At 39.4% G+C, this 60,674-nt stretch overlaps 1 protein-coding gene and 1 long non-coding RNA gene across 2 annotated transcripts; one reads left to right on the top strand and one right to left on the bottom strand.

Moving 5' to 3' along the window:
* Window positions 1-20,385: 20,385 nt before the first annotated feature.
* Window positions 20,386-21,306, top strand: LOC124869023. The gene is made up of 3 exons (XR_007038455.1): window positions 20,386-20,853; window positions 20,949-21,171; window positions 21,239-21,306. It is a non-coding gene; the product is annotated as an uncharacterized LOC124869023 (long non-coding RNA).
* A 10,089-nt stretch (window positions 21,307-31,395) lies between these two features.
* slc2a15b (solute carrier family 2 member 15b) lies at window positions 31,396-47,306 on the bottom strand. Its single transcript, XM_047366418.1, has 12 exons — window positions 47,070-47,306; window positions 46,175-46,273; window positions 43,233-43,393; window positions 42,979-43,103; window positions 42,304-42,449; window positions 40,481-40,613; window positions 40,204-40,391; window positions 38,382-38,492; window positions 36,409-36,510; window positions 36,039-36,114; window positions 34,788-34,915; window positions 31,396-31,772 (listed from the first exon to the last, which is right to left on the bottom strand). The coding sequence occupies exons 1-12, from the start codon at window positions 47,112-47,114 to the stop codon at window positions 31,545-31,547; spliced, it is 1,542 nt and encodes a 513-aa protein (XP_047222374.1). The 5' UTR covers window positions 47,115-47,306; the 3' UTR covers window positions 31,396-31,544.
* Between the last annotated feature and the right edge of the window lie 13,368 nt (window positions 47,307-60,674).

Below are 60,674 nucleotides of genomic sequence, written 5' to 3' on the forward strand. Positions count from 1 at the left end.
CCCAGGAAATCTTTCATACATGTCATTTTGCCTACTTAGTTTGTTCTTGTTGAATAATGAGCACTAACCTCAAACTTTAGAGTTTTTTTTGTGTCTTCCTGGAGGAGTCATCAGTGCAATTTTGGAGTTATTTTGGTAGGCTGGCCACTCCTAGGAAGGTCCAACAGTGTTCCATACTTTCTGTATTTGTGGGTAATATCCCTTGCTGTGGGTCACTAGAGTCTCAAAGTCTGAGAAATGGCATTGTAACCCATTCCAGAATGATAGATGCCATTACATGCATACAAGAATAAAATGTTTTTGTGCACAAGCGTTTCTTATCACTGTGGCACAAAAAAAAGTAAGTCTACTTATTTTTTTAAAGATTTATTTTTGGCACTAGTGGCCTTTACTGAAGGGTAGTTTGACAAGAAAGAAGGAGATAGAAGGGGAAGACATGCAGCAAAATGCCCAAGACTGGGAATCAAACCCAGGACAACCGCATCAAGGACTATCACCTCTGCACATGCTCTACCAACTGAGCCACCCAGCACCCCATAAGTAAGTCTACTTTTGATGTAACTGCTTAAGTACACATATGTCCATTGATTGATTCAGTCATGAACCAAAATTAATTTAAACAGAAAATCTTTGTTTATTGCATCAAACATTGCTATTCGATAAAGATGTGATCAATTGGGATTAATTAATTACGTCTCTTAATAATTTTGATAAATGTTTAAAAACATGTCCCAGCAATAATACATATGTATGCCGCCTCGATTTAAACTTAACAATAAAACCATAGGCTTATGCTCAAATGACTAAAACGGGTGTTTCAGGACCCAGCTCTGTTGTTGTGCTGGAGCCTGCTGCAGGCAGGGAGTGAATTTAGCTGTGTATCCGTGGGTGCAACAGAGGTGAGCAGAGGAATGAGGCTGCATTTAATGCATTGTATCACCCCTAGCTTTGCTTGCTGACCTTTGTAACGGTTGGTATGGCAGAAATATTTTTTTTTTCTTTAATTTAAGCCAGTATCTTACTAAGAGGAATAAAAACCTTATAGTGCTTTAAAAGTGGATGAAATTAAAACCATAGTCTTAATGGGAAATGTTTTGCAGTCAGTTTGCTTTCTGACAACTAAAGCAAGCAAATATGTAAAGGAGAATGGTTTTACTGTGGCTTTTTAACCTCTCCAAATTGACTCTTAATAAAGCAATGTTTAAGAAGCAGCAGAAAATGTTTTTAATTACTAGGGCAATATAAATTAAGGGCTTGTTTTAGCAGCTCTTCTGTTTGTTTTTATCAATGTCACCGTAGGTTTCTTCAACAGAATGGTTCTAGAGATGTGTTTTTCAGTCCTATTATGTCTGCCAGCTACAAATTACAGTATGTTTAAAGTTTAATGCTGTGCTTTGATCCAAACACAGAGGTAATAGGCTGCAAATCATGCAGAGGACAGTTAAACAGTGATTATTTAATAAAAAAAAGTCTATGCTGACAAAAATTAGGATGACAGGAGACAAATAAATCCAATTAAAGCTTGGCTTAAAACCAAAGAGACCATCAATATGTTTTGCAAATAATAAACTAATGAAACACCATAACTTGCAAAAGGGTCAAACAAACTTTAATTATATCATATGCTGCTTTTACACATTAATTTGTCCAAGTGTGATTTTGTTAAAACAGATAGTTTTATAAAAAAAAAGAAAAAGAGTTAATTTGGGATTATTTTGGCATTTGTGGGTATATTTGAGCTAACATGAATGTGCATGTAGGAGTGTGTGCAATTCTGCATGCATGTGAGTGATACAGTGGTCAGGATGTGCATAATTTTTGTTGTTGCAAGAAGAGGGGCTCTCAGTGAAAGAGTTTAAGAACCTCTGCTTAGGATTAGTTTAGCATGTCTTGTTTTACCTCAGCGTAGCTGCGCATTACCTGTGAATTGATTTAGTGGGAGGTAAAATGACCTCAACAATTGTTTTGTCTCTGTCACCATACATACAATATAAATTAACAAGATATAAAAAATGACTCTGAACCTTATTGAGGTGCTGGTATGCAGGTAATCAGATTTTGTTGGTGTCACCAGGCCAGGTTTAGCTGTCCATCCCTGTTTCTGTCTTTAAGCTAACAGCTGCTGCCCGCTATAACTTTCATACATCTGAGTCCAATAACCAAGTTCTGCCAAATGGCACAGAAACCAGATTTCACTTTGTTTCAAGTTCCTTTTAATTTAAAAGTCATGGTAAATGCTCACATTTACTAGACGTTTGACACATTCATAACACATCTATGAACATGGAGTTGACATCTGTGGAGCATATTTTTTTCAGTGCATCTGGACCATTACAGTTTAATCATGACAGCTGTGACTCAGCTCACGGCATATTTGTAGGAAAATCAGATTGTTCACACATTAACATAATTAACTCTTAAAGGACTAAATCTTCCAAACAGTTTTATATTTGCTCAGTAATCACTCAGTGTTTGCAGAGACAAAAGCATAAGGATAAAGAACAATGAAACTCAGTGCCTCCGTCGAATAAATTGTAAAACAGAAATGGTGTCAGTGATCTTGTTCGCTCAGACCTGGCAGGCACACAGCAGATCATTTTACATCAAATGGGAATGCCACTCACTATAAGAATTTATATGTGTTATTACTATGGTCTAGACAGTCTTAGACAAATGTCATGGAGATGTCAAACTGGACCTACACCATAAATAGGTTAAACTTTTTAAAAAAACGTGCAAGCAAAGAGGTGAATATGTTTTCAAGGAAATTTAAAATCTTTTAAAATGTAGAAAAGGTTATCTCATTATTGAAAATGTTTTGTAAAAATAATAATAAAAAACTGTGTAAAACAATGCTGACAACTTTGGCAGACTTAAGTACTGTACCTTCTCTTTAAAAATAAAACACATCTTTTTCTATGTCAAATATGTTTTCCCCACTGGCAACCATGTTCACCCTTCTTTTTAAAGAAAAACAATAAGTTAAGGGTCTTAAACAGATTAAATGACTTGTAAGATTTCCTGCGGTGTGACAGCGCCTCGGGTCACTTTTCTGGGAATTCCATTTTCTGGTCCATAACTACCAGTAATACAGACTTAAGCTTGTCGAGGTATAAAAAGAAATAAATACTCAGAGGGCTCACAAAGTCAAACTTTCATCTGCTGAGCAGTTCCAGATTTTACCTCTTAATGGGATCACAGTTTTAAGGCTTTGTGCAGCGTTTTGAAGCCATAAAGTTGACGTGTTCATTGTCTTGAGAAACAGATGATATGTTATAAACATGATATAAACTTAACAAAGAAAACACTAAAAGCAAGATATGAGGTCTTAGATTTAAAATGCACTCGAGACATTTTACTGTTTGCACTTAAAGCTGTACATCTTCATAAGAATGGCTTCATGAGACAATATTTTAAATAAATCAATGTGCCAACAACAACTTCCCTAAGGTTTAGCAAGGAATTTTGACGTGATTGTTTAGAATAAAGCCATAATTCACAAACCAAATATCACATTATGTCACATTAAGTAACCTAAATTTTTAGATAAAGGTAACTTTCATTTAATAACCTGTTGTTTATTGTAAAATACAAGAATACAAGAATTACTACTCCAGCGTAGCTTGCTTACATCAGCCTGTTTGTTAATAGCACTATTAACCCTCAGTTTTGTGTTTTGTTAGTCCATAGTCATGTTAACTTTTAGCAGCAAATTCAAAGAGCTCATCAGCGTATCTCTAAGGCTGAGTCCAGCTCCCTCCCTTATGTCCATGGTTCTTGTTCATTCTCATCTCATGACCATAGGTGAGGGTTAGAGCAGACCGGCCAGGTTAATTCTGAACTTTGTAGCTCTGCCTTTTTTTCAGTACAACCAAAACGTAGTCCCTACTGGAACCCGGTCATACCTGCTCCTGAACAGGGCCCAAGAAAACAGGTACTGGGCTGGAAAAATCCGTGATGAAAATGCTCGTAAAACAGACTAATTGGAGTGGAGTTGGCCTAAGTAGTGTCTATGGAAAAGGGGCACAAGATACTTGAACTTCTCTACATGAAGCAGAAACTAACCCTCAACCTAAAGGGAGCAATCCACCTTTTCTGGTTGGGAACCATGGCTTCTGACTTAGAGAAGCTTCAGTCAGATCAGCTACAACCATATAATATGCTCTTGCATTATTCATACATCCATGGTCTGTACCTGCACATCCTTGGAGGACCATGGAGGGGTTGGTGCCAGGCACCAGCTTTCATTGAGTGAGAGGTAGGGTACACCTTGGGTAGGTCGCCAGTCCGTCACAGGGAAACACAGAGACACACAAGTAAGACAACCATGAGTAAAACCAGTAATAAGCAAAGGCAACCACTGATAATGATCATTTGATCAATATTAATGTTAAGCTCCTTATCTTCATGTAGTGTCACTTTGATGCGTACAACACTTCTCAACAATGTTCAGTCCAAGTGCAAACTTTTCAACTGTTACAAAAACTGTTCAAGAAAAGCTGGGGAACACAACAGACAGAGCAAATCATTCCTGTTTTGTCATGTATATGATGTGCTAGAATAACGGGACTCAACATATCCTAGCTGTTTTCAACTGAAATGTCAACAATCCGGAGCCTGATGCCAAAGAACTTTATTGAAAGAGATCCCTAGCGTCCGAAGGGTCAGGAACATAATGATGGGAATGTGAGGACCCAGCTGACAGACCATGTGGTTTTAATGTTATGGCTGGTTGGTCACTTGTAAGATACTGGTGATCACAGTGGCAACTTTCTGCCTGAACTGTATACTTTAATAGATCCGGGTTTTCTTTTTGTTGTGAAAAGCTCTAATTAATTGTTTCTTGTTGTGTTTTTTTTTTAGATTGCTCTCTATAATATTTTTCAAAGCTATGTTTTCCTTTTTTCACTTTTGTTGTTTTTTCTTCTACTTTTTCTATAGCCTCTCAATCCTGTTTACGGTCACTAGGAACTTGGATCCTTCCCCAGTAGTCTCGGAGTTAAGTGTCGTACACCCTGGGCAGGTCAGCAGCTCATCACAGGGCCAACACAAAAACGCACAAAACAGACAAGAATGCACACATATGCACTCACACACGAGGGCAAGTTAGTGTGGCCAAATGTCCTAAAATGTCTGTTTTTGGACTGTTGGAAGAAACTGGAGTACAAGAAAAAATTCATGTATGCAAACTGCCCACAGAGAGGTCCAAACCAAGGTTTAGAATTCAGCATCTTCTTTCTTGGCTGCAACATTGCTACAGTTCTGGTCAGAAGCTCACATAAACTCAGTATGGGCCTGAATGTAATATTAAATTTTCAATGATTTATTGATTATTAAAGTCTGGAGGAAGACCCACACTGCCATCCTTATATCTTCAATAAAAACCTAGGAACAACCATGACTAAAGCCTGTAATAAACTATAAATTGCTGGAACACCAGCATGACTATCTGCAATAAAGCAGCTTTCACATCACTATGAATAGATGGGACTTTTGCTCCAAAATCAATATTGTCAAGCTCAATAAAACCATGTAGCTGATCAGCTTTTAAGCATGGTGGTGGTAGCATCATGGTGAGACTCTGTTGTTTTTCCAGAGGCCCTGGTGTATTGTTCAAAATAGATGTAATAAGAAAGGAAGCCTACCTCCAAATTCTCCTCATCTCAATAGCAAGACTGTTGAATGTTGACTTAAAACCCACTTGGCGTTAGAATTGATAATAACCGCTAACTTAAGCTTCTGGCCTTGACCTCAGCCCTGCTGAAAATGTGTTTGCTCCTTGAAAAGGTGGCTCAATTCAATTCAATTTATTTATATAGCGCCAATTCACAACAAATGTCTCAAGGCACTTCACAACAGTCAGGTACATACATTCCAATTAATCCTAACCATTGAACATTGCAGTCAGATTCAGTTATTTATTCAAATTGGATAAAAAGTTTTTCTATCTAAGGAAACCCAGCAGATTGCATCCAGTCAGTGACTTGCAGCATTCCCTCCTCCTGGATGAGCATGTAGAGACAGTGGACAGTCACTGGTGTTGACTTTGCAGCAATCCCTCATAGTGAGCCTGCATGTAGCGACAGTGGAGAGGAAAAACTCCCTTTTAACTGGAAGAAACCTCCAGCAGAACCAGGTTCAGTGTGAGCGGCCATCTGCCGCTCACACTGAACAAAGAAGCACTGATCCGGGAGTCCTTTCTATGGGAAGGAAAAGTAAATGTTAATGTAGCTCCTTTAGTCGTTTCACCTAGAAAGAAAGAACAGATAAACTCTGAGCCACTTTTCAAGGTTAGAGTCTGAAAGAGAGCACATATAATTAGTTACAGTAAAAGCTCAGTCAGTAGCTATGTCTAGGAGAAAAATAGTGTTAAGCACAGACAAATTGTATCATCGGTAGAGGGTGAGCATTAAGTTGTTGCTAGCAGAAGCTCGGACGATTCCCCCCTCCAGGAAGGTGTCACAGGTAGACACAGAGTCAGGCCAGGTGTAGCTTCTAGGAAGAGAAAAGAAAGAGAACATAAAGTTAAAAAGTGAAATAACAGCAAATAATACAAAATTGGATAGTAGTATGAGAATGTAGTGCAGAGGGTGAAAGTGGTCATTATGTCCTCCAGCAGCCTAAGCCTATTGCAACATAACTACAGAGATAGCTCAGGATAACCTAAGCCACTCTAACTATAAGCTTTATCAAAAAGGAAAGTTTAAGCCTAGCCTTAAAAGTAGACAGTTTGTCTGCCTCACAGACTAAAACTGGGAGCTGGTTCCACAGGAGAGGAGCCTGATAACTAAAGGATCTGCCTCCCATTCTACTTCTAGAGACTCTAGGAACCACCAGTAAACCTGCAGTCTGAGAACAAAGTGCTCTGTTAGGAACGTATGGAACAATCAGATCTCTGATGTATGATGGAGCTAAATCATTAAGGACTTTATATGTGAGGAGGAGAATTTTAAATTATATTCTGGATTTAACAGGGAGCCAATGAAGGGAAGCTAAAATAGGAGAAATATGATCTCTCTTTTTAATTTTCATCAGAACTCTTGCTGCAGCATTTTGAATCAGCTGAAAGCTTTTAACTGCATTTTGTGGACATCCTGATAGTAAAGAATTACAATAGTCCAGCCTTGAAGTAACAAATGCATGGACTAGTTTTTCAGCGTCACTCCTGGACAGGATATTTCTAATTTTGGCAATGTTCCAGAGAAAAAAGAAGGAAATCCTAGAAACCTGTTTAATATGGGATTTAAATGACATGTCCTGGTCAAAAATAACACCAAGGTTTTTTACTTTTTTACTGGAGGTCAATTTAATGCCATCCAGGTTAAGTGATTGACTAAGCAGTTTCTTTTTTACAGACTCCGGTCCAAAGACGACAACTTCTGTCTTGTCTGAATTTAGAAGCAGAACATTTAAAGCCATCCAAGTTTTTATGTCTTCAAGACATGCTTGTAGTCTATCTAACTGGTTGGGCTCATCAGGATTTATGGATAAGTAAAGCTGAGTCATCAGCGTAACACTGAAAATTTATCCTATGCTGCTTAATAATTTGACCTGTCATGTCATTTTCTACCGCTTATTCCATAGTGGGTCGCGGGGGAGCTGGTGCCTATCTCCAGCAGTCTATGGGCGAGAGGCAGGGTACACCCTGGACAGGTCGCCAGTCCATCGCAGGGCAACACACATACAACCATACACACACTCATTCACACACCTAAGGGCAATTTAGAGTGACCAATTAACCTAACTGGCATGTCTTTGGACTGTGGGAGGAAGCCGGAGTACCTGGTGAGAACCCACGCATGCATGGGGAGAACATGCAAACTCCATGCAGAAAGACCCCTGGCCGGGAATCAAACCCAGGACCTTCTTGCTGCAAGGCAATAGTGCTACCAACTGCGCCACCGTGCAGCCCTAATTTGACCTATTGGAAGCATATATATAGTAAAGAGAATTGGCCCAAGTACTGAACCCTGTGGTACTCCACAATTAACCCTGGAGTTGAAAGATGATTTATCATTTACATAAACAAACTGGAATCTGTCAGACAGATAAGATTTAAACCAGTCAGACTCCATTCTAGGAAACCAACCAAATTAAATGAGCTCCACCATTTCTTATAGGGGACATACAGGGGTTGGAGAATGAAACTGAAACACCTGGTTTTAGACCACAATAATTTATTAGTATGGTGTAGGGCCTCCTTTTGCGGCCAACACAGCGTCAAATCGTCTTGGGAATGACATATACAAGTCCTGCACAGTGGTCAGAGGGATTTTAAGCCATTCTTCTTGTAGGATAGTGGCCAGGTCACTACATGATACTGGTGGAGGAAAACGTTTCCTGACTCGCTCCTCCAAAACACCCCAAAGTGGCTCAATAATATTTAGATCTGGTGACTGTGCAGGCCATGGGAGATGTTCAACTTCACTTTCATGTTCATCAAACCAATCTTTCACCAGTCTTGCTGTGTGTGTTGGTGCATTGTCATCCTGATACACAGCACCGCCTTCAGGATACAATGTTTAAACCATTGGATGCACATGGTCCTCAAGAATGGTTCGGTAGTCCTTGGAAGTGACGCGCCCATCTTGCACAAGTATGGGGCCAAGGGAATGCCATGATATGGCACTGATCCACCCCCATGCTTCACTCTGGGCATGCAACAGTCTGGGTGGTACGCTTCTTTGGGGCTTCTCCACACCGTAACTCTCCCAGATGTGGGGAAAACAGTAAAGGTGGACTCATCAGAGAACAATACATGTTTCACATTGTCCTCAGCCCAAGATTTGCGCTCCTTGCACCATTGAAACCGACGTTTGGCATTGGCATGAGTTACCAAAGGTTTGGCTATAGCAGCCCGGCCGTGTATATTGACCCTGTGGAGCTCCCGACGGACAGTTCTGGTGGAAACAGGGGAGTTGAGGTGCACATGTAATTCTGCCGTGATTTGGGCAGCCGTGGTTTTATGTTTTTTGGATACAATCCGGGTTAGCACTCAAACATCCCTTTCAGACAGCTTCCTCTTGCATCCACAGTTAATCCTGTTGGATGTGGTTCGTCCTTCTTGGTGGTATGCTGACATTACCCTGGATACCGTGGCTCTTGATACATCACAATGACTTGCTTTCTTGGTCACAGATGTGCCAGCAAGACATGCACCAACAATTTGTCCTCTTTTGAACTCTGATATGTCACCCATAATGTTGTGTGCATTTCAATATTTTGAGCAAAACTGTGCTCTTACCCTGCTAATTGAACCTTCACACTCTGCTCTTACTGGTGCAATGTGCAATCAATGAAGACTGGCTACCAGGCTGGTCCCATTTAGCCATGAAACCTCCCACACTAAAATGACAGGTGTTTCAGTTTCATTGTCCAACCCCTGTATATCCAGTCTGAATCGTGCTATGAACTTGTTAAGGGACACCAACATATGTCCCTAGCAGGCTGATTCTCTGCAAGGCACATTTACCAAAGTATTAGCAGGAACATATATTCTGTATACATTTTAAGTATGTATGTATAACTATGACCTTGTGTGGATTACAAAAAACCTCTATAAATTTAAACTTGCAAACCTAATTCTTGCCTTTAAGACTTGTTGTAGTTGTTTGTTGTATAATCTTTACAACCTGACACAAGAAATTTTCTAATAGCTTATTAAAATCCTAAAATTAAGATGACTACTGAGGATGAGTGGATGTAATAATCAGACTAGAACTGTTAACCATCAATGCACGATACGTCCCTGGTTTCTCTTCTGGAAAGTCTGGGTTGTGTGTTGTAGTGATATCTGAACTTTGTAACCCTTATTGTGTCTAACTAATGACCTGATGAGCCTCAACTGAGTGAAACTGTAACATCTAAATCCTACTTATTAAAGTGTGTTTTAGCATTTATTTTTATTTAGCACTTGACAGATTAAGAACAATGTCTTAATATTAATAGTGGCCTGGCAAAATGCAGAACGGGAATAATTAAAAAACGAGCAAAACATTATAAGCACTGGATTAAGGAACTGCATAAAGGACATTAACAAGACATAACTAAATAAAAATATAGGCAACTGAAATTAGACAATGACATCAGGCTTGCAGTTTGAACAACAGCAATTTGTCTGTTAACAGACGATCTGAGCTTCAGAAATATTCACACATCTGGGATTGACAGCACCCATCCCCATCCCCATCCCCCAGATCTCTCTGAATAAATCTGTCTTGTTGCTGCTGTAAACGTCTCTGTAAAACTGGATCACAGAAATAAGAGCCCTATGCTCCTCTTCTGATTCCACTTCTCCAGCACTACTCCTCTTTCTCCTGTATCTTTTCTTCTTGTATGTTTTCTTTTTCTCTTTTTTCTTGTTTCTCGTTGACCCTCCCCCTTGGTGCATCTCAACCCCCCCACCACCTACCACTCTTCTGACCCCCCTTGCTCCAAAGACCCATCCTTTTCTCCTCTGGTCCCTGCCTTTGCTCTGTAGTCTGCAACCTGTGGAACCAATTAGGCCTTGTAAGCGGAGGCCTTTTGCCCCTGTCGTGTGGTCCGTTTAACTTGCCGCTCCATAAGGACCTTTCCTCGTAGCGTGACCACCACCTTGCCTGCCTCGGTGGGTGGGTTTGGGGTTTTGGGAGGGGGTTTGAATGTCACTGTAGGAGCTGGTGGGGGGACCACCAAGTCTCCATTGAACCCATATCCTGACTAAAAAAGCAAAATGTAGGTTTGAAATGTTTCTAACATCATACAGTATAATTGCATGATTCTTGACTGTTTTAGATTATTAGAGGGCATTTAGGATATGGTCATCTACTTTAGGGGCATACAAACTCTTCTTTTAGCCCTAGACTGTGTCCTTTTACCCTTTTTTCACCCTCACCCCCAGCTGCCTGGAATGCTTTTAACAATTCACTGTCAGATGTGGAGCAACATGGGATGCTGGGAGATTGTCACATTCCAAAGCAGGGCATTTTTTTTAGTTGCTCTTCACGTGTCAATCACCGACACTATCTCCTTGTCACCCTCAGCACCCCCCAACCCACCTCTGAGATACCAATAACACACATATAGAGATCCCACATCACGCTTTACTGTGTCTCTTTTTAAGGATGCAGCCATCAGCACGGTAAGCACCTAAGAATGCATTTTTTAGGACACACAAACACGGATTTATCTGACTTCACAGGACGGTCTCCAACATCTGTGTTGTGGGTCACCGAGGAGCTCCCCTTTTCTTTAAGTGATGCAAACAGAAAAGCTGCAAGTTTAGTAAGGAAAAAGGTATACATTTCAGGGCTCATAAGTCATCTGTTTTTTTTCCAGCACTCTGACCTTTTAACTTTACTAATGTTTGTGTTTCTTCAAAGTTCAATGACTTGATTTAAACCGCACAGCTGAAGAAGCCTAAAATTGTGGATCTTGATCCCAAATGATAAGTCTGAGGGATAACACACAAAATCCCACAACATACGGGTCAACTTTCAACAGCTCTTTCTCCAACACACACACACAAACACACACACACACACACACACACACACACACACACACACACACACACACACACACGCACACACACACGCGCAGACTCTGTGGGTTCTGGTGAGATTCCTCAGCACATTATCAGAGCGTTGAAAGCACCTGCCTGGTATGTGACAGTGGCAGTTAGTGACAGTTGATCCATTTGATAGGAGTCCTGCCGGAAACTTGACAGGAGCTGTCGGTGAGTCCAGGGGAGGGTGGTGCTTATCGATCAAACACCCCCTCCTGTCTGACCTTCATGTCCTGAAGAAGGAGGGTGGAGAACGTAACACGAGACACGAGGTTGGAGGAGGTGAGGAGATGTCTCGGGATCATGGTTTAAGTCATTTGAATATCAAACTTATGGTGTATTAAAGAAATAAAATACAAGGACCTCTATGCATTTTTAAGTGTGTCTTATCATCCCCACTTAAGTTTTCCCGGCAACATTATCATCACCTTAAACCGCTGACACCAACACTGTCTGTGACATTTAAGATTAGAGCAGTTGTTCCCAAAGTTAGGGTCGGGACCCCACTGTGGGCTGTGAAACTCCAGGTGTGAGGTCAGATAATCTGAAGAAGTCACAATTATATCTTAAAATGATAGCTAATTGCATATTTTTACCACACTTGTTAGGAGAGATGAAAACTTTAGCTGCAAAATAAGTGGTTTTGTTAGTGGAGTGCATTGTGCTCCTTTCAGTTACTTTATCAGGTTGTGTTTGTTGATGTTAGCTTGTAAAAGTCAGGCAAATTTCCCTAAAAACATTTAAATAAACATGAAACAACAAAACTACAATGTACTTTATTGTGACTTTATGTATTAGATCCCCCCAAAACGCTTCTTTTTAAGTGGAACTAAAAAGAGAAATGATTTAAATTCTTTTTTTACCCATAAAAATGTGAAATATGTGGCGTGCATTTGCATTCAGCCCCCTTCACTCTGATATCCATAAATATATTCCAGTGCCAGTGCGATCCACTGACTTCAGAAGTCATCTTATTAGTAAATAGAGTTGACATAAGTGTAATTTAATCTCAGTATAAATCCCACTGCTCTGTTAAGGCCTCAGAGGTTTGTTAGAAAACATTAGTGAAAAACCAGCACAATGAAGACCAAGGAACACAGCAGGTCAGGGAGAAAGATGTGGAGAGGTTTAAACCAGGGTCAGGTTATAAAACTATCCCAAGTTTTAAATATCTCACAGAGCTCTGTTCTATCTAACTGATCTGCAGTTTAATAAAGCAAAAACACTGTTATTGTTGAAAGAAAGCCAGAAGGAGTCCTGTTTAATCTTTGCCACAGGTAATGAAGGGGGGCCAGCAAATATATGGGAGAAGGTGCTCTGGACTGATGAGACCAAAAGTGAACTTTTTGTCCTACATGCAAAACACCATAGGTAGCACACTGTACATCACCCTAAACACCACATCCCAGTGGTGAAACATGGTGGTGGTAAGTACCATACTATGGGGAAGGTTCTTCTTAGTGGTGACAGGAAAGTGGGTCAGAGCTTTCATGAAGCTAAATACTGGACAATACTGGGTAAAACTTGTTTACGGACTGAGAAAGACTTGAGACCGGGGTGGAAATTAACTTTCTGGCACCAACCTTAAACATGAGGCCAGAGCTACATTATGATTCAGATCAGAACATATTCATGTGTAAAATGTCCAACTCAAACAGAACACCTAAATCCAGTAGAGAATATGTGGCAGGACTTCAATAATTATTCTCTCAAGTGCTCCCCATCCAATATGACTGAACTTGAGGTATTTTGCAAGAGGAACTAGCAAAGATTTCAGTCTCTGGATGTCAAAGCTGTTGGAGAAATCTTGCAGCAGAAATTGCAGAGACAAATGTTTTTCAAAGCATTGACTCAGAAGGGCAGAATGCAAATGTATGACCGACTTTTCTAATTTTTCTTGTAAAAAGTTTAAGAACCGAATATTTTTCCTTAACTTGACAACCATGCATTATTTATGTTGATTTATAGCATAAAATCCCAGTAAAATGAATTAACATTTTTGTAAATAAAAGTTCAGATCATCTTCATTTCAAACCACACCATAAGTCTTTGCCAGGTGAAAAAAAGGATACTTCAACTTGTTAATGAACAAGTTATCTGGAGTTTTTTGTTGTAATGTTTCAATCTGGTTGACTGGTGCACAAAACCGGTTAAATGATATGCTGTTAGCTGCTGTAAGACACACATTTGGCATTATTATTTCTCCCATAACAAGTAGTAGTTGGATCAGATTAATAGTGCCCTCACATTCATACAGTATGCACCAATGCAACCTGCTGCTGATACTCTTGCTAGTCATTGATGTTTTTATAAATCATGTTTTTTTGATTCAGACAATGCAGTTGTCCTTATTTAATTTCTCTAAAATCGAGGTAGTTTCTCCCCCTACCTTAGCCCATCCTTAATGAGCTCATTTTCAGTCCAGTCTGTGTTTTCAGCTGCCATGAAAGGGCACCAAAATCACAATCTTTTTCACCCTTGGAATTTTGTAAATCTTGACATTTTGCAAAATAGTTATGAAAAGAAAAACAAATTTATCAGAAATACTTAGTTAAATTTGTTAAATAAAAAATTAACTAAATAAGTAATTTCTTTAGCATTGTCTGTACGTCTCTTTACAACTTGTAGGATTTTTTTATTTTTCATGTGATGAATTTATCAATTAGTTTTTAATATCAGCTATTTCCAATGTTAAAAATCGTAACGTTTACATCACTATTAAAACAGTTTATATCTATTTTTTTTGCTTTTCAGTTGTACACATAATGTCATCTTTCTCCCATTCCATTCATATCACTGTCTAAGACAAAGTAATATTCATTTAGATTTAACAAAAAACAGCAATTCTCAGATTTTGAGGATTGAACAACCTACATCTGCATAATGTCAACTTGAAATGACGGTTTAGCTCTTACGATTCTCATGGTTAATTAAAAAATTATTTCAGCTAATTCATTTATGGCATAAAAAATAACCTCTGGATCCAGAAAAGGCTCTTTCAAACCAATGCAGTTTTTGATTAAAAAAAACTGCCTAAAATAATTTAAAAATCATTTAGATCTTTACTGTTTTCGATTAATGGTGTAAACTAATATTATCTGTATTATATAAGGATAAACTTTCCCCTCTAATTTCAAAATATTATCATCCTCAGCTAAATACCCTGCTTCTAACTCTACAATTCAGCAGCGAATTTAAACAGTTTTACAAAGTTAATCACAATCACATGCGAAGCAGTTGAATCCATCCCAGCACTTTTCTTTTACGTCACAAAACAACTCAAGCAACCTTAAATATGTATTTTAAAGTTAAAATGCAAATCATTGTCTGTCCAAATATAAGCACTCTAACAGGAATTGTTGTGATCCTGAAAAACTTCTTTACCAAGTTCAGTTTCTCTTAAAAATCTGGAGCATTGCCACAGTTTATTTTTGCTGGAGATGTGGACTCCATGCATCAGACCTGCAGCGAGAGTTAAAAAAGGGGCCGCAAAGGACACCCAGTCATCTTGTGGCTGACCATAACCAGTGTTTAGCCTGGACAATCCTTTGCCACTGGTCATTACAGCACCATGCTGGACCTGCTGTAGTGTTGTCCAAACACTGTGCTTGGCGAAGACTGCACACAACAACAAAATGACATTGGGAAATGCGAGTTTAAAATGTTCGGTTTGGTTTAAAGGTTTCACTCTGCTGCAGATTTGTTTCTACGTGTTCATTCAGTAGCTGCAGGGATTGGAAAGCAGGTTAAATGTTTCAGGCAGGTTTAAGTGGGTGTATGTGAAGTGGGTGTTGGGCTGAGAGTGTGGTTAATCAGCTCCCCCTACTGTCTCCTCAGTTACTCACACGTTTGTCCCCTTTCCACATGAGCACCTCACATTGCAGCAGAGTGATAGTTACAACTGTGGTCTAAAGTTTGCATACACTCATCGTGGACATTACTATAATCATGTCTGGAATTTTGTTGATTTATTTGAAATGTTCCTTGTATTGAATATAAAAAAGAAGAACTGGGGGCATACATTTGAATTTATTGGCAAGTGGCTCAAACATATACATAGATTACCCAAAATGCTTGATTTTAGTGGTGCAAATGGTTCTAGACTAGGGGCGGGTAATAAACTGAGTGAATATGAATGTTGCAAAGGGTCTGGATCCTTGACTGAACTATGTTATCCCAAATGGCGTCTACTGCAGTAAGACTCCATCCAACAGGCAACTAACAAATATTGCATTTCTAACAGTCCTTTGCAATATGATTAATGAACACTATTATTGTGATGATGATGTGTTGTGCAGCTCTTATTTAGAAGTTTATGCAGTTGCTGTCCACTTAAAAATTATTTTTATTTTTCAAAATAATAACCGTAAATTCTGATTTGCTAAACCTAATGGATTTTTACTTTCAGATTTTTGTATTGACCACTGCTAGTCCACCTTAAGACACAACTGCAGGTAGTTTTCCTTTTAAATAATTAGACAGCACTTTTTGGACTGGCAACTATTCAAAACAATGGAAATGTTCAAGAAACTCAATAAAGATCTAAGAAGGATAGTTTTACATTTACACAAGTTGTGAAAGTCCTTTAGAGCCACTTCCAGACATCTCCAGATTACAACATCATTGGTTTAAACAATTAAGCACAGTTACTCCAATGTGTTACCACCTCACTAAGGCTGGGAACACGACCCAAACTGTTAGCCTCAGTTGAAATATAAAATGCAAGGATGTTCAGGAGCAAGAACCACCAAGCCTGAAGTCTGTGCTGAGCTGGAAACTGTTGGAACACCAGAATCATTCAGAATCATTGTGCACAGTGCAGCCAGTTTTACATTACCATGGCCTGTGAGGCTGCTGACCAACAAAAAAGCCCCGGGTCTAAATTAGAAAAAAATCAAGCGTACTGAAATTTGCAAAGACTGAGCTGCTTGGCTTCAGTGACAAGAACATTGTTTGGAGAAGATACGGTGAAGCTTTCAAGCATGACAACAATATACCGACTCATCCACAGTGGTGGCAGCATCATGCTGAGGGCTGTTTTACTGCAGTGGTACTTATGCCCTGCAGAAAGTGGATGGAAAACTGAAATAGTTATTTCTCCATATTCCTCAACCTCACCTCAAATCAACAGCTAGACTGTTGAAACTGGGACATAAATGGGTTTTTACACAGGACAATGATCCCAAACACACATCAGAACTGGGTTTGGACTAGGTAAAGTCACCCGGTATGAGGCTTTTGAAATGGCCCCAACCTCAACCCTGTTAAAAAATGTATAGAGCCTTATTGATTGAAAGTGTGTGACTGACGTGCAACTTAATCAAATATAGGTGATGATGTATGCATATATACTGAACTGTGAATGTATAGATTTGACTCTTTGTAAATTAAATCTTCTGCCATCAACTTATTTTTAAATTTCATTGCAGTTGTGTGCTGCATTAACCTTCCAGAAAAGGAACAGTTCAAATAAATCATTAAAAGCCTCAAGTTAATATCACATTCATGCTGATGGCAAGTCTAAGCAAACTAGACAGAAACTGTATATCCAATCAGACCTGAGTTTCTTTTAGACGCACATCCTTCCTCTTCCATCTTCCCTCCCCTTTTCTCCTTTCTGATCTATAAATACTCCGTCATCAGTGGAGGTTGGCTGCGAGAGGCATCGACCCCGACCTCTCTCCGTCCAGCAGAGTGGTGATTTATGGGGCTTCAGGCTGCTGCTAACCTTGCACTTGAGCCCTGGCAGTATAAATGATGGCAGGTCAGTGGCACTGTGGAAACTCCGTCTCTCTCTCTCCCGATCTCTCTGTCCTGTTGTTATCAGTGTGATGAAGACATCATCATCCTCCTCGCCATCTCCTGAGTATAAATGGTGCTGGATCAGGTGACAATGCCGGCCTTGCCTTTGATGGGAGCTTTAATTTCATGCCTAATTTCTCCCGGCAGAGCGAGGATCGATGCTGCCCTGCTTGTGCTCCCTCTGCCTCTGCTCTTTCTTAGGAGATGCAAAGGCAAAAAGCAAAGAAAAGCAAATGTCCACCGCTGAATTATATGCACACATTAAGCTGTGCAGGACATCAGTGAATGTGTATTTCTATTGACATCCTTCACAGAAGGCAAATTACAGACAAATGGAGGTAAAGAGGCACATACACAGACTCGGATTCCTCCAGCAGCAAAGACGACTTAAACAATCGATACAGCTGAAACGAATAGCTTTGGAAATAAGAGCAACAAGCAAAATATAACTACACAGCAGCCACCCACCTGAGTGCTGTGTGTGTGTTACACATCACCACGATGATAAATATGAGTCCCCGTCTGCAGCCCACAGGAGGCATTGAACTCTAGCCCCTTTATAATGACTTTGTCTACCTATCGATCCGACTATGATCCATGTACTGTAATTCTTATATCATCAGGCTTGGCCTCAACAATAACTCCCAGTCATATTTTGGGGACTCTTATCCACTTGACAACTTAATGATGCAAGGGTCATGCCGAGTTTGGACTTTTACCCACCTTCCCACTTCAGGTTCCCCTTCCTTTCTCCTGCAGGGCACTAATTTCTCCTTGCTCTTTAAGACTAATATCAGTAAAAGCACAGAGAGACTGTTCTGTCTAAGGATTTCCTTCTTTACGCCACACACCTTCTCCTTTTTACCTATGCTAGCAGCACAGGGCAGTTTTTTTGTCTGATTTGAAGCACAGCCCCCTGCAGGCTGAAAGGAAGACTCAGCTGTCCCTCTTTAGTCCCTGTTCTTCTTCTTCCCTGAAGCTAGAGCTATATTTCATTGTCACTTCAACCCTTTCTTTCTAGGCTGGGTGTAATAGTGGGAGATATATGGGGTTCAGTTTTGCAGCCTTCTGAGCTTCCTCAGTCTTCTATGAAACACTGTCAGAGTGACAAAACAGTAGCCCCTGGATGTTCAGGCACAGATGCCCCCCTCATCCACAGGCAATTACTCAATATCCTGTGCTGATCCTTTTAGTAACGAGATGACGTCTTTGGGACAGAAGAGTTGGAACAGTTTTCAGCATTCCTATTCATCCCTATACCTTTACATACTGTACACTCTCTGGCCACTTTATTAAAAACAAGAAGGGTACAGGTTTGTGGACAAAAGGAGGTCCAACACGGTACTGACACCTCTGAAAACGGGGTCAGTGTATATTTCTGCATATACATTTTCATCTGTTTATCTTGAAGTGCCTTGAGCCTATGTTTGTTGTGAATGGATGTTATATTAATGATCTGAATTTAGTTCATTTAATTGTAGCTTCACTAAGGTTAGGTGACAAATATTGAAAAATATTGGTTAATTTTTTGTGTTGCTTGTTGTGAGACATGCTTGTCACAGAAGGAGGTGACTTAGATCAACACACTCGCCCCACCTCAAAATTTTCTGTGACCCTTAACGTTGATATTATAATGTTGAGAGTTAACTAAGCTGAGAGTCTGCCTCTAGGTGAGGGAGGGGCACGTTGTAACCATCTGTTGATTATATAAATCTTGTTAGTCCTTTAAATAAGTGAGAAATTCTGCGATTGCATGCACTATAGTGTCTGATTTTTCCTCTTTCTTGCAGAAATACACACAGTCTAGGACTACCAATTAACTACCAATTAAATAATCTGGTCCAAGACCAGAAGATAATGTTTTTAATAATGCAATGTGATTTGTGAAGTGTTTCCACCTCAGCACAATATGACAATTTCAGCTGAAAGTAAGGATGGTTCATGTCACCATCTTCTTCATCATCAGTGACCTTAGTGTCTAAGGGGTTGAAAGCATTTCCACGACCTTGATTCCTGATGGATTTGTACTCTTCTGATGTCATCTGGAGGACCAGCCAATAGAACCTGATGGAAATTTGCAGGAACCATTGAAGCACATTATATACATCACTTGGTGAATACTTCAACCTGGACTGAACTGTTTTAATCCAAACAATATTTTAGTACTATTTTACTATTTCTTTATTTTGTCTGCACTTTATGATTTTCACAACACATGTTTATTTATCAACCTTCCCAAGACATTTAGCTTTCAAAAATCTGAAGTAATGAATCACTACGTTTTTCTCATGAGTACCATAACTGGTGCATTAAATGCTTTACAACTCTCCTATTACATGGTTCTTACATCTGTCACCAAGTCAAGTTGAAACATTTTAAAGCATTTTCAAGGTGCATTCCAAGGTCTAACTGAAACAAAAATTACATCCATCCATCCATACCAGCTTCTTCCGTACAGGGGACCTGATGCCTATCTTCAGCGGTCTACGGGCGAGACAGGTCCCCAGTCCATCACAGGGCAACACAGAGCCACACAATCATGCACACATAGGAGTGAATGTGTGTGTACCCATTCATGCAGAGAGCCCATGCATGCACAGGGAGAACATGCAAACTCCATGCAGAAAGACCCCCAGCTGGGAGTCATACCCAGGACCTTCCTGCTGCAAGACAGCAGTGCTACCAGCTGCCCCACCATGCGGCCTGTTAAAATAACATTTAGACAAATATTTACTATATATGTAGCTGCAGCTGATGATGTTTACTTTCCTCTTCATATGAAGGTAGACTGCTTCTAAGAACAACTCCCATCTAAATTTAGGTTGGCTTTTCCTTAATGCTTCTTACTGCTAGTAGAACTGCCAGTTTATCTTATGGTGTTGTCATATTTTAGAGTATGCCATAATAATTTACAGTTGCTTTTTTGTTCTGAATAATGGAATCTCTACTGCTATTTGATCACAAGACACTACACTCGACATAAGATTTTCTGCTCATAAACCATTGCGCCTAGAAGGCTAGAAAACTTTCTCCAACTGTTCCTGTCAGGTGTTACAGCCATCCTCTGCTATGTTCCTGTGCCACCTAAGCCGAAACGCAGCGCTCAGTTGGTATCTTCTCCAGAAACTGGCTGGACATGGATGGCATCACAAAAGTGCAAATGCGACATGGAGGCCCTCAGTTACTTTAGTTATTAGCAGGGTTTTCATGTATAGGAATAGTGATAAAACCCTCATTGTGATTTTACTATTAAAAAACAAAAAATATTAAAATAATTAATTTGCCTTTTCATTTTACTCCAAAAAAGTAAAGCAGAAAGTTTAAAACTTTATATGATGTCACAGTCTGTTGTTCAACTTGCCGGTCACTAACGTTCTCTCACCCCTAAGAGGCGCTGGAGCTGCAGACCGGAGTGTTGACAGGTGTACGTCGTTGCTTCATCAGCTGGAGGACTATATGACGGTGGTTCGCTGGCTTTTCTACGCCTGAGTGTTTTGCCTACCGTGGTAGTGTTTACCTGGCCAGCATCTTCTGAATTCTGGAAGCTCCACTTGTTTTTTATGAGCCTTGATTAACTATCTGTCTCTTCCCTTCGTCATAGGCTGTTCATGCCAAGCTGGGTTTCCCCTCCTGAATCCACCTCCCGTCAAGATTGGAATCTGCTGCATCTGGCAGCCGCCCTTGCGAGTCCTCCAGCTGAAAGCGTAACCTGTCCACCCACTTTGCTACCTGGAACATCAGAGCGCTCCAACGTTTCCGCGCAGGCTCACACCCCAGACTTGAACCGGCTCTTTCTCCCTGGCGGATCGATCGCCTCCCGAAAAGTGAGCATAGATCTTTGCCTGAATTATCCAATCTGTTCCTCCGCTCACCTCTGTTCTTGTTTTACAGCCTGACTCCTGATCATTCTGCTCCCCTCGTTCCTGAGTCTGAAAATAAATAAAAGAAAACTTTTAATTTACTCTTCTCTGTCTGAGTGTCCTCTGCATGTGGGTCAAGTCGGCCTTAAAAACTGACATATGATCAATGAAAATAAGCCCATACCTTTAAAAAAAAAAAAAAAAATTAGATCAAGATCTTTTACCTTATCAGTAACTAAAACTCAATCTTTCTAAGCAATGTGACATTCTGCTGCAGTCTTTTACAGCTCACTCATGTTTGCCCCATCTCACTCTCATTCCATGTGGAGCACACTGCGTGCTGGCTGGCAGGCATCAGGAAATGTACAGTTACCGTGACATAACATTTCCAGTTGATGGCCCTCCATACTTCACATACTAGGGCTTTCCTACCTGCTTTTAGTGATGCTGTCATTTTGCTTTGCTTTTGTAGTGTGAAGATCACTGCATCCTGAGCACTCTCGACCACCGTTGATGGTCACAAAACCTCTTCACTTTTGTTCAAGACATTTTTTCCCTTGAGTGCACAGGCTGCAGGATGTATTTCTTGCTTTCTTTTTAATATGTTCACTATAAACTGTCTCAGTAGCATCATCATTGGTGAGGAACTCGTTTACCAGAAAGTTTGAGTCTCATACATACTGCCTTGGATTTTCTCATACCCAAGGGGTTCCTGTTAGCAATTTGTTAGATGTTTTTGTCTAGCATTGTGCATTTTAAGCCTGTGAGAAGCTGTTGTTTTACATATACACAACCGCAATTCCAATAAGGTTGGGATATTGTGTAAAATGTAAATAAAAACAGAATACAATGATTTGTAAATCCTGTTCAGCCGATATGCAACTGAATTCACTACAACAGGATATTCAATGTCTAAACTGATAAAAGTTATTGTTTTTTTGCAAATATTCACTCATTTTGACCAGCTCTGGGAACAGAAAGCTCCCAGAGCTGGTTCAGCATAGTTTCTTTAGGGAAATAAATTCAAAGGTTCAGATTCATTATTTACAACCAGCTCTTTTGTCATATTTAACTAGGTTTGAGTTAAATAGGTTTGGGTTTTAAGTAGCTGAATTAAACCCATCAGCAACAGCCAATATGATTGCTCTATGCTGTATTTAAAGTACTTTGTATGTAAAAGCACAGAAGTGACACAGCATGGCTAAAAACAACTTCACATAATTATCTTAAGTTGCTGAAATGTTTAAGTAGGTTTCATGATATTAGGTTATGAATTAATGTGTTAACATAACATATTTCAGAATCAGCTTTATTGCCAAGTTCGTACATACAAACAAGGAATTTGACTCCGGTACACTTTGCTCTTTTGTTCTGTTTTTGCATTACAGAATATACATATTTACAATGTACAATATACACATATATAATAAAAAAGGTGCATTTGCAACATATGTATGCTGTTGTTTTGTACTCTATTGAATGTTCATCAGAGAAACAGCCTGGGGGAAGAAACTGTCTCTGTGGCGGCTGGTTTTAGTAAACAGTGCTCTGTAGCGGCGGCCTGAAGGTAAAACTCTAAACAGTTTATGTGCAGGGTGTGTGGGGTCTGCAGAGATTTTGGCAGCTCTTTTCCTGACCCTAGACCTGTATAAGTCCTGGATGGAGGGAAGGTCAGCCCTGATTATTCTCTCTGCAGACCTGATTATTCGTTGCAATCTGGACCTGTCCTGTTTTGTGGATGAGCCAAACCACACTGAGATGGATGAAGACAGGACAGTCTGAATGATGGCAGTGTAGAAGATGACCAACAGCTCCTGTGGAAGGTTGAACTTCTTGAGTTGCCTCAGGAAGTACAGTCTCTGCTGGGCCTTCTTTCGAACAGTGTCTATGTGTGAAGACCATCTCAGGTCCTCAGAGATGGTGGTTTCTAAGAACCTGAAGTGGTCCACGGCCGATACAGTGTTGTTGAGGATGGTGAGGGGGGTGTATGGGGGTGGTGTTCTTCGAAGGTCCACCACCATTTCCACAGTCTTGAGTGGGTTCAGTTCAAGGTAGTTCTGACCGCACCAGTGTACCAGCCGATCCACCTACTGTCTGTATGTAGACTCATCACCGTCCTGGATCAGTCCAATAAAAGTGGTGTCGTCTGCAAACTTAAGGAGTTTCACGGACGAGTCTGATGAGGTGCAGTCATTTGTGTACAGAGAGAAGAGGAGTGGGGATAGAACACACCCCTGGGGGGCACCAGTACTTATTGATCTGGATCGGGAGAAGATGCTCCCCAGTCTCACCTGCTGCTGTCGGTCCGTCAGGAAGTTGTTGATCCACTGACAGGTGGAGGCTGGATGTTGAGCTGGGTGAGCTTCTGGTGGAGGATGTCTGGTATGATGGTGTTGAAGGCCGAGCTGAAGTCTACAAACAGGATCCTGGCGTACATCCCTGGGTGGTCGAGGTGTTGCAGGAGGAAGTGTAGACCTAAGTTAACAGCATCATCTGCCGACCTGTTTGCTCGGTAAGCAAATTGCAGGGGGTCCAGCAGGGGGCCTGTGATGTCTTTCAGGTGCTTCAACACCAGCCGCTCAAAGGACTTCATGATCACAGACGTCAGGGCTACAGGCCTGTAGTCATTTAATCCTACGATGGTGGGTTTCTTGGGAACCGGGATGATGGTGGATCGTTTGAGGCAGGAGGGGACCTCACATTTCTCCAGTGACTTGTTGAAGATCCGGGTGAAGATCAGAGCGAGTTGATGTGCGCAGGCTTTCAGGCATGATGGGGAGACATTATCAGGTCCTCCAGCTTTCTTTGTTTTCATGCGCTGAAAGAGCCTATTTACATCTTCATCGGAGATCTTTAGTGCAGGCGGAGGATCTTAAGGTAGGGGGTTGGTTGCTTTATGGGAGGAATTTGTTCCTGAATGGGATGTGGAGGGGATGATTTGAGGTGTGAATAGCTTCTTGTCATGTCTGCAGTAGAAGCCATGCAGACGGTTGGCCATGAGACGACGCTGTTCAGGATGGGTGGAGGGGCTCTTATAGGCAGTCAGGTTTCTCAGACCAGTCCATACAGCTGAAGTGTCACCAGTATAAAACCTGTTCTTCAGCTTTTCACTGTAGCTTCTCTTGGCTGCTTTGATCTCTTTTGTTAGTTTGTTCCTGGCCTGCCTGTACCGCTCCCAATCTCCACTGCTGTGAGCTTCTTCCTTTTCCCTGCGCATATTCCTGAGGTGTGGAGTAAACCATGGCTTGTTATTCCCGAAGGTGCAGAAGGTCTTGGTCTGCACACACATGTCCTCACAGAAACTGATGTATGATGTCACCACATCAGTTAGTTGGTTTAGGTCAGTGGCTGAAGTTTCAAAAACAGTCCAGTCTGTGCATTCAAAGCAGGCCTGTAGCATCTGCTTTGATTCCTCAGTCCACTTCTTAACAGTGTGAACCTTGGGTTTGGAAGCTCTTAGTTTCTGTCTGTAGGTTGGGATGAGGTGGATTAGATAATGATCCGAAAAACCCAGAGCAGCCCTGGTAACAGCATGATATGAGTCCTTTAAAGCTGTGTAACAATGGTCCAGTGTGTTTTTGTATCTGGTGGGACACTTAATATGCTGTCTGTATTTGGGGAGTTCGTTTGAGAGGTTTGCTCTGTTAAAATGTCCCAGTATTATGATAAAAAGTCAGTGTATTTTTTCTCCAGGTCTGTAATCAGCTCAGCAAGATGTTTTTCAGCGGCAGAAGTGCAACCATGTGGTGGAAAATATGAGCCGATTATTATAAACGAGGAAAACTCTCTTGGTGAATAAAACGGTTTGCAGATTATGGAAAATGACTCCAGATCTGGACTACATGTTTGCATGATTCATACTGGTCTGAAATGAACAATAATGAATTCTATAATTGTTTTTTTTAAATATCAGAATTTACACTGGCCCTAATTCAGTCTCTGAAAATATAAAATTTAACTTACTGGAACTTGCAGAAACTGTGATCTCTCTGTATAAGGCCAAATATTATGCTGAGCTAAAGAACTGGAGCACAATGACAGTAACATTTTATGTCTAAATAATGTGAGTGAAGTATTTAAATTGTATGTTGCACAAACAACAATTCTTCATATGTATTTATGAGTTAATAGAATAATGAAAAATTATTGAAACAGTAAACAGAAACGAGTAAAATCGGATTACATCATTAAGTCGTTTTAAAATGCTGGTAAGGATTCTCAGTCCTACAAAACAAAATCCAGAAAATGTTAAAACAAATTAACTGGACTTCAGTCTTTGTAGATGAAGATGTTTCGCTCCTTATGCAAAGGGCTTTTTCAATTTGATGCCAGCGAGGGAGAAGTTCCAAGCTTTTAAGCTATTTGGGATGTGCCGTTCAGCACATCTAAATTCACATGCAGATTAGACTCCTCTAACAACAGGTTGTTGTTCACCTGATCACTGATGTTTTGGTAATATGCAAGAAGGTGTGAATTGGTTTGAAACTGACTGGGCTTCGGGCTTAATGCTGAACTGTATGTTTTTGACAGCTGAAATCAGAGCCTCCCCTCTTCTGTTTAGAGTTGATTTTTATTGTTTAATGTAAATGGTCTCCTTCACTCCTCTCTCAAACCATCTGTCTTCTCAGGGTCGTTTTACAAAGTTACCCATCAAACACTAAAGTATATTTTTTAATATAAATAAAACTATACATAAAAATACATTAATGAAGATGAGCTGATTTCTTTCACTGACGCAGAACAGCTTTTATTACTAATTGATCAATCCGTCTGGCTGTTAAACCGTCTTTGACCAGCAGGGGGATATGTGGGCCATGGAGCCAAATAAATTGGCCCTTTATCACACCACCTGGCTGGAAGGATTGAAAGCTTCAGGAAGCTTCATCTGTCCTCTGCACTCCTCTCACTCAAACAGCCTCTTACAAGAAGCAGCCAGGCAGAGCTCTGCTACAGTATTATTTAAAAAGACTGCAATAAAACAACAAGACATGTCTTCATAAGACAGGAAACTGTCATGTTTCCCCCTTTTTCAACAGTTTTCTTCTTTATAGGATTTTCAAATAAAACAGAGATAACAGAAAAAGAAGAGAGATGGGCATTCTAACCTAAACACAAATGCAAACAGATATGAGCAATGAAAACATATACTGAGAAAAAAGTAATATAACTCTTTATGGGGAGAAGGGAGACCTTATGTATGATAGGTAACAGTTGTCATTTCATAATACCTGCAGAGCTGAGGTGAAGGAGGGGGCATTCTGTGTAACAATGCTGTCTGTCATTGGGTATTTATATCAGGCGGACCAAATGGTGATTGGCTAATGGATAATTAAGCAGCAAATGATTCAAATAAACCAGGAAACAGAATTATCTCTCCCAATATTTTAATAACCAATGATGCAGTATTTGTTGGACAGCACACAAAAAAATGTATGATAAGTCAAGAACGGGCTGCAAGAACGTCCAAACCGGGGCTGCAAGAACATGTAACTGTATTTCTGCAGCTCTGGGGAAGGGAATTTGTCTGTTTTTGGAGAGCATGTACAGACCTTCAGTTTTAGCCCAGATGTAATGAGATGCAGACCTTCTAAAAGGTTAAACCATAGCCTACTACTTCATGTTGTCAGACAGGTTCTCTTCTCTTTCATTACAGAGGATTGAAAGTAATCAGGCATGGCTGTGGTTAGGGAAATTGTACTCAGCTTCCCATAATAAATTCTTAATCCCAGTTAATTTATGATTTAACAGGGGAGGGACGATTTATTTTCACAAAGAGCCAGGTTGGCTTGGACAGCTTTCTTCTTGGAATCTTTTAAAAACTGCATTTTGTATTTGCTCAGATTATTTTTGTTTGGTAATAACATTTGTTTCTAAATCTGGAACATATGAGTGAGACAGAAACTCCAACATAAATAATCAGTTGAGTTGCTGCCGAGGATGTCGTCAGCAAGAAAATAAACCCAAAACATTTCTCCAGGGATTGATAACCGCTCAAGGATTTAAGGTGACAGTGTTTTATTTTCCTTCCTTTATTGTTCAACCAAATGTATCTGAAAAAGCTGCCTTCCAACACGTCTGCTTTGGTTATATCGCTCTCACTGTCTTATCCATTCTGTTCAGTTTCCACCTTTTATTCTTCTTAACTTCATTTCCGTCACCAACCCTCAAGCCCCTTCCCGTCCTCATCCTCACACCGGCACACACTCCCCTCCCTTCCCTTGCCCCCCTCAGCCTTAATTGGGAGTCAGGCAGAGCAGTGGAAATCGCATTAACGCGGGCCCCGCCTGGGTGTGCCATCCATCTTCTTTTTTATTACGCCGCGCCGGGGCTGCCTGGGCCGCTGCCGTTCTATTTGTCACCGGCCTCGTTCGCTGATAACAGGCATTTGTCATCGCCTTGCCTCCCTGTTAATGTTATCATCTCCTCCCTGACAGCCGCCCTCCGCCGGGGAGCGCCTGCGACAAAGCACATCCGTCAAGCGAATATTTCCACGGCTAAGGGGACCGCGCACTGCAATAAGCCACATTAAAGCACTTATGAAGGGTGCAGGCCGAGCAGTTTGTATGCGTGTCCCTGTTTGTGCGTGTGTGTGTGTGTGTGTGTGTGTGTGTGTGTGTGTGTGTGTGTGGTGAACCTTAAGCATCCCTCTTCGTGCGCGAGTTCAGTGCGCGTGCGCAACCGCACACACGGGTTTTAGGATCTCCTGTCAGTGTGGTAAAAGAGGCAAGGTGGGGGCCGACAGGGAGAGGAAGAGGTAATTTGTTGCAATTAATTACGCAGTGAGTGTGGCTTTGTTGTGTGGGAGAGCATTTTATCTGTTGGAATGCTTCCTTCGTCGGGGTGTGATGCTATTTGTTTGATTTATAGCTTCTGCCAGCCTGAGGCACAGCGAGCTGTGTATATGTGTGTGTGTGTGTGTGTGTATGCTGCTGTGGCATTATCCGCAGAAATATACTGTAGTCTCTGTGACAAGGAGACCTTTGTTTGAGAGTGATGTTACATATGAACAGACCACTCACAGCCCTTGCTTGTGGTCCTCTGCTGGGACTGAGACTCTGTCGTCCATTTGTCTTTCAGCAGCAGCTCCAAAGGTTGACCCTCCATCACAGGCCTGCCTCGCCTCTTTTATAAGACAGGTGGTCGTGTCTGAAGTGTTGAGACCACTGCAGCATGCAAACCTCACTGCAAATCCACACCCGCCAAAGTTCCACTCTTTTGTTTTCATGAGGACGCGGAGAGATGTGACAGCATTTATCCATTCTGCCTCAGCTGGGGGTTGCAGGGGCCCTTCTGCAGGGGCTGACAGATGGATCAGCCAGCCTAAAGGCAGAGGGAAGAAATGAAAGGGAGCAGAGAGGCCTTTAACATCACTCATGCAGTATGAGTCCTGAATTTGCTATAGCATGTCATATGTTGTGGCGTAGCCAAAGCCCTCACAGAGCACTGGAGCCATGATGATGGCAGTAGCACCAGTCACTGTAACTTGTTCAACACACAATCTCACACACTGCAGTTTAAACCAGATCAGAGATGATCAGGAAGACTCTGGGAGGTACGTCACAAAAATCATAGAACAAACCGACTCTCTACGTCTGCTTACCTTCATTAATTTTTAGTTACTGTTGGATGCTCCAGCTACTGCCTGCTATGGTTTTATTAAAATAAAATAAATATTTTTTGTTTTAAAATAAAATAGAAAATGGAAATCAAATTGTGATGCTAGTGTATTCAGGAAATCAACAATCAGTGGCAAATAAAATGCTATATTTATTTTAAAAGGCGTTAAAAATGCTGAAAACGTCAACTTCTTTAAAATGAATTGTCCAAGTATCGGTACCTGGTTAAACTCAGTATAAATCTAGCTGTTCTTTGAAGGCCTCAGAGGTTTGTTAGAGAACATTAGTGAACAAACAGCATCATGAAGATCAAGGAACACAACAGGCAGGTTGGGGAGAAAGTTGAGAAGTTTAAAGCAGAGTTAGATTATAAAACAACATCTAACTGCCTACTTAAGATAAATAGATGATGACATAAGTGCAAACCTACCAAGACATGGAGATTTATGTAAGGAGAGAATTAATCAGAGAAGCACCCAAGAGGCCCATGGTAACTCTAGAGGAGCTGCAGAGATCCTCAACTCAGATGAGAATCAGTGAGTAAGGAAACTGTCAACATGATCTCTATTAGTTTTGCACTCCACAAACCTTTATGGAAGAATTGCAAGAAGAAAGCCATTGTCGAAAGGAAGCCATACAAAGTCCTGCAAGCCATGTCGCTGACACAGCAATCATGTGGAAGAAAATGCTCTGGTCAGATGAGACCAAGATTCGCATCACCACAGTTAAATATGGTGTTGGCAGCATCATGCTGTGGGGATGTTATTCTCCTGAATTATTTGCAGCTGTTTGGATATCATCTTCTCCTCTTATAGTGATCAACAAATTTGGATGTGCCTTGTTAATGCTTCATTATCTAGGTAAAATTAAGGCAAAATATCATAATTCATTTGAGCACATCACATTGATTTATTTTGCTTTATTTAAAAACAATAATAAAGTCATAAGTTGAAACCATCTTCGAACAGCAGTCTTTTCTAACCCTGGTGTTGGAGGCAAACTATTCTGCATATTTTAGACGTTTTCCTGCTGCAAGGCTACTAAACCAAATAAATTAATTACCTTCACAGCTTAGGCTGAATTGACACAGATATCTGTTGATGAGACTATAATTTGTATTAGTTGCTAAGTAAAGCATGAAGAAATGTGTACCTAAAGGACCAGCATGGACAAATCTCAAACACAGCTGTAAGTAAATGAGACAGAATATGAGCTGAGTTGGGAGTAGCGTTACACTGCCCCTAGTGGGTCAGTATCAATGAGGAAAGACATACAGTTTCACAGCAGCCACTGAAATAACGGTGTTCTTTAAGGTGGAACACAACAGATAAAACAGCTGCTGAAGCGAATTTTTCCTTCCTTGTTTTCAACGTTTTTTAAGGAGGGACGATCTGTCGACACAATCTGGCCGAGAGTGGCAAGAAGAAAGTCATTGTTGAAAAAAAGCCTTGAGAGGGAACATTTGTAGTTTTGTAGTTTTGCTGCAAGCAATGTAAGGCACAGTGCAAACATGTGGTAGTACGTGTCTGGTGAAATTATACCAAAACTGACCTTTTTCACATACATGCAAAACACTATATCATCATGAACACACCATCTCCGCCGCAATAAAACGTGGTGGTGGCAACATCATGGGGAACGCTTTTCTCCAGCAGGGATAGGATTACTGGTCAGATTTGATGGAAAGATTGACGGAGTTAAATATAGTGCTATACTGGGGGAAAACCTGTTGGAGGCTGTAAAGGACTGGAGACTGGGGAAAAGGTTTAACAACCAACAAGACAACACTAAACATACTGCCAGAGCTACAATAAAAAGGTTTTGATTAAAGCATGTTCATGTTTTAGAATGGTCCGAAGGCCAGACCTGAACTGGTACTGTTCACAGATGTCCATCCAGTCTGACTGAGTTTAAGCAATTTTGTAAAAGAGAATGGGCAAAAATGTAGTTTCTAGATGTGCAAACCTGCTAGAAATATACACCAAAAGACCTGTAGATGTATATAGAACAAAGGTTGGTTTTGTAGTATTAACTCAGCGGATTTTTATTTGCACAAACTTTTGAGATGCATGTATTATTTCTCTTCCACTTATTATCTCACATTATGTTGATCTATCTCAGAAAATCCCTATTGAAGGTTTCATTCATAATCTGATGAAACGTGAAAAAGTTCAAGGGATAAATGAACTTTCTTTTAAGTATTGTAGTTTTACATTCTTATGATTTACATTCAGAGAACATTCACTGGTTTTAACTTATTTACAGCTCAGCAATAATTATTTATTGATCCACAGCCCTGTGTATTTAACATGATGTCCTGTTTTCTGGTAAATAACCAACTGTCTTTGGCTAATTAAAAGGTCAAACAACACTAATTAAAACAATAGAGATATCACGTGGTGCTTAAAAGAATTTAATTAACACAGTGGATGAAGACATCTCAGCCTTTAGGCTGAAGGAAATTGATCCAAATGTGACTGATAATCTGTGTGTGACTGTATAACCTCCACTCCACATTATGGACGCTAACTGAGGAATAATCACATGTAACAACAAACAAAAAACCAAACCATTTCAAAGAAGCCCATATTTATTATAATTTGTGTGTACATTTATGTCTATCAGACGTGTTCAAGTAAAGCAGTGAATCTCAAGGCCAAAGTTAGTCATCATAATCTTTTTATAGGATCATCACATAAGTTGTGCTCCTCTTTCCACTTTTCATTTTTCATCGTGAAGCCCCAGTGATCCATAGCCGTTCATCAGCGCCAGCTTCAGGTGACTGTTTGAAGTCGGCTCTTCCTTCTGGACACTGTTTTTAGTAGCAAACAGCTGGCTGATCTCCAGGAAGGTTTTGTTCTTGGTCTCGGGAATGATGAATATGGTATACACAGCAACTCCCCAGCAGATTGAGCAGAAGATCAGATAACAGTACGGACCCGTAGCTTCCTGAAAAGGGACGACACAAAATAATCCAAATGTGCAAAGATGCTGACTTTAAAAACAAACATCATAGACTACTGCTTCATGCAAATGAACATAAGAAAGAAAAAGTGATTTATTAAAGTCTATAAGGGTTATTTTATTTTTACAAATATTTTCCATCCATCCATCCATCCATCCATCCATCCATCCATCCATCCAGAAATGAGGGAGCAGCCCACCATTTTTTGGTTGTGAACCAATGTACCCAGACTCAAAGGAGTGGACTGTGATTCCAGCCACTTTACATTCAGTTGCTAACTGCTCCTGCAGATGCTGGCAAAAGCAGAACCACAACACCTGCTATAGGCAAAGATGAGGTCTTGAGTTTGCAAACCAGATTCTCTCCGCTCCACAAAAATGCCTTTAGTTGTACCGGAAATGAGTTGGACTTTGTGCTAACCATGACAACACAGCTCTTGGTTTGGTTAAGCAAGGACTAGATTGCCCTCAAAAACAACACTCTATACCCCCTCAGTCAGGTGTTAAAAAAATCCACTGCCTGAACCTGCAAAAATCTAAAAGTGTACAATTCATTGTTACATGTAGCACGTTTTTAAGTGATAGTTGTTTTGTAGCTTCAGTGTGATTAATTAACTGGTAAGTACCTGGGAGGCTGAGCCTATTAAGCTAGTTTTTGCATGTTCATTCTCTCTCTCCTTCCAGCCAGCAGCAACAGCAGCAGTTCCTCCTTTTCTAAATTCAAACTTTAATACAGCTAACTGGTAAAGTTAGACACTCATTCTGGTGCCATGTATGTCATTATGTTCTGCGCATGAGCCAGCCATAGCATAATAATGGGGGCTTCTGAGAGGCAGGTAACTTAAACTCTTACAGCATGTAACATCATTCGTCTATGGACTCTTATTTTATTTATAGTCTAATTTATTTCTCCCATCGATTATATTAGTACAGAATCAAATTCTGAAGAGCTTAGCTGTATCTTTGAGATTAATGTTGTGCTCGGAGACACTTCAACAAGGGGTGACGCTGAGATTCAAACCACAATGTATTCTTTACACTCTTGTTGAGCAATTAGTGGGTTCACTTTTTAAAGCTTGTTTTGAACATTTTGGTTGAAGCCAAATATATATATAAGTTTTCAAAGCATCTTTTGAGATACACAAAGTAGTGCTTTATTGTGAAGTGAAAAGAAATTGATACATGGTTTCCAAATTTTTTGCAGCTATAAATCTGACAAGTGAATATTCAACCCTGTGAGCTAATATTTTGCAAAACGACCTTTCACTTCAATTACTGCTGCAGGTATTTTGTGGTATGTCTCTACTAGCTTTGCACATCAACAGATTGAAATTTTTGCCCATTCTTTGCAAATTAGTTCAAGTTCAGTCAGGCTGAACTTGAGCCAAGCCCAAGTCTCAAGCCATTTTCCCAGACTGCCTTGTGTTAAGCTCCATTTGTTTCCCATGAGCTCTCACTAGCTTTGCTGGGAAGAAATGCATTCCCACAGCATGATGCTGCCACTACCATGTTATGGTGATTTCATTTTGGTCTCATCTGACCACAGCACCTTCTTCCACATGTTTGCCATCTCCCCTACATGGCTTGTGGCACACTGCAATTCTAACTTGTTATGGTTTTCTTCCAACAATGGCTTTCTTCCTGTAAATCTTCCACAAAGACCAGATTTGCTGAGTGCGCAAGTACTGTTAAACGATTTTCCCACCTGAGCAGTTGAGCTTTGCATCTTCTCCAGAGTTAACATAAGCCTCTTGCCTGCTTCTCTGATTAATGCCTGTCTCTCATATTTTATGGTTTGTTGGACCCTGATGCAGGCAGACCAGAAACAGCATAGACTAAAAAGAAATTTAATATTGATCAAGACATTCACACAAGTCTCCTCCCCAAAGCCGCTCATAAAGAGCAGCAGGCAATGAAGAAGGACGCTGCTCTGCTCATGCTTTTATTCCACTACAACATCCCAGGGATTTCAGTTGTAGGGAAACTTCTTCCTGTAAGCTGTCATGAAAATGGGTTAATACTGTGCATCCTGGGATTCAGAGTTAACCAGTCCATTTTGTTCCCTGTGTGTAATTCAGTCCTTATAAAATCCCTTGAAACAGAAGATACCAACACTGATCAATGGAAACCAAGAAGCTTGAATTGTGAGAAAAGGGTGGAGAGTGGCTTTGAAACCAGATGAGCTTAAGCTTAAGATAAGCTAGCTGTGGAAAAGTGTAAAGGGGAACTGAGGGAAGGAGACAAATTAACAAAGGGAACACAGAAGGAGCTTCACTAAAACACAAATGGATCTATAAATCAGAAGGGGAAAAAGCCCAACACTAACATGAGAGAAAAAACTATAACTCAAAGAGAGAGTAACATATGAAATAAATCCTACACTAAACACAAAGGAATGAATGTATATAACAAGACCCAAACAGCAGTAATGAACAACACAATAAAATGACCTGAATACCAATAATAACAACCTAGGTCAGAACACAAACACACAAGCACCAGTGGATCATAATTCTATCAATTTAGCTGGACAACCATGTCTGAAGTTTGCGGATGATGCATTGTACGGTACTTTGTGAGATAATCAAAGCATCTTTCAGATTTGTATTTGTAAAAAAAAAAAGTGTTTAGATCACTTTTCTTTCAGTTCACAAATATGTGTTCTTTCACATAAAATCCCAATAAAATACCTTAAATGACAAAAAAAAAAAAAAAAAAAACATTTAAGTGGCATTAATATTTTTGTGAGGCACTATATTTGTAACCGTAATGATCCCTCCGAGCTAATAAAAGGTAATCAGACTCAGGAAACGTTTGCCTAAGAATAGAAACATTTCACACTATGACTATGCAGTCATAGTGTGAAATGTTTCTATTCTTAGTTATTCTTGTGAATAACTGAAAACTGTCATAGGAGGAATGTAAAACTAGACAAAAAGTCCCTCAGACTGCTGATTTTATCATTTGGTAGGATTACAAAGTTTGGATTCAGTTCCTGACCTCTAGGAAGGGAAAGACGAAGCCGATGGTGAAGTTGGACAACCAGTTGAGGCAACCTGCCACGGTGTAGGCAGACGGTCGGTGAGACTGCTTGAAGAGCTCCGCTGTGATCAGGAAAGGCACGCCGGCTGCAAAGACAGGACAAACACATGGTTAGGTTATTTTAAACAACCAAACTGCAGCATCCTGAGTCTCTTTGGTTAGATTTATAGACTTGATCCAACCAAGCATCCAGTTATCACGCAAATCAAATTTAATTACCCGGTGCTGTTATGAAATTAACACCAGCAACTTCGTTTATTAAGTAGTTTATCAATATTCCCACTCTGGCCTATTCACTAGCCTTCATTCAAATTGAATAGATTATGATATAACAAAAGCCAAAGTGCTATTAAGTTACACCGTTTCCTTTCATGTATTTCATTTAGTGTCCGTTATTAGTGAAATCGCAAGGAGAAAGATGGTCGTCAATGTCCATATAAGGCCGGCAACACTATAAATAGACACTCTCTTTGCCAGCACTTCTACAAGTATCTAAGTTACATCAGAGGGTAGCTTTGCTTTAAACATTTTTCATTGTTAGATTGTGCTTTAGCCAAAAGCTCTAGTGATCATCTTCCAGAATGATGTCCTCATTATTTGTGGCTGCAAACAGCAGACAGAGAGGTTTAGTGTTGTCAGATGAATAACTATAGCCCATCATTTGTCAACGTGCTCTGCGTTTGGGAACGTCACATTGTGAGAGCAAGGTTTCATCTGAAGGAAACCATATTCATCACAGAGAAGCTTGTGAACAATGAGCCATTAAAGGTCTAATTGCAGGAACAGGGATCCTCCTTCTTGTTCTATGGTATAGATTTTGGCTGCGTTGATTAATAACGTTACGTGCACCACATTTGGCCCGATTCATCATCCTCACGGGTCCGCTCGACGTGGTTGTAAACTAACGCCTCGTAATTCTCTTCCCTCGTCTCATCTAAATGGCTACAGGAATGGATGTAGTGCGGCAGCACGGATTTCCTAATTTACAAGACTAATGAAATACAATATCTCTTCATGCTCTTGTAGGGAGGGGGTTGGATCATGGGTTTCTGCTTTGGTACCTGCTGTTTTGTGAGCTTCCAGCAGGGAGCAGTGTCACCCTAAACACAGGGGCTACCTCTGCAGACTGAGAGGATTCAGCTTGGGGTCTGAGTGTTTTCTTTCTCCTGTGGGATAAAAATTGGAGGGTATGGTGAAGTTTCGTTTTACCTGGACCTATGCAGAAGCCAGCGATGATCCCCACAACACAGCCCACATTCATGTAGCTCATGAAGGGAAACTGCGCCTGCAAAGCCACACAATTTGCACACTTTCTAATGACTATCCATTTAACTGCGCTCAATCATTTTTATTATAAGATACAAGAAACATAATTTGTACCATGTGGTGCTCCTTGACATTTACTTAATATTACACATAATTACTTTATTGCTTGTATTGCTATTGTTTACAGGCACAAACAAGACACAGAGAGAGGCAAATTATAGATGTCTGAACTTAATCCAGGCTTATTGTGATTCTAATCTTCCTCTTTAGCAAACTGCATAGAAGATTTAAGAGACAGTTAACGTAAATGTACCTGGAGGAGAACTGACACTGTAATTCCTGCACAGCAGAGGCCCATGAAGAGGAACCCACCGATGATTAGAGGTTTTCTGCCCACTCGCTCGATGGTGAAACACTAAATAATGTAAGAGAAACATGCGGTAAATTTCTGGCAACACCAGGCAGATTTCTGGGGCGGAAGCCGCTAACATTTTAAGATTCATAATCTGTAGTTTTGTTTTGACTTTATATCATACATAGCCTGTTGTGCAAAAGTCTGGAGTTATTCTTTATTTTTTTTTGTGTTTTACTTTTAAGAAGTCAGTCTTTATAGTGTCCTTAATCAACTTCATAAAGTTTTCCTAAAGTAAGGTTTTTCTTTGGACTTTGGCTGTTTTTCTCTCATTTCTGTCCAGTACCAGACCATTTTGAGAGGAATGCCATTTCCTTTCCTAACTGTGACAGATCTATGAGTCATTCAGGCACAAAAGGCACCTAATCTCATAGTGGAAAACAATGTTGATTTCAAACAATTTACCCCCAGAAAACAAAACAAAAAAACAAAAAAAACAGTGACCACTCAATTTGTTTTAACTTCTTCTACTTTCTTCAGCCAAATCTGTTTAAAATATTAAAGAATACAAAGTTTTAGCCCTTATTTGTGCTAGATTTTAGCATGAAAAGAGGATTTTACAGAGCTAATAGATTAAATCCTTGCATAGAGTAGTTGATAGACCGAACATCGCTCAAATCCCGTGTCATATCCATCCTAGATATTTTCCACTGATACTTTACATTTATCCTCCACTTTCTTCAATTTTCATGGCACACTGTGCAAGTTGTTGTCTTGGTCAACTACTGGACTGTAAATAAGCAGAAATCCCACCCCAAAAAACTACAAAACTAAAAGTCCTTCAGAAAGCTTGCAATACCGGCCATGAAGGTGGTACTTTTACACATAACTGTATATATTTTCATGTAACATTCAGGCCAATGTGTTTAAAACGTGTTTAATCAAGTGCCTTTTGGTTAGAATCTAACATACTGCATCAAACAGGTGTAAATGAGGAAGGTAAAAAGTGAAATATTGTAATAGAAGTCCCAGTTGTTCGTTATTTAAAGTGTATTCAGCTTTTCGATTTATAAGGAGTAAACATGGGCAAATATGAGATTCTCATGACATGACATCTTTGAGGTGAAGTAAAACAGTTTCAGTGTCTTGGTAATAGAACAGAAACTTAAAACCAAAATGTGCAACATGATCTGATTACTCTTATTTAAAACGAATAAAGAAGCAACAAATATTCCTACTGTTGATCAAATAATCTAACATACTGATTATTACGGTTATGCATAACATTTATTCATTATTATTTTGATATTTAAATTTTAGAGAAAAACAAACTAAATCTAGAGATGGGTAGAGTACTCAATACAGCCAGAGAAAACTCCGGTCACGCTGACACTTTTTATTGCACCTCATTAAAAGGACTTTAAACAGTTTAAATGATACGATAAAAAAGTTTGGCGGTTTCAAAACAGTAGTTTTTCAAAACCGTACAATAAGCTGATACCAGTAATTCCCCTGTGCCTAAATCGGATCTAGATCCAAAACTTGAAATCATATCACAAAATTGTGACTTTATGCAAGAGAAAAAATAAAACAAGAATACAAAAGATATTAATGCAGAAAAATACAGTGAAACATGTTGTTTGGTTGTTGAAAAAAACAATTATTTCAAAGCAATTACTAGCTGAGTTTAAATCAAACTAAAGTCTGAAAACTGGATAAAAAGTAGTTTGATGCATTATTTTAAGAACAAAATCTGGTTCAATCATGCTGTACAATGTGATGCGTGTTAAGTATTTTTACAATTTACTAACTAACTTCAGTTTACAGAGTTATATTGCAAGAAGAGTTCACTCCATATTTCAGTCTTATCTTGTTAAAATATGATGCTGTTAAATAAAACCATTTACAATCACATTGATGCGTGATCTGCTCACCCCCAGCATCCCAGCGATGACCTCTATGGCACCAGTTCCTACTGTTGTATACTGAATGTGAGGTTCTGGGATTCCTGCGTTCCTGAATATTTCATTTGTGTAGAACCAGATCTGAAATTCAGAGAGATGAAGTTTATCAGGATGAATCAAATGGCTTACAAACTCAGAATTAAATTATTTCGTTTTCTAAGGGGCCGTCTTGTTATTTTTTGCTTTCACATGATTCATTATACTGATCATTTTCATCAGTCCAACCATCACTTATGCATTTGAGATACTGCGTTTCATGAGCGTGGATTGCTGACAAGTGCTCCCTTTGAAATTAATTTGTGAGTTCTCATCAATCACACTTTACTGGTACAGCATCCATCATTGATGAGGTGAGGACAGAAATGTGATCGGCGCAGTTCAACCTTGTCTTGTTGATTTAGTAACTGAATGTGTTGCGTTTCATCAACATTACAACTTTGAAATATGCATATATGTGTGTGTATGCAAACAGCAGGCCTGCATAAAATAAAATTTACTTCTGTTAATTTTAAAAAGGTTCTTGTAAACAGGAACAATATAGAACCACGCAGGTCTCGTACAAAGCTGTTTGAACAACATAATAAGTATAAAACCTAAGTTTCTACCTAGCTTTCTATCAAACTGCCTGTGTTATCGCAATAACCTGTTTTGACAAGTTTTGATATTACTGTAAACACACTTATAGGAGAAACTAAGCACACCCCATTATTCAGATCCTTTAGATCCACCGTCAGGAGGTTTTCTATATGACTTCATCAGTGATTTAAATCATTGTGGGGAATTGTTTTATATAATATTGCTAAAGTCCATTAAAGTTTTCTGGGAGTTGTTTCTGCACAGCTCCCTGAAGGTCTTCCCACACTATTTCAGTTTAAGGTCTGGACTTTGACTGGGCCTTTGTAAAACCTTTATTGTTTTCTTTTTCAGCTATTATTTTGTAGATTTCTGAATTTGGGATCATTGTCCTGTTGATGACCCAGTTTGGGTCAAGCTTCAGCTTATGGATAGATGACCTCAGATTTGTCTCTAGAGTATTTTGCAATACAGGGGTGTTCATGACATTCACATTTTTCTGTGAAAGCAATGCCATATTTTACTGATCATGTCTAATCAACCTTATAAATTTTCATGTTACATCCACAAAACTGAATATGTGCTACTGGGATTTTATGCGATAGACAAACATGCAGTAGTGCATAACTGAATTGGACGGAAAAGAATACATGAATTGTTTACTTTTCACAAGCAAAAATCTGAAATGTGTGACAGGCATTTGTAATCAGCCCCTTTTACTCTGACATTCCTAAATGAATATTAGTATAAATACTATTCTAGAAACTCAGGGACAACTTTATCCCTGATGTGGTTCAACAAAATTAGTGAGATGTTCAAAGTTAATAGTTTCAGCTCTAACTTAAAGACTGGGAGAGGATGATAAATTGTTCACTATAATGCATAATTTAACTTCTTTTTGAATTTCAGTTTTGGGCTTATGGATTTATCTGCATGTGTGAAGCCTTGCAGAGTTCCTGTATGGAACAGCTGGGAGCAAGCAACCCAGCAGGAAGCTCCCCTGCTGGGAAACGATGCCACCCTGCGCCAGTATGCCCAGAGCTTCTATCCACACTAAGCAAAAAGTACAAAGATGTGCTCCACTTTATGTTCAAAAGGGTGGACCTTGTTAGGTGAGGTTACACTGAGAGTGATAATGAGGTGTGATCACGTCACCCTCAGCTTAGTTATTCATCGAGTGTAGTACTGTGTGAGTCTGTGATGTGTATACAGAACTCACCGCATCAATACCAGAGAGCTGCATGCCAATGTTGACCACCACGATGGTGAGGACTTGCCAGCGGACGGAGCGGTCCATGAGCAGATGGCAGACAGAGAGGGTCGTGATGGAGGACAGCGACCTTTGCTCCTCCTGCATCTCTTCAACCTCAGCCTGGATATTTCCTTTTTTACGAAAACACTTGAGGGCTGGAGAACAGAGAGAGCTTTTAATAGCAATTGTGTTTTAAGATTTGCAGCACATAAAACTGAAATGAAAGAAAAGTTTAATCTCTAACCTGTTATGGTTGCATGGACATTTCCCTTCTCTATCAACAGGTACCTTGGACTCTCTGGAAACCATGGCAACAGCATCAGCTGGACCAAAGTAGGAAACAACACAAGGGAGAGAAGCAGGGGCCAATGTTCTTCCTGTGTATAGAAAGAAAAATAACAATAAAACTTTCAGTTTCATTTAACTTTTCTGTTGTCTCCATAAGAAATATCCTGTAAGCATGGTGTAAAACCATGTCAATCCCCCTCCAAAATAAAGAAACAAAACGGTACATTTTTAATGCATCCCTGCTTTTTCATACAGCTGCTCCATAACTGCTCACTTTGGTGTTTTGCTTGGCCATGTGAGGAGAAATTCCCAGGGTCAGGCAGACATTTCATGCAAGCATTATCTAATTATAGGCCAGGCTGTTGACATGCTTCACAAATCAACTTAAACAGATTTGTAAGAGATGTGTGAATACACAAGCACACATATCTGTTTGTTTTAGTGTTGTAAATTATCTGAATTAGCTTGTTTTTTGTTTAGGCCATTTGTGATTGCAGAAATTTCTAGATTACTGGGACTCAAGTTTCAGGAAAGCTGATTACAGATTTCTTCTTTAATTTGTCTGTCACAATAAGATAATTAGATTATCAAATTTTACTATCAGACAAAGATAACCTGAGTCATTCCTTTTTCATGTTTGAGGAGGATGTCTAGATCAACCTGGCTCTATGTAAAAACCTCATAACTAGCCATCATGCCTTTGTGATAACTGGCAATGAGTCTTTTACATACAGTAACAGTGACTATGGCTGGCAAAAAGGTCTGACTTTGACTAGGTCACTTCAAAATCTCTTATTTTCTTTGAGGCACTTTGGTGTTGGCTCGCAGGTGTCCTTTGAATAATTGTCCTGCTGCATAATCCAAGTCCTGTTAAGTTTAAGGTCAGGTACTGATGGCCTGAGATTCCCCTTTAAGACTTGGTGGTAGAGAGCAGAAGACATGGTTTCATCAACTTGTCCATAGACTGTGACAGCAAATCAGCCCCAGACCATCACACTACCACCACCATGTTGGACTACAAGCACATGTGCTTTTCTGAAGTTTTACACCTGGTATTACAGTATGTACATATTCCAAAGGGTTCCACTTTGGTCTTGTCTGTCCACAGAATATCTTCACAGAAGTCTTGGGGATCATCAAGATACGTTTGTAGGAAATGTGAGACAGTCCTTTGTTTCAGCAGTGGTTTTCATCTTAGAACTCTCCCATTGATGCAGTTTTTTTCCAGGCTCTCTCTTGTGCCAAGCTAGCATCCTCATCTGCAACCTTTAATATGGTTAATAATCTGAGACAGTCCTGATAGTTTCCTTCTCCCCAGCAAGGAAGAAACTGATGATGAAGCTCCAAATAACTCCCATAATTAGAAGGAAACCTAACGATTGTGAGGAAACAACCATGTGCAGGTGTGACACCCATGGCTTTAGCACTGTAATAAAATAACCATGAAAGGATCGAAACATAACCCTGTGTGGCTGAGTACTAAGACAACAGTATGGTCATACTTCCCTTCACTCTGTAATTAGGTTTTCTAACTTTGCTGAGATCTAGTGATGTTCGAATTTTCCTGGAGATCCTGGAGACCAGGGGTACTTAAAAAGGCATCTGAGATCAATAAACTATCTAGAAGTTTTAATTCAGTAAGACCCTGATTACATTACATTTGTTTCCCTGTTAACTTTAAAAAATGTTTCTTCTTCTTTTTCTTCTCCTGATGAAAACAAGAATAATGAAAAGTGAGAAAGAGAAGTCAAATCATCCATGGTCCACAAATTTCAGTACCTTTCCTAGCAGTTCAGAGAGCCCAAGAACTTGAGCAATGAAGACTCCAAGACAGATGTGGATACTTGGAACAAGGCCCAGAAACCCACGAAGGTTCTTGGGGGCGATTTCTCCGAGGTACATCGGCACCACGCTGAGAGAGATCCCTGGGAAAAAAAAATAAAACAAAATGACACAAAAATATCACATCATGTGCACTTGAGGACATCAATTATCACTCAGCATTTTGAAGAAAAGGTGTCCTGTTTAAGCCTCTGACATTTAGTTTTGTGCTCTCCTAACTGTTCAGATCCAAAGACTTGAAGCCTTCAGAAAAGAAAAAGGTCTCAAAACACATTGAAGTTAGCGATTCCTCTGTTCAGAAAATAGTCTGCAAATAGAGGACATTTGTAACAGCCATGCCAAAATACACCCAGGTCTGGGGTGCCAAGCAACTTAACCCTGAAAGCAGACTTGAAGATGCTAAAAGGAGTCTTCAAAATCTCTAAAATGTCATAATGAGACCTGCAACAGTTTTGCAAAAACCCATCAAACATAAGCGATGAAAGCGAGGAGTGTGGCAAACGTTCCTAAGACTGATGTCACAGACTGGTAGATGGTTACAAGAGGCAATTCAAACAGTTGTAAACTTAAGAAATAAGCCAATGTTTTCTTTTTTCGATCAGGGAGGCCTACCTGAATGAACTCCTGTGATGAAGCGTCCTGCGATGACCATGAAGGGATTCCTGAACCATCTGCTGAAGCCCATCAAAGACCCTCCAATAAACACCAGCATGGTGGCTCTCACCAACGTCCCTTTTCTGTTCAAACACATCAACTGTCATAGCTCATTGTTCTTAAATATTAGGAGTATTTCAATGTTCAGAAGCAAAAGTAAGGGTCATTTTACAAACACAACATGCAAGTAAGTCATCTACACCCACTCTAACCTTCCATATTTAGTGACAAGTCTGCCCACCAGCAGCGCACCGGTCATCCCGCCGATGGCAAAGATGGACACGGTGAGGGAATATAAGATTGTCAAGAAATGCTCGTCTGGAGTCCAGTGATGGCGCTCAGTTAACGTCTCGTTGTAGAATGCTTTGATGTACTGATGGAAGAGAAATAACCTCCTTTTTTAACATATTCCAAACAGCAGTGAAACAGAGGAATACCCTGCTTTATGCTGAAATTTTAAAGAAACGACCACACATCTTGAGCACAAATCTATTTCATTTCTAAAATACAGAAAAACAGCTAAATAAGGTTAAACTCATTTTGATGGGCAGAAACGTGAAAAAGGTCCTCATTTTTTCAGCCTGACTGAAACTTGTTACAATGCCCCGCAGGGTTTCCCAGATTTTATTCAGATTCAAAGACAGAGAACTTAAAACTGCATTAAAGAGAAATAAAACTCAGTCTAATTTGACTTTAAAGATGCAATTCATTTATATGACATACATATGAACTCTTTAATATTGAGATAAATCATTAGGTTTGTAGATGTTGGATTTGTTAATTAACTAATGAATTAAAAAATGGTCATGTTATAGGTTACACAGTGATTTCTTATTACTGTTAACATCCTTTTTAAGTAGCTCTGGATTTTAGATGTGATCAGGTGTTTTTAAGAGTATTGTGTTAAGATCAATGACTTTTTGTTTGCTCAGATTTTTCCTTGAGGGCTGTACTGCACTATAAGTGACATATCCTGCTTTGTTGAACTGAAAGTGTCAGGTGGCTTTTTTTGAACTTGGCAACATGCACTGAACACAAACATTAAACTCATAACCTGTTTCAGTTTGGAATATTCTGAGTTTCTGTATGAAATGCTGCCTGTTCACTAAATCCTGGTAAAAATGGACTTGTTTCCATACTTGTCTTGTTGGATCTCAGTGCTGCTTTTGATTCATTCCACCACAATACCATATTTATCGGACAGATTCCAGTTTCTCAGAGTTGCTTATGGAGTTCCACAGGGTTCAGTGCTTGGGCAGATTCTCTTTACAATACATATGCTCCCTTTTGATAAAATGATCCGACAGCATTTTAAACTCAGACATGGCAGAATTAGTCTTTTTTAGACCAGAGCATCATAAAATCGACCTGTTTAATCAGTCAGTTATCCAGTATGGACGTAAATTGGCCTTAAGTAACAATGTTGATGGATGCGGACGTGTGCAGGATGTGTCATTCAAATTTCTGGGACATCTTTTTTACCCCTACAATATTGCCAAAATTAGACTTATCCTATTCCAGAGTGTTGCAGAAAAACTAATCCACCCATTTGTTACTTCTAGACTGGACTATTAAATTCTCTATTATCAGAGAGTCCACAAACTTCAGTAAAAGCGTTCAGTTCATCCAAAACTCCGCTGCAAGAGTTCAAAATAACATTTTAAGAAAACATCACAGTCCTCCAATTTTAGTTACTCTCCATAGGCATCCTGTTAAATCCAGAACATAATTTAAAATTCTTCTACAATTCTCCTTACATAAAAAGCTCTGAATAATCAATGAACATGTTCCAGACAACTTCACTCAGACTTGCTTGTGGTTCCTGGAGCTTCTCAAAGGGGAAACCAGCTCCCATTTTTGGTCAGTGAGGCAGACACCCCGGCTACTTTTAAGACAAAGCTTTAAACTTTCATTTTTGACAAATCTTAATAGTTGTAGTTAGGTGTCTAAGGTTAATGGATGACTTTCTGATTACCTCCACAATCACCTATCTTTACTCTCAATTTGTGTGTGTTTGCTATTATTGCTGTTGTCTCTTTTTGTTCTTTCCCACAGAAAGTACACCTGGCCCTCTACTCCTGTGTTTTTGTCTCTTTGCTGTCCTTTTGGCCTCTGCTGTCTGCATAATTAAGGGCGAACAAAGTAAGAAGTCACTTAAAAAGTATCAATTTAGGAACTTTTGTTTACTTATTCTGGATTTTATTGTCTTTCGTGGCCCCAGTTGATTAGTTTGCTTGTGTAAGACATTGTAACCCAACATTATCTTATGATTTTATAAAACGTTTTCAAAGCACCAACATCACATAAAAATCTCTTTCAAATTGGTTTCCCAGCAGATACAAAGTTTTTGTTGCACCTCTACTGTTCTTAATGGAAGAAAGGATACAGTCAACCATTTTGTCGATGCTAATGGACCAGTTATGAAACAGAGTGGGGCTTACACTGTTCCTATTTCAGAATGGGGTTATCCATTTCAAAACAGGAATGTTCACAGCTTAGTCACTGCACCGCAGCAACAGCGAAGGAGCAGAACAAATGATGGATTAGGAACTGAGGAACATCAATGACACGCTAAAGCTGGTACACAGACCCACATGAGAAGCACGTGATGGACAATAATGCACAAATTTAGCATAATAATATACATTTGTTAGATTACAGTGACCACTTAAAAACAGTGATGTCAACAACTTTGGCCAAAGTCTACAAGTTGAAAATATTTGGGAGCCAGAATTTTTTATTTTATTTTATTTTATTTTTTTTATTAAAAATGCAAAAGCAATAAGCTAAAACAGCAGTAAGTATTTCAATAAATGAACAAAGTAAGTCTGAGTTCTGTAATAAAAATAAAGAAGGATCTGTGAACCATTGTAGATCCAAAATAATAATTGGGTCTTGCATGTTTTTCTTATGAACGAGATACATTATCCACCTTTTTTGAGTTCACTGTTTTCTGTTTATGTCTAGAAAGATATATTAAACCTGTTCTCGGAAATAATAATGGGGTCACCCTTTTTAAATTGTCGCTGTAATTAGCAAGTCTAACGTTTTGCTAAATGTCAGTAAACCACTGAAATACTTGGATTCGCTGACTAAAGGATCCAGTGAAGGTTTTGACTATGGTGAGGTTATAGCTGAAGCTGCTGGAGCCAACCTCTGCAGGTGAGTTGACGACGGCCAAATTGAAGCCGTAGAGCATCGAGCTGCCGAACGAGGCCAGGAAAGCCACCGCCAGCAGTGACCATGTGAGATGCTGAAAGAAGCAAATGAGAAAAACCAAACTGTGACTGCAGATTTTCCTACAGAGAAATTTTACTGCATCCTCTGACACTGTCAGATTAAGCAACTGACTTTTACAATCAATGATGTGTGAAAAAATTAAGACCTATGGTGTTTCTGTGAAACAAACCATTGTAAAAGATCACACTAATGCTTGCGAGCTTAAAAATAAAGTGTTTTTATGTCTAATTGCATGCAGCCTACAAAGATACGTAACAAATCTTTATTTGTTGTCCTAAAGCTAAACCATTTGCCCACACAGAACCAAAGGTCACACATGACTCTATGTTTGGATTTTAGAAAAACATAAAGAGGTCAAGATCTGTAAGATTATAACTTTATTCATCTTTAACTGTCCATGCCTTCAGATGGTGCAGCTATGAGACTGGTAGGAGTGCAAATGATTAAAAAGAAGGCTGAGAAAACAAAAGCTGCTCAGTTCTTCAAATAAATCTAATTTAATTGGAAATGGAGGAAGTTTAGGAACGTGAAAATAGCTCAGAGCAGACAAAGCTGACCAGTCAGCCTCAACTTAAGTAGATAATTTGTCTAATGTTCAATCCCTCGCATGTTGCTTCACTTTAGTCAGACATCTGTGTAGCTTTTCTATTTTATTTTTGAAAAATGTGCTTTTTATTAACTTCAACAGTCCAAATTTCAACTTTCATCCCCTGTAATTTTATATATAAGAGGGCATAGACTGTCATACAATAAACAACTTATTTTGTTAAGAAAATATCAGAACAGAGCATGAAGAAGAGTAAACTCACCCCGCTGATTTTTGTAGCATCGTCCTTTAACAACTCCTCCGCCATTTATGTCATGAATAATTCAACCTCTGGTATAATCAGCTTGATAGAGACGAGGAGCAGCTCATCTAAGGAACTTGTGAAAAGTCCTCACTCTGTGTCCCATTTGTAGATTCCTCCCATTGCTCATGTGGGGCAGAGGAGGCGCGTCCCGATAATGGGTGGAATTAGCAAACGTATTAACAAACTCCTGATCCATCCCCAAACCAGCCATGAATTGGTTCCACCAGATCCGGTCCACTAGAGATCACATTAGCCCTGTGGGTCATCCAGAAAAGCCCACAGTTAGTAACCAATAGCCAATGACTGAACAGGATGGGTTTTAATAAACATTTAGACAGAAAGATCACCAAGAAAAGATGCAGAAGAACCTGTCAAAAGGATCAATTTGCCAATTATGAACTCTAAGAGTCACCTTAAAGTGGGCTACTGTGAAATTAGCATATAACTAATATTTTGCATCAGTTATGATGTGTTAAAGTGTCATTATTCTTGACATTTCATGTAAAATGCAACAGTCCCACAGCCTGTATATCAACACATGTTGCAGAGATGTATAATTTCTATTTATATACAAATAGAAATCTGTATTTTCACCCTTTTTTCTGTCACAAATGTTTTTCAGAGTAATCACAAAGATGAGCTTTAAAGTTACATTTCCAGGCGAAAACAAAGGTATCCAAAACAACCTGCTCTCGAACTCTTGAACTAACTGTAATTAGCCACATTTTGGGGGGAGTTTTACAAACCACATTCAATTACTGACAAACCTGTGGAATCAAGAAATCATTAAAACAGAACCTGTTTGGCAACATGAAGTTGGGTAAAAGATCTCAACAAGCCCAACCCCATGTCCTGAAGCACATCATGTGTCAAAAGCAAAAATTGTGCCTCAAAATCACCCCAAAAGAAATTTAAGAAAAAATCTGAAGCAAAGTCATTGATATCTACTAGTCTGGAAAGGGCTACAAGGTCATTTTTCATCTTTGTCTTTTGTGTCTGGAACTCCAGACTTATTTCTAGTTTTATTTCCCAGTGATTCAAGCCCTGCATGTATTTTTGAATTTGCTTCTGCTTCGATTGGATTTTTGTGTACCGACCTTGGACTGTATTAAAGTACTATTTATGACACTGATTATGACTCTATTCCTGTGCCTTAGGAAACAAGAGCAGCTCTCTGCTCTCCATTCACTGCTGTGGAGCTGCTGACAATAAATAATGAAAGCATCATCAATTAATTGTGATTCATGTGCCTGTTTAAAAAAAACAAACAAACAGGTAAATTGGTTATACTAGCTAATAGAATTTAACAATATGAACATGATGGACTTGCACTTATAGTAAAAGTAAGAAGATTCAGTTTCACCTTATTTCCATTACACAATTAAAATGTTTCATGATTCAACAAAATCTCCAGACAAAATACTATAGGTTTAAAGTGTTACAGTAACATATCTACATCGTTTAGTTTAAATATATATTTTGTCTCTGAATCTTTGTGTCAGTGTCTACTAACATTATTGCTATATGATTCTTGCACTGCACATCAGTGGGAAGATAACTTTGTTGGGATTATGATTATTGATTAATTAATATTTATCAATAATTATAATTAAAAATCATAATTTGAGAAAATTAATTTCTTAACCAAAAATCCTCATTTATGAATCGAAACCAGAGATGTCTTCTGGTGTTGTAATGGTGGCTCAACGCCTTTGATAATTACAACCGTTAAATACTCAGTAATAATTGATAACTATTACCAGAGATGTCACTGTTTAATCAACCGTTTCTGCCGAAAAGTGGGGAACTTTAACATTATTTTGACTGACAAATCACTCTTGCACAAAATAAACACAAACGACTTCTCTTTATCTACGTGAATATTTATGAAATCAACAGCCCTGATACAATCCGCAATCCGTTTCAATAATCTTCACCTAATCAAACATGCAAAGTTCTACACAGAAGGGTAAACAAAACATCTAACTAAACAAAATAAACAAAACAGCAGTGAGTGTGTATGAGATCAAACCAGCAGTTATGGCAGTTATGGCAAAATAAAAAGGGAATATGGTTGAACGAAGCTTTGAGTTAGCTTTAAGTGTAGCTTAGTTACGGTGAGCCATAAAACTTCCCCCACCGCTGGGGATGTTCGAGGACACAGAGGGTTATAAAACTTTTGGCGGCAACTCATAAAACATGAAGTTGAAGACAAAGAAAATTATTGATTTTCACCATAAGGTTATTATAGCAGTCCAGTTTCACAGCGCACCTGAGTTGCTCTCAGGTGTTCACATGGTGAAAGCACAATCTTGCGAGACTCTGCAGCCTCAGAAAACAACAGTAATCACGTTTCAAAAGAACAATGGCATGCAAATACAATTCAGAACACATTAGACTATAAGTGGCGATTCTACATTGCACTAAAACCTCCTCTACCTTGCCCAAGCTATTCCTAATAAAGAAATAAAAATAAAAGGTGAATTTTACTTGTCGTTGTCTCCTCTGAGCAGAGGGAGAGAGAGAGGGGGGGGGGGGGGGGGGGGGGGGGGGGTGAAGAGCTCCACACATCCGTGGATACTCAGCAAAGCAGTCCGTTTTCTTCCTTGGTGACCTCCGTGGCAGAAAGGTAGAAAAATTATGACGGACCGCCACTAGTCGACTGGTACAAAACAAGGAGGGAAAGTTCTGTCTCCTTGAAACTCCGTGGTTTTTTAGTTACGTGTTAAACTCACGTCTTCAATCGGCAAAGTGAAATTTCTGGCCTTCTTATTCCAGAAACCGCTTTCATTAATTTTTCGTTGGCCAACGAAGGAGAATAAATGAAGAATCCACGCGAAACCTCTCCTTCTCCAGAGGGATTCTTCCGTTGCGTGGTAACCGTGTCAAGGTCCCCAGCTGAAGGCAAAGTGTGGGCCGTCTCATAGTCCGTTTATATAGTTCAGGGGGGCATCAGAACTGGGATGCCCCGTCTTATTAGCCGCAGTGGCCGCTGGGATTTGTAGGACAGACTATCCTGCAGTACAAAATGGCCGATGACATTGGAAAGGCATAGTGGCGTCCAGTAACGTGCAAATGGTCCAATATTCAGCAAACAAGTGGTCCAACAACTTTCTGGTTCAAACATATGACTTCAAATCTCACACAGTCATGATTAGAGCATCTTGTTTCAATTCAGACATGTTATAAAGGTATGATAAAATCTTTGGACTCAGATGAACACTACACACTAAACTGTATTTGACATAATCTTTGGATTTTATTGTGATGAGTCAAGTTTGTTACAATAGATTTTTGTTCTTCTGGTTTCATTCTGGCCATTGGATTCTTCAGTCTTGCATACTTTTCACTGGTTGTTTCCTTACTTTTTCTTGCTTTTTGCTCTCAAGTCTCACACCTGGTCCTCATTGTCTATTGACGCACCTGTTGTTAGTTTAGTTAATTACTCTCCTTCATTGCATATAGGCAATTTTTATTTTGCTGAATAAACATTTGTTTGTTTCTTATCAGCGTGCTTGTCAGCATGAAATCAGGCTCTCTCCATCTGACTTTTGCATTTGTATTAAAAAAAAATCTTGAAGTTTAGATTTAGAAATTGTGTCAGAAACTGTAAGTACCCAACCTGCAGTCCCCACAGGATTAGGAGGGTAAGTAGCAACCATGTTGTTAAATGCAGTTAATTAATGGATCATCAGCTAGTGTGAAAACCTCAGTCGGAGAGGATATTTGGACGGTTGGTAGGTCAGATGCTAGTTTACTGTCTGCTGCCTTCATTCCAGCTTTCTGCCATATTTCTTGTTCCAGGGTCCTCCGATACCAGCATTAGGATAGGTGCTACTGTCAGTAACTCAACAAGCTAAATCATCTGTCTGTTCATGCTGTTTGAGTGTAAAACACTTGTTGATGCTGTGAAAAATTGACATGACTTGGATGCTATGGCCTTTGAACTCAATAGCTTACCTCCAAAAGTCACTACTAACGCCCTCAAGTGCCCATACTAGATATGCTCACTCCTTCCAAATCCAATCATTTACCAAAACTTCCAGATCGGACCATGTCTTCTGGGTTTCATTGATCATTTTGACAGTGATTGTAGTCAAAACCTGTTGTTGTAAAATTCCTCAAAAACACAACAGAACTTGGAATTTAAGGGGAAAATTGTGATACTTGTTGATAGAGTAGGATCACACTAACACTTTGATTTATCGACAAATTATTTTTTCATTCCCATTTAATTGTTGCCAGGTCATGGTGGGCTGGTGCCCACTACTCCATCTCAGGGCCAAGCAGAGGAATATCACACAAAAACATTACACCCATTCACCCACACACCTAAGCTCAATCTAGTCTCTCCTAACCTGCTTTTAGACTATGGGAGGAGGCAGGAGTACCCAGAGAAAACCAAAGCATGCATGGGAAGCACATACAAACTCTACACAGAACAGACACAAGTACAGCAGACATGGTGACCCTGCTGGAAATACTTCAGTTTAGGTGGAGCAGTGGTGACCGGGAAAATTAAACATTTATCTGCCTGTATAAGAAGGTGCCGTGGGTTCAAAAACTAAGTTGATTTCCTAAAGTGCTTCAGTTTTTTACCCTTTATTAATGGTAGCGAACTTCAGTGTAATGTACATCATAAGTTTTCAATGTCTGGATACTTTTTCCTATTCTATCCTACGTGAATTTTAATTTATTTACTAATTAATTACATGTCACCTTCTAAGTGTGTCATTTTTTTGTATACATTATTTAACAATAGTCTTGTTTATAATAGGTTTAATTCATCACTTTGTTCTTTTCATGTCATCTGTGAGCAGCTCCTCCTCTTCACTCCTAAATAAATGTATTGTTCTGGTTTCATTGTTTTCACATGACATCAGATTGTCGAACCCAATTAGGCATTTTATTGACGTATTCATGGAGAAGAAGTGATTGGGATTTTTCCAGTTCTGGGCACCTCCTCAGAATAACTTCTCAAGTAAATATCAGTCTGTAACACAAATGAGCTGATGCAATTTTCAGTAAAAACAGGTCTCAGCTGTAACAGGAAACCATGTTGATGTGAACGACGGTGAATCTGTGTGAAGGTTGGGCTAGACGGCTTTAAGCAGCTCTTTAGAGATCTGGTGAACTATAGATTGACACAGTAATTAACTTTAGGATCGTCATAATAATCAACCTCCTTCATGTGAACATAATGAATCAGTCTAGGTGGATTAATAAGGTTTTAAGCATTTGCAAGTGTTACTGATCAGCTTAATGCAACAGATGAGTTGTCACCCCTCCAACGTTTTCTTCTTCTTTGTCCTGAATGTTAACACCACTTAGTTTAATTATCAACTCTGCTGAGAATAATGGTTAAAAATAAATCCAGGTACAGAAAATAAAAGGTTTCGGTTTTTATTTATTTGTTTTTCAAGAATTAAGCGATTAGAATCTGCACCTCCTCTATGTCTGAAGCCATGTTTCTTCACGGGTGGATTGCTCCCTCCTGGTTAGGGGTGAGATTCTGTTTGAAGAGGATGAGTTCAAGTATGTCGGTGCCTTCTGAATGAGTGATGTTGGGATGGAGAGCAATATTGATGGTCTGATGGTTGTCCTGCTCCAGTCTGCTGTGGTAAAAACTCAGCTGAGCGGCTCTCAATTTACCCGTCTGTGTTCTGACCTTCACCTACAGTCATGAGATATAGATCATACCTTCTATGTTTTGATCTATGTTATTCTATAATTGGTCAAGCTAAACTAAAGCAAAAATATAACTTAACTCCTTCTCTTAATAATTATGTGATTCACTGCATTAATAGTGTCAAAAATCTTGGAGTAAAGTTTGACCAAAGCCTTTCATTTGGCCTGCACAGAAAGGAGGTCACCAGATTAGACATTTTCCATCTGAGGAATTTAACAAAAATCTGACTAATCCCATCACTGAAGTATGCAAAGATCTTTATTTATGCCTTTATTGGTTCACGATGTTATTATTGTGATGCTCTTTTATCTGCGAGGCCTTCAGGTGCCACAGGATGCAGCAGCAAGGGTTTTGACAGGTACCAGTATTAAATTCTCATGCCAGTCCGGTTCTGGAAGTTCTGCACTGGATTCCAACAGAGGCAAAAGCAGATTTAAGCTATTGCTTTTAACATGACAAATATTTGTTGCGTATTTGACCTGGTGATCCCCTTTCCAACTGCACATCTGCTGAATTCACAGGTCAAACATCCCAAGAGTTTGCACAAAACAAAAACAAACAAAAAACAGTAAGCAAGCTTTTTTCATATCGGGTACCAAACAATCTTCCACCAGATCTCAGCAAGCAACTTATTTTTACATAATACGGATGTTATGCCAAAACCTCTGATCTCTAGTACCATCCACAGGGTCTGATTTGGCCAAAAATCTTTCTGCAACCTTACGTAAGGTTTTAGGAAATGAATAATGACTGAAAGAACAAGATCTTCTATACAAGCAGCTGAAATGATCTTGTCCTTTAAGGTGGGTTCACTCAGAGTTCGAGATAGGAAAAAACTCTGTCATCCAAGGGGAACTCCTCCACATTAAAAATATTAAACAAGGCATACCTTGTCTTGAACCAGGAGTCTCATAACTACTGGACATCTCCCTTTGGAAGTTTTCTGTGCATATCACACTTGGAAAAGAATCTGGACCAACCCAGAGCTCGCTGGATGACTATATATCCCATCTGGACTGGAAATGCCTTGGGTTTCCAAAACACAAACTGTACATCATTGGATTGTAGGTGGTGCATTTTTAGCAGAACTAATAATTTGGTTTTTTTGGTTTTTTTTTACACTTAAGCTCTTTTTCATCACTCAAACATAATTTGGAATCATAATTTGACCATCCTCACCGCCTGACTAGAAATCAGAAGGAATCAGGGACGTTAGCTACACGAACATAATTTTTCTATAATCTACAAGAGGGACATCTTAAGATAATAATCAGGATCTGGAACTACATGATTTAATTTCCTCTCAGCAGTGAATGAGCTGTCATTTGATAAATTACACATCAATAGCAGACTGTGGGAGGAGGACGTACATGGAAGCAGTGTGTGGATTTTGCACGTGTTTGCATTTCATGGGAATGTGTGCATTTCCATGGACATGTCTCCCTGGTGTGTTTGAACTGCTGGGTCAGAATAACCTCACATTAGCAGCCTATTATTTCAGTAAACCTCCTCTTGCATCCACTTGACAGATCATCTGCCGAGAAAAGCAGATATTGCGGCCTTTAATCAGTCAGCCCCCTCCGAGCCTGAGGAGTCTCTTGTGCAGTATTTAAATTCCTCATTTACTCTGTTGCAGGCGGGACGCGCCTGTCCCCTATTGTTCGCTCTGAATAAACTGGGGAGCTGATCGTGTTAAGTGCGGCCGTGATTGATGGCTGCTGATGAAATCTAATATGCTCGCCCCATGTCATCGTTTAGCAGAAATAAGATTAGAAACAGAAAGAGAGAAACAGACTGAGAGAGACGCCAACACAAGCTGACAAAATGTGGAAATCTGTTTAATACAATGAGTAATAAAAGTGAGGATTGTCCAGGATGAGTCTGTTACATTAACTCTTGTTATAGTCGTACGTCGATACAGGCACAACTACACAGTTACATAAGTGTGCAAAGAAGCATGCAGAAGCCAAAAATTTGAATTGCAATGCTCACTTTTAAATAATTTGTGTTTTTATATTTGGGTTTGAGGGTGTGCATATGTTATTTTTCTTCTAACTATTATTATTATTATTACTGTCTATTTGTCATCATCGTTGTGACCCCCACTACCATGATTCTATTGTTTTTCCATTGTGGTTTCATCACAGTTCTATTGAGGTTCCATCATGGTTCTCTTACAGTTCTATTATTATTTCATTGTGACTGCACCACCGTTCCATCATAGTTCTACTGTTCACAGTTTCATTGTGGTTCCTTCACAGTTCTGCTGTGGTTCCACTGTTGTTCCATTATTATTCCATTGTGGTCCCATCAAAGTTCTATTACGTGTTCCGTTTTTGTTCCGTTGTTGTTGTACTGCTGTGTGATTGTGGTTCCACTGTGATTGTGTTGTGGTCCTATCACAGTTCCATTGTAAATAACGAGCTGTGAGTGTGTGTGTGGGGTCACATGGCTCATTTTGAACATTTAAAACCCATGAAGTGAACTGACCACATCCGCTGCGCTAATTATTTACACAATTGTGATCACAGCCATTATCTGCTCCTTGTGCTCTCTGTAAGGTCAGCAGCTGATGGTAGAAAATTCAGTGACTAAAGGCTCATGATTCTGTGATCCAAATGCTTCACTAAGCTGGTGAACATTTAACAGACTGAGTGCTCTCTGTGCGAAGGCGAGGAAGTGAGATTTTAGTGACCCCTTGTGGAATGAGAGCGCCACGTCAACATCTAGTGATTAAAGCCTGACAATGGGGGGGATTTCTTTAAAGGTTATAGTCTGGATGTATTTCAATAGAGAAACGTGACACACACTCTAGAGTCCACTTAAATGAGTCATACGTCTCATAGATGTCATCTCCTCTCCTATCTTTCCTCCTCTGGTCTGTGTTTCACCCTTTTCACTGCTACATTAGTGCTTGATTTGGGTGTAATGGATCCCCCTCCTCCCTTCTTGCTCCTTCTCATTGGCTGCGGCCCGACTCCAGCTCGGCCCACCTGCTCCGCCGCGTTCTCCTTAATGCGACTGGCCAAGGATGATGGATCACCACCTGTCACTTCCACCTCCTCCTCCAATCAACAACCGGCCATGGAAATTGATTGTTCTAATTTGCTCTCATTATTATTATGATATTAAGCACAATATACAGACACAGCTCACTGTCAGATCTGCGCGATGCCGTCATTAGTTACAGGAGCTGGAGAATACGCCTCAGTGGGGTTTTTCTCCCACAGATGCCAAGATGTAAAGGAATCAGCGAGCGTTGGAATAACACAGTGCTTTTTCTTAATAAGATTTGCCACGCAGCCCCTCGCTGAGGTGATGTAGCATCTAATTAAGTTCAATTCGGTGCATCTGGGAAAGAGGGGAAAAAAGCAGATATGATTAAGTCCCTCCCACGTCAGATGCGGCGTGTTCACGTGCGAGGAAACGAGAAAGTGAGAAAACATTCATCTCAACATCTGCAATGACTGCAAACGATATAGGTCTACAGTTATTAAATGCTGCTAGAACATGCCATTTAGATGCGTTGTACATTTACACGCAGAGTGGTGCTGAATGGCAATCAGTGCAAACAATAAAGGAACCTGCACACTAAGATTAGTAGATTATATTTTAGGGGTTGGGCTGTATGACAAAATGTCATATTATGATTTTCTCTTTTTAGAGTATTATCGTAATCATCATCCATCTCAATATCCCTCTGCAATACTGTAGCTATTAAAGTTCAAACAGAGGATTTAGGTTAAAGAACATTTCTGAACAGATTTCAGTCAGAAAGGTTTTTCCAAATTGTGTCAATTACAATTATACCAGTTGCTCCCAAGCTGATTTACTAAATTCATTGTAATATGATGTTAATGTACAGATTCACGACAGTCTTCATCAGTGTTAGTTTGATACAGATGATATGGCTTTCTGTCCTGGGCTGCACAATATCAGGGGGTGCCACAGAGAAGGGGGAAAAAAAAAACAAATAGAACAAAGAGTTAATAAAAATAAGTTGGCATTTATGAAACTTTTGTTAATTTTGTGCGAACACATGAAAACTGTATTATCAATGCTCTCGCGCACCACCATAGACTCACACAACAATGTAAAGTCAAAGCAGGACTGAATTATTCTACAATGAGGATCGTTACTTTAAAGTTACAGTTTCTGAAACCTCTTTTTCTACATGTGACATGTGCAAGAACGTTCACTGGCTTGCAGTTTAACTTGGTATTATGTTATTACCAACACCGTCCTTAATATTGTGTTGTACTTTTACAAGCAGGAAGGAAGATATTTTAATTAGATTTAAAGTATACTATTGGAAGTTCAGAGTGCATGATATACAATTGAGGCTTTTATTGTGAAGGTTTTAAGGAAGTTGTATTACATGGCTTTCCTGGTGATTATAGATAGACCCTTGCTTTAAAAAAAAATTTACTTCTAGTAGTAGTTTTAGTGCACCGTACGCTTTACTTCTACTTGGGTAATATAATTTTGAAATATTATTGCACTCACATGAATACAGTTTCTGTCTATTGAACCCACCCATTGTTACGTTGTTGAATGAAGAACAAACCTATTTTAACCAAAAATGTAAACTTACAGTTAATGTTAAAGTCAGACTTCTTGTTTGCAAACAAGCTTCATTGTTCTACCATTATTTTCTATCTGCTGAGACATTTGAAGGTCAAGTGAATATACAGTAAACAGTATATGTAATCCCTGGTGATGCTTTGCACACTTCTTACATATACATTACTTTAAGTATTGGTTTTACAAGCTTCATGTTGTAAAAAAATGCAATTTGGAAATTGATTGATTTCTTGTGTCTAAATTATTTGTATTATACATCCATCCAATGTCTTTACTTGCTTATGTTGGACAGGTCAGGAGTCCATCACATGGCGATATTGCTTAATTAAGCAATTTATTTTTTACACATTTTTTATTTTAGATATTTGTAATTTGCCAATTACTTATGTTTTTGTCTGTCTTATTACCTCATTAAAAAAAATTAAATTTGATGTTATCAGTTGCTCAGTACTTGAGTGGCCCTTTTACCAAATACATTTTTACCCTTACTAAGATAACTTTCTGGAGGACCACTTTTTACTTCTACTTCATTAAAAATATACTAAAGTAGTGCTATTCTTACTTGAGTACAAATTTTGGCTACTCCAGCCACCTCTGTATCCAGCTAATGATGAACGAGCATTAACTAGCATTAGCTGCTTTCCAACGTGTGTTGTTACCCTCGGCCTGTAGCGAGGGCAAAGACACTTAAAAAGTCATATTTGTGCTGTTATAAAGTTCAACATACAGCTGCATTTATGACTTTGTGCTATTTGATGGTTAAATATCCCCAGTTTTAGTACTTTTATTGCCTCTGCTTACATGTGGGCGATCGTCTAATCAAAGACCTGGAGTAAGGGTGATCTCATTTCAAAATGTGACACTAATTAATTATTATTAATAAACTGAATGAAAGAATGAAATAAAAATGTTATAAGAATTCCAGAAATATCTAGACATTTGAGTCTAGAAAAGTATAGAAATGGGAAGTTTTTTGATAAAATCATTAAAAAAAAAGAGATGTCATACAGAAATTTTGATGTTATTCAAATTTTACTGCCTACACAATCATGGGCAAGATTGCTGACTTGAAAGTTGTCCAACTGACAATCAATGAAAGCCTCCACAATGAGGGTAAGCCACCTAAGCTCTTCGCTACAGAACCTAGCTGTTCACAAAGTGCTGCAAACTGAATAATGGAAAGCTGAGTGGAAGGAAAAAGAATAAAACAATATTTAACACTATGTTCACTTTGATCAGAAAATATCCCTACTTTACTTTCACTGCCTTGCTTGTAGATGGGGTGATACTACATTTAAAAACAAGTATCAAATCGTGATAATAAAATACAATTTTAACGTTAATTTCATTTTAAAGCAACAATGATATACATCCAGTTTCTATACCTGAGATGACTGGTACCTACCTCCAGATAGTTCCAACTTACAATAATATATATATATTATTATTAAACTTTACCATGGTTTTCATTTAAAAAAAGTAATGATTTCTTCCTTACAAAAATGGTCCAGTTTACAAAGCATAAGGAAAAGAAGATAGAACAGCAGAATTTGCCCCATATTCAATCCCATAATCTTTGTTCTTTAGGAGATCACCAACATTTTCTAATCCTTTACAGTCCTTCCTTTTACTGACCATCTCTAGTATGCATGTAAACTTTTACTATCAAAACCTCCAAGATGTAATCCTTTATGTGTGTCTATTTAATGGCTTTGTTGGCATGTTTCCATGTACTTTATCTCTCCATCTATCTTCGCATGCATCACCATGCCTGATGAGGAGAAAAAGCTGAGGTAAGCAGATTATCACTCTGCGTGGTTATCACCCTGCCTTCACAAGCCCAATTTGAGATGGTACAAATGAGACTCCAAAAGGCCAAAGCAAATACCATAAAAATGTGCTGATCCTGATATTACCACAGCAGCCCCTCCAGCTGTATACCACTCCTATGTTCCCTGGACCAGAGTGTCTCCCCAGCCACACTGTTATCAGCCCAGAGTATATTGGATAGTGCTTACATTAACACACAGTGTCTAACAAACCGCTTACGTTCCTTTAATTGGATTACAAGGAGAGCTGCATTCCCATTGGTGAGATTAGGGGGGGTCCGGGCATGGAGCCCACTTCCCCCCTCCACCATGTGAGTGAAGGATCTGATTCGCCGTCATCCCTAAAGACCTGCAGATGGCAGATGTTTGATTGGTGGAGTGGAGCTGGCAAGGCTGTTTATTGGTCTGTGACGGTGTAATAAGAGGGGGATGCCAAGTCAACTGTCAGGGTGTTTAAGTGTCTTCTCTGATCTGGAGGTGATTAATGAGGCTATTTATTTATTTACTGGCCTTAAATACAGCTTGTGCAAACATTGTTCTCTAAGTAGATTCAAAGGTCAGTTTAGAAAAGCGTTTCAGGGGTTTTCTTTGACTTAAAAAGTAAGGTTTTTATGATTGTCTGCATTTTTTATCTTTCAGTAGCAATCAGCATAAATGTTTAGTAATCTAGTTCCATCTTTGTTATTTGAATTACATGGTACTACTGAAACAAAACATGTAAAACCACAGTTTTGTTTCTGAAATTAGCTTTAATATATTCCCAAAGGCATCATTCTCTCTGTGTAAGATAGAAAATAGACTCTTACCTTAACTCTGAGATTTCCTAAAGGCTATAAATATTTCCATGTCCCTCATGTTCTACACACGTGGACAAAATTGTTGGTAGCCCTCAGTTAATGAAAGAAAAACCCACAATGGTCACAGAACTAACTTGAATCGGACAAAGGTAATAATGTATATAAATTCTATGAAAATGAACAAATGAAAGTCAGACATTGCTTTTCAAACATAGTTCAACAGAATTATTTAAAAAAATAAACTCATGAAACAGACCTGGACAAAAATGATGGTACCCCTAAAAATAATGTGATCAAAGGGACATGTTAAATCAAGGTGTGTCCATTAATTAGCATCACAGGTGTCTACATTCTTGTAATCAGTCAGTGGGCCTATATATAGGGCTACCGGTAGTCCGGTAACACACTCAACATGGACCAGAGGAAGCGAAGGAAAGAGTTGTCTCAGGAGATTAGAAAGAAGATTATAGACAAGCATGTTAAAGGTAAAGGTTTTAAGACCATCTCCAAGCAGCTTCATGTTCCTGTGACTACAGTTGCACATATTATTCAGTAATTTAAGATCCATGGGACTGTAGACAACCTCCCTGGACGAGGCCGCAGGAGGAAAATTGATGACAAAACAAAGAGACTATGAACGGTAACAAAAGAGCCCAGAAAAACT

Source organism: Girardinichthys multiradiatus, chromosome 5, assembly GCF_021462225.1.
Source record: "Girardinichthys multiradiatus isolate DD_20200921_A chromosome 5, DD_fGirMul_XY1, whole genome shotgun sequence".
Lineage (NCBI taxonomy): Eukaryota > Metazoa > Chordata > Actinopteri > Cyprinodontiformes > Goodeidae > Girardinichthys > Girardinichthys multiradiatus.

Excerpts from the sequence above, each read along its gene's own strand:
- slc2a15b (XM_047366418.1), bottom strand. The coding sequence starts at position 47,114 with ATGGCGGAGGAGTTGTTAAAGGACGATGCTACAAAAATCAGCGGG. Across the intron at positions 43,104-43,232 it reads CTTGTCACTAAATATGGAAG|AAAAGGGACGTTGGTGAGAG; the intron begins GTTAGAGTGGGT and ends GTGTTTGAACAG. Across the intron at positions 36,511-38,381 it reads TCATCGCTGGGATGCTGGGG|TGTTTCACCATCGAGCGAGT; the intron begins GTGAGCAGATCA and ends TACATTATTTAG.